The following is a 62,349-nucleotide window of genomic DNA, read 5'->3' as shown; positions in this document are numbered from 1 at the left end:
GAGAGAGAGAGAGAGAGAGAGAGAGAGAGAGAGAGAGAGAGAGAGAAACCCATATTTATTTATTTTCCCTTTTGTAGTTTAACTATTTGTACATCGTTACAACACTGTATATAGACAATATGACATTTGAAATGTCTTTATTCTTTTGGAACTTTTGTGTAATATTTACTGTTCATTTTTTTTTTTTTTTTTCGCTTTTGTTGATTATCTATTTCACTTGCTTTGGCAATGTAAACATATGTTTCCCATGCCAATAAATCCCCTTGTATTGAATTGAATTGAGAGAGAGAGAGACAGAGAGAAAGGTTGAATTTCAAGGTTCCATTCTGGCTCTATATTTTGAAACATTATATACAGTGTAAAAGGAAGTGAAAGCACCTCGTTGTTGTGCTTGGTATTTTTGTATTTGAGTGCTTTTCTAGATCTCGAAATGTCATTGATCTGCCTATGAATTGTTGTTTTTGTATCCCGTAGATTTACCTAGCTTATGCCGTAACATAATATGAATAAACATCATGTTGCATGGCTTTACCTCTTCTTTTGTTTAAACAAATCAACGTATTAAAATCCAGGTAATCAGCTCTTCCGTGGATCAGCACAGCTGAAGCCGGTTTATTTCCTGCTTCTCATCCACTCCCACTTCAAGCCAAACAACAATTCACAACAAAAAACTAAATGGATCCTGCTATTTTGTGAATTCACTCACTTCAGAGGAAATGTAGTGGTTTGCTGTTTCATCAAGCTAATTTACTGGCTTGCCAACTATGGCAGAGCTGGCAGTGGCAGAACTGAATTATTTCTAAACTGTATTACAAAAGTTTTCGGTAGGTGTTGTGATTGGGATTCCATGATTTGGGCTTGACAATAGATGTCTAGACCAGACTGAACAGAAGACTTGCTACAATTATGCATATCAAGCAACAATTGTCTTTTAAATAGAATTAATCATAGAATTACTAAATATGTATCATATACAATGACTCCACCAAAAATAAGAGGAAATAATAAATAATACTAACCGTGTACAAAGGAAGGGAAAAGAGGGGACTACAAGAACTTACACACAACTTACATAGACCCACATCAGTTCCAGACACCACAAGATCTAGAGCAAACGTCTTGAGACCCAGATCCAGATCAGACCTGGGTTCAAATACGTGCCTTAATAAACAAGGACCAAACACACCTGGGTTCAAATACATGCCTTAATAAACAAGGACCAAACACACCTGGGTTCAAATACATGCCTTAATACACAAGGACCAAACACACCTGGGTTCAAATACATGCCCTAATACACGAGGACCAAACACACCTGGGTTCAAATACATGCCTTAATACACGAGGACCAGACACACCTGGGTTCAAATACATATCTTAATACACAAGGACCAAACACACCTGGGTTCAAATACATGCCTTAATACACAAGGACCAAACACACCTGGGTTCAAATACATGCCTTAATACACGAGGACCAAACACACCTGGGTTCAAATACATGCCTTAATATATGAGGACCAAACACACCTGGGTTCAAATACATACCTTAATAAACAAGGACCAAACACACCTGGGTTCAACTACATGCCTTAATATATGAGGACCAAACACACCTGGATTCAAATACATGCCTTAATATATGAGGACCAAACACACCTGGTTTCAAATACATGCCTTAATATATGAGGACCAAACACACCTGGGTTCAAATACATGCCTTAATATATGAGGACCAAACACACCTGGATTCAAATGCATGCCTTAATACACAAGGACCAAACACACCTGGGTTCAAATACATGCCTTAATACACAAGGACCAAACACACCTGGGTTCAAATACATGCCTTAATACACGAGGACCAAACACACCTAGATTCAAATACATGCCTTAATAAACAAGGACCAAACACACCTGGGTTCAAATACATGCCTTAATATATGAGGACCAGACACACCTGGATTCAAATACATGCCTTAATATATGAGGACCAAACACACCTGGGTTCAAATACATGCCTTAATATATGAGGACCAAACACACCTGGGTTCAAATACATGCCTTAATACACAAGGACCAAACACACCTGGGTTCAAATACATGCCTTAATACACGAGGACCAAACACACCTGGATTCAAATACATGCCTTAATAAACAAGGACCAAACACACCTGGGTTCAAATACATGCCTTAATATATGAGGACCAGACACACCTGGATTCAAATACATGCCTTAATATATGAGGACCAAACACACCTGGGTTCAAATACATGCCTTAATACACAAGGACCAGACACACCTGGGTTCAAATACATGCCTTAATATATGAGGACCAGACACACCTGGGTTCAAATACATGCCTTAATACACAAGGACCAGACACACCTGGATTCAAATACATGCCTTAATACACAAGGACCAGACACACCTGGATTCAAATACATGCCTTAATACACAAGGACCAAACACACCTGGGTTCAAATACATGGAGTATTTAAATATTTGTATTTGAAAATACATGCAAATACTTTCCAAATGTATTTCCAAATACATTCCATATTCAACGATTGTATTTTTCTAACCAAAATAGTCCAAATACTTACTTTGAAATGTGTGTGAAAGTAATTGAAATATTTAAAACCGTATTTGAACCCAGGTCTGATCCAGACCTAAACTAAGCTCAACACTCTTGTCCGAGATCATTGGCCAAGATCCAAACCAGATTAATGTGTGCTTGATAAGTCTTAAGGCCAATACTAAATCGCATACTCTGTCTCTGATGGCACACCACAAACAATACACATGAAAAAGGAAAATTAAAGAATGTGTATTGTATTTCTTAGTGTTACAAATCTGAACACACCAACTCTACAGAGGCTATGCAGAGAAGGCCATAATGTGATTAAATGCAGGGCTTGATGAGGCTTTGAAAAATATATACATTTATCCCCGAACAGAATAGATATAATAGCCCAACATCACACTGTGGAAATGGAACACTATTTTCTCTATGTGATCTCCAAAGATATGTGAAATTATAATAATTTAATCAATGTGTGTATTTCTCAAATGTGGTGTCAGATAAAATACTGATGTAGCTCTTTTATGCACACAATTTTTTTATGCTCACTATTCTACATATGGGAAAAAGCTTGCATTCTAGGAATACCATGCATGATAAAATGGAACAAAATTGATTTTCTTGGGCTACCTTTAAGGATGGCATGCAAGTCTAGAGTAATTGCTTTTTAACAATAGGCTTGGTTACACTGCTGAGTTCCCATTTGTGAACTAATTATGGAAATGGAATTCTCCATGCACAACTCCCCTGTTTAATAAAACACATGTAAGAAACACACCTCAAATAGATTGTTTAATAATTCCATACTCTGAATCAGAAGTAGGCGGAATACCCAAAAGCCTTGGTATCAGTTGCAATCCAAGGGATTCCTGAAGGCCTTAGAAGAGGAGGAAAGCTACAAAATAAATTTGGCAAATGCAAAATATTCTTATTTCTCTATGAGACCAGTTAGGACCATAACCCTATTTGGTCATGAGAACAGTGCTCTCTCCAAGGTCTTCACTATTTGGATTTGTATGTTTATTATGTTACTTTATATTACTCATTTGATTCAAATAGAAGGAAAACTCCCAGACTTAATAACAGCTTGAGAAGTACTCCCTTTTTGTGGACTCTTTTTATGTCTCTCACATGCTGCAATAAATGTGAAATGCATAAAGCAGAGTGTGTCGCTTGAATATGCATAGGAGTAAAATCAAGTCCGTTCAGCCACAAAAACTGGATTGAAGCAGAAAGACAAAGGAACCCACCACTCATTTACACTCCTTTCTCATTTTCGGGGCTCTGCATTCAGAGGCAGCCCTGTGTGCAGATCAGTCACTGTCACGGAACATACAGGTTGTCAATTGATAATGAAGCATAGAGCTGACGGCCTTTAGCTCCTTACGCTCCTCGCTGTCCTAATTACAGTGAGCCAGGACTCTCCAGCCCGTGTGTTAACACTTGATTTATTTCCTCCTGGCTTGTTCAATAGCACCAGCGTTAATTGGTTTTTCAAATGAGTGTTGAAATATAAGGATCATGCTTCATTAACTAGAGGGCCTGGCCGACCGCAGCACCCGTTATGCATTGCGTCTTGCAAAAGCATGTAAAGTTCAGCGAGGTGAAAATACAGGGCTCTGTAAACAAGCATGATATTGATATAGTGATACTGTAGCAAGACAGTAGCCAATCAAAAGCTGTTAGACCGCATCTCACCTTTGACATCCAGCGTAGTTAGGAACAGTTCACAGATCAGGTCACATTTTCATTTTTAATGTTTTTTTTCCATTGAAAAACGTCAACAACAGTTGTTCAGACTAGCTATCATGGTAGTGGAAATTGGAAAGCAGTACATTTATTATACATAATGAGTGAAAGTAATCTGTCACCAAATCATTTATTTTATTTTTAGGACATGTCTGGAGAATGTAGGGATAATTACATTCCATTTTGTTACAACGCAAGTACATGATAACCTTGAAATTGAAGCAATATGTAATTGCAGAATTGTTCTCTATTGACATGATCCTGGCTGTCTCTCCCCTGACTGTTTTACATGTCAGCGGCAAACAGTGCCGAGGCGATGTGGTGCGTTCTGTCAGCTGGGAATGCTAACAAAACGGTCAGTTAATGAGATAGGTAGGCCTCTGACCCTGTCATTATGGAAAAATACTCATAGATAGAGGAAGTGAAATTAGATCCCCTGAACAACTTAATCCCTGACATAATCCCTAACTTCAATTTAGTCAAATTCATGTTCATACTTGTATAAAGCCACACAAGAGCCCAAAGCAGAATTTAAATGGTCTTGAGCCAACAAAAGAGACAGGCGGATATCTCAGTAGACTAAAGCTTCATTTGACAACTTTTCCCATGTCTTTTTTTTTAACATACTTTATGTAGAGAAGCTACTGTAGCATGCGTTACTAAAATAGAGAATGTTATTTCATATTTATTCCAAGTAGCTGTGAGGGAAGGGAATTATTAAAGTCACATGAAGACTGTCTGTCATAAGGCAGCTGATGAGTATTCTCGCATGAAAGTCTTGGCAGAAGTGGTTTTCATAGCAATAAAGCTATCCATGTAGTTGGATAATATTCATATCTTTGGAGAAGATTATTGCAGGGTTATTATTGTAGCACCAAACCCTTGTATTTTCTGGTAGGTTATTAAAGCAGTCAGATGATGATCATGACTTTCTATGATGAAACTTCTTCACAGCTAAGGTGTTCTGAGGCGAACCGTCACGTGTTCCTTTGTACTGACAGTGACATCAGCATTTACTGTGAATACAAAGATTCTATGTATACTAGTTCACTTAATTTATTTACTCCTGGCTTGTTCAATATCACCAGTGGGGCTCCTGATTGGGGCAGTGGTCTAAGGCACAGCATCTCAGTGCAAGAGGCGAACTACAGTCCCTGGTTTGAATCCAGGCTGAATCACATCCGACTGTGATTGGGAGTCCCATAGGGCGGGCGCACAATTGGCCCAGTGTCGCCGGGGTAGGCTGTCATTGTAAATAAAAATTTGTTCTTAAGTGACTTGCCTAGTTAAATCAAGGTTAAACAAAAAGATCCCCTAACTTTGATGGATATTGAAGCTATTAATCAAAAGAAAGAGACTGTAATTTGCAATGGCAGACATTTTTTGTGTGAGTACAAGGATGAGAAGACCCCAGGAGATTACAGAATGATGATGATTGACAGAAATTATGCACTTTGAAAACCAACCAAAACGCTTAAAATAAGCAAGATCCAATGATTAGAAAGTGGCTTCACCTTCAGAATTGTGACAGAGGAGATAGCAGGGCCAGAAATAAACATGGCAGTGACAGCAGAGAGGATTAAACAGCAGTAGCACACTTTGAAAAGAGTAGCTCAGCCTGGAGCCTGGGTCTGCTACAACAGCCTTGTCATAATATGAACACTGACTGTCTGCAGCCTCTGTGCAGCTAGGCTCATTAAAGGAAGATATACTGTATGCCTATTTTCCTGTCTTCTCCAGTGTCTGGGAAGACATTACGGTAAACACAATCATATAAGTATTAGAAATAAAAATAAGAAGACCGTCGCTGAAACAATCGCTCTCTGGGAATTGTGGGTGTTTAAGACAGTGAAGTCTGGGGAAAGTGTTTCGCAATCATGACTCAAGGATTGCAAGTGTTGTTTCTACAACTACATAAATAGAAAAACTGAGTACAGACTGTATTGTAGTATGGACTTTAACTAAATAGTAATGAAGCGCATAGCAGTACATTTCTCCTTTAATATGCTTTCCCCATTCCTTGGATACAAAATAGTGTACAGTCTACAATAATTAGATCATATACAACCGGATTTATATACTTTGTTGTCAGACCTTAGAGTATCATGTTTATACACAGTATATATGTATTTTACTACATTATTATTGTGTACTTCATTGATGAGCGGCAGGTTTATACTGAAGTTACTTTTTTCTCTGTGTTGATCATTAAAATAGTCACTGATCAAGAGTAAAGGCCGTATTAGTGTTGGCTAAAGGTCAGAGGTGAACAGAGTGTCTGATAAACCTTGCTAGCAAGACAGCTTCCCTGCAAACCCTAATCAATAGCCCTTGTTAGACATGATTTAGTGTTGTCACTCCTCCCATTCAGGGACTATATGTGTAACAGAGATCTTTTGCCCATGGAATAAAGCATTGATTTTTTAATGTCCCAACCCTAAACAATTAAGACTCCTGCTAGGTTTGAAACAGAGCTGCTTTTACATTGGCAGAGGTTTCTTATGCAGCATGCTTTTTATTTGACCTGCAGGGCTATGATGATGGATATGACGGGGAATATGATGACCAGAGTTATGATGCCTATGAGGAGAACTACAGCAATCAGTCAAAGAGGTGAGTTAGCTAACAGAAGGCAAACTTTGCATACTTAAGCATTCCTCTTTTTGTAAGGTAAACGTAATTTTGATCAAGTATGAAAATTGTTTGCATACATATGCACATAATTGGCAGACCATTCTCCATTCTCGTTTGTTTAGAACATTGCCTATTTCTCAGTCTTTGTCTTCCTCCCCAATATAGATTTTTGTTCTTAACTGCAGTATTTGCAATATTACTATATTACTGAAACAACCTCTCCTGAGAGCACTTTGTCTTCTTCAAAAAGTTTTTAGTGAAGTTTGGCCGTTTCAGATAAGCCCGTTAGCACTTTTTAACTTATTGCATAGTAATAGAGTTATACCTGTGTTTCCTTTATATTTTTTGTATATACAATATTCTGTACTTCACACATCACTTCAAATTAAATATAAAGTGTAAATAATTAATGGGGATTAAAAAACTAACACAATGTACAATATATTTAATGAGAGGATATTTTTTTTTTACTATTTCGATTCCATCTGTAAATATTGGACTAACATAATCAGTATTAAGGCCTCATATTCCCCCCTTCTAAATAACCGTACCATTTGTATTAAACAGTCAATCAGGACGGCAGGTAATCTAAAACAATTTTGGAATACTGAATCATGAATCGGCATTGCAGCATTGTTTACGGTGAAAGTGCCATCAGAGAGTGACGTAGTTGGTTGTGGTGATACAATGATGAATCATCTTCAAATAAAATACAAAATGTATATACAGTTGAAGTTAGAAGTTTACATACACCTTAGCCAAATACATTTAAAATCAGTATTTCACAATTCCTGACATTTAATTCCCTGTCTTAGGTCAGTTAGGATCACCACTTCATTTTAAGAATGTGAAATGCCAAAATAGTAGTAGAGAGAATGATTTATTTCAGCTTTTATTTCTTTCATCACATTCCCAGTGGATCAGAAGTTTACATACACTCAATTAGTATTTGGTAGCATTGCCTTTAAATTGTTTAACTTGGGTCAAACCTAGCCTTCCACAAGCTTCCCACAATAAATTGGGTGAATTTTGGCCCATTCCTCCTGACAGAGCTGGTGCAACTGAGTCAGGTTTGAAGGCCTCCTTGCTCGCACATGCTTTTTCAGTTTTGCCCACAACTTTTCTATAGGATTGAGGTCAGGGCTTTGTGATGACCACTCCAATACCTTGACTTTGTTGTCCTTAAGTCATTTTGCCACAACTTTGGAAGTATGCTTGGGGTCATTGTCCATTTGGAAGATCCATTTGCGACCAAGCTTTAACTTCCTGACTGATGTCTTGAGATGTTGCTTCAATATATCCACATAATTTTCCTTTCTCATGATGTCATCTATTTTGTTAAGTGCACTAGTCCTTCCTGCAGCAAAGCACCCCCACAACATGATGCTGCCACCCCCGTGCTTCACGGTTGGGATGGTGTTCTTCGGCTTGCAAGCATCCCCCTTTTTTCCTCCAAACATAACAATGGTCATTATGGCCAAACAGTTCCCTTTTTGTTTGTTTCATCAAACCAGAGGACATTTCTCCAAAAAGTACAATCATTGTCACCATGTGCACTTTTTTTTCTGGCGGTTTTGGAGCAGTGGCTTCTTCCTTGCTGAGCAGCCTTTCAGGTTATGTCGATATAGAACTCGTTTACTGTAAATATAGATACTTTGGTACCTGTTTCCTCCAGCATCTTCACAAGGTCCTTTGCTGTTGTTCTGGGATTGATTTGCACTTTTCGCACCAAAGTACGTTGATCTCTAGGAGACAGAACACGTCTCCTTCCTGAGCGGTATGACGGCTGCATGCTCCCATGGTGTTTATACTTGCGTACTATTGTTTGTACGGATGAACGTGGTGCCTTCAGGCGTTTGGAAATTGCTCCCAAGATGAACCAGACTTGTGGAGGTCTACAATCTTTTTTTCTGAGGTCTTGGCTGATTTCTTTTGATTTTCCCATGATGTCAAGCAAAGAGGCACTAAGTGTGAAGGTAGGCCTTGAAATACATCCCCAGGTACACTTCCCAATTGACTCAAATTATGTCAATTAGCCTATCAGAACCTTCTAAAGCCATGACATAATTTTCTTGAATTTTCCAAGCTGTTTAAAGACACAGTCAACTTAGTGTATGTAAACTCCTGACCTACTGGAATTGTGAAATAAGTGAAATAATCTGTCTGTAAACAATTGTTGGAAAAATTACTTGTGTCATGCACAAAGTAGATGTCCTAACCGACTTGCCAAAACTATAGTTTGTTAACAAGAAATTTGTGGAGTGTTTGAAAAACGAGTTTTAATGACTCCAACATAAGTGTATGTAAAATTCCGACTTCAACTGTATACTGTACTGCATTAGTGAGAGGCCCAAAGCCATTTGTAAAGAGCTTGACTAATGGAAGTTATTACGCTCCTCTTTGTCTCAACATTGTTTTTTAATAACCTTTTTTATTTTTCAGCATTTCTGACTATTACGAATATGGCCATGGAACCAATGACGAAGCCTACAACAATTACGGTAAAAGCATAGCGCATTTACTTATTTTATTTACACTGTTCCGAAGCCCTGAAATGAAGGCCACAAACCGACTCTCATAATGTACAATATCCCTGTGTTATTACCAATGCTTGAATATTCATGAGAGTTCTTTAAAACCAAGGCTATCATGGCCTCAAGCCACCTCCATTATAAGACCTCAATGGCTTCTCCTTCCTTTAAATGGGACTACCTGCTAGGCTTTAATGCGACAGTCATGGCTCCCAGCTCTCACTGGACAATACTGGCAGCTCCTCCATCACGATCCATAGAGGAGGTAATGTTTCACAGCTGAGAGATAAAGAAAGATGCCCCATAGTTTTGGCCTAGGCCTGGTCATTCAGGAAAGTTGGCATTTATTGTCATGAATCTTGCTCTGGAGGCAGCTCTGCAGAGGGGTCACTAGCTTGCACAGCCACAAAGTCATAAAATCTGATTTTAAACCTAACCCTAACGTTACCCACACTGCTAACCCTAATGCCTAGCCCTAACCTTAAATTAAGAACCAAAATAAATAAAATATTTCATGAATTTTTACAATACAGACAATTTTGACTTTGCAACTGGCCCATCTAGCGGAAATCGCTCAGTTCTCCCTCCAGGGCAAGATTCATGACTTAGGTCAACCTGCGTCATTCAGGTCCAGGGATCAGCTTCTGTATGCATTGCCCATCATACCCTTTGGCTAGCAAGCTAGCTACAGGCCAGGATTTGATTAGAGATGCAGCACAGCACAATGTGCGCCAGTGAAGGCCCAGAGGTCTGACTGATGCCTAGTGAAAAGGTGGAGGTGGATGTTCCGCCAGCGTTCTGCCTTTTGAACATGTGCCCTAATTGTGGATTAGATTGGATACCAGATCAGGGATGCTTCTGCTCTTGGCTCTCAGCCCTCTGCTCTCCACTGAAGCTGATTTCCAGTGTAGGTCTGCTACATCACGGTCATTCATTTTCAGCACGATGAAGTGTGGACGCAACAAAAACCAATGATTTGATTTTCTGCTCCATAAACACTTTGCGACATAGAACCAGAGTTCTGCACAGTGAAGGAATTTGCTCTTTATGTAATTTGACTCAAAAAATGAGCTCCAGCCACCCAAGCCATAGACTGTTCTCTCTGCTTCCGCACGACAAGCGGTACTGGTGCATCAAGTCTGACACCAACAAGCACCTGAACAGCTTCTATCCCTAAACGATAAGACTGCTAACAAAATGGCTGAGTTGACCCTTTATTTTATTACATTTTTTTCACTGTCTCTATGCACACTCACAGGACTCTACACACTCACGCACACACACATAGATACACGCATGCACGCACGCACACACACACACACGCGCACACACGCACGCACGCACGCACGCACGCACGCACGCACGCACGCACGCACGCACGCACACACACACACACACACACACACACACACACACACACACACACACACACACACACACACACTACCTTATGTTATTTTTTTTAGCTCTACATTGATATTGATTACTGCATTGTTGGGTTTAGAGTTTGCAAGAAAGGCATTTCATTGTACTTGTGTACGTGACATGAAAACTTGAAACTTGAAACTGCAGCCTGAATGAGCCAGAGCTCAGTTTTGGGCCGACAGAGGACAGAACGCTCATGTAATTAATTTACTGTGCTGAGAGAAGTAGCCCCAGTGGTACCTGCAGCAGAAAACAAGGACCTGAGAATACTCTCATGGACATGCATGCCCTTGTTAAGAAGGATTAATGTCCAAGATATGACAAGGATTTTCTATTTTTTTGAATAGCCTGTATTAATGTAACCCTTTTGCAGCTCCTCCAGCAGCTATAGTCCCATCCCATGTGACAACAAGTTACATGGTATTGTCTTATACACATAATAGTATCATGTGATGCAGTATTGCCGATAGAAATAGAATGACTTGGTCTTATAACTTGGTATGACATGTGGATGAGGGCTAACAGGAGTGGCTAGGGACACACTACTTTGTATTGTATGTTCTGTAAAGTTCATAGAGCGTTGATCCCCAGCACATATTATGAATGAAGCTTATTGATCATTAAATTAGGGTGACATTGCATACTCAACCATTGAAGTGGAAAGAACAGCGAGCGTGAAGCAAAAGCAAGTCTGTGAAGGGAATCATTGAATTGGTCATTGACCAAGACCAATTTCTACAGGGAAAATGTATTTGCTGCTTCATTACCCACCTATAGATAAACTTTGGCAAACAAACATACAGTATGTCACAATTAGACATGCTCACAGGTAGTAGTAAACAAAACATAAGCATTCCTTAGACAGGTTGAATTGAACTCAAAGTTTAGTTTGTCTTTGACTTATTATGGTTTGTCTTTGGTCTACCACAGAAAATTACAGTGGTTCCTTACTTTGAACTTGATATGAGTTAGTATCTTACTACAGTATATAATGTTGTCTGAACTCTACCTCTTGCAGAAGAGGAGTGGACTACAACCCGTCCAACACTCAAAGCCCCAGCAGCAAGGATCTCACGTGTGGGCTACAGAGAACATCCCTATGGTAGATATTGAAGGGGCTCCACACCTGTGACCTCCGACATAAGACAACCATATGATTGTTTAATTTCCTCCCAGAAATGTTCGATTTTTTTATAACATGGACTCTTTTTTTAGAACAATTAGTAGAGAAAACAAAAGAAAGACACTTGTGTTTCAATAAACATTGGAATGTTGTTCTTGGTTGTCAATGATTGTCTGTCCCTCGGAAAAGAAAAGCATGAAGTTGTCACAGAACTTGATGCTTCTTGATAGCCCTTAGGGAACTTTGATTTCAGGATGAAAATGGGTTGCTACTATTGAGTAAAGTTAACATAGGTGATAACTTATTCTTTTCTATATTTGTCATGATGTTAGATTTTGATCTTGTAAAACTAATTAAACATTTTTCGTGTTGGGTTGAAAGCAATCAGCTATGTATGTAGCTTACTACAAGTGCTCTGTTCTGTGTTTAACTTGTATTTGTAAATAAAACATATATTAAAATAACATAAAGCACCATGTGTAAGCTTCTCTAAATAGGTGGCCATAAATTGGTAAATTTGTTTTGCCATAATTTGTTAATAAAGCTGAAACTTTTTGGTAAAACAGAAACATTTGAAGTACTTGTTTCTAGCACTAAATGCCTGCTTGGTTTCAGGTCATTGCTAAAATGTTTTTTGATACAGAAAGTCCCAAAAAAATGAATTTTCGAGACTTGTCTTCGTAGTTGTTGTGTAGATAACATGCAGTAACACGATAAAGAATCTTTTGTTAAATACTTTCAAAGTAAGAGCCAAATTGTTCCTTGAATCTTGGTTAGTAATTTTAAATGTATAACATGTTAATTCAAAGCAACTGTTTAGACTAATAAATGGATTTTTAAGCTATTCTCTAAGTTTGACCTTATTAAACACAAATTCTGATTGACTTGTTTGCACTAGCATGTCTCTGAGAATGATATGGCGATAAAAGAGGTAAGAAAGTCCCCCTATACTACCATAATATTGTCTAAATGCCTTCAACCTTTTCAACTTGGCTCGTATACAGTTCTCGACAAACAGTATGTGAATATTGTAGACATTCACACTCGTATGCCATCACTGAGTGAATGAATGGGATGGACTTAGATTGCTGTGTCTTTTATCAGCAACCCATCAGTGTCTCTGCTGTCTTTCTCTTTTCCATTTTTCTTATTCAACCTTAGAAAGCTGCTGTATTTCCAGTGCTTTTATATATGACCTCCGCTGATGGCCGTTTAGAGATCTGAATTGTGTTTTGTGACTAGTAGACATGAAGACTGAAGGCTTATTAAGACAGTAGATCTGATGACTAAACCTTAAGCAGGTAACCCTAATAATAACTCCAATTGTGCGTTTGCCAATTTATAAATGATTATAAAAAAGTTACTTTCACTTAAAAAAGTAAACCTGTCCCTCCTAACCCCCAAATAAGAGGCACTCTAAAACTACTAATTCATGGTAACTAGAGACTTAAAAAATGACTCATCAAAATTAAGAAAATAACACAACAATCAATTAAAGACACTAAAACTAAAATTAATGTCTTACCAGCTAAACTTTAGCTATATAACCAGAACACAAAACGACCAAATAGTTTTTCTGAAATTAAATTGTCATATTCCTGTGGCTTTTGTCCTACCCTGAATTGGTTTACTTTTTTGACAGTAACATACTTTAGGCTTCTCATCCTGTGTAGAGTCCATAATGTTGCATTGCATGCAATCATGAAGTAGTTAAGATAATTGGTATTTTCCATAGTCTGACAATCTTTTTCTTCATATTTGATACTATTTGAAATGGTTTGTCCAGTCTTAATCACATTGTTTTCCCCCAACAGGTGTAACATATTGTGTGAACTGTTCGATAAGGGGAGTGTGAGAGGTAAATTTATTAATTCCTCATCCATGAATTCATTTCTAAACTATCATTTAACTATTTATTATTTTGTATCGTCTTGCCTCAACCAATCACAATCAATATATCTCTTTTACTACACTATTTCATTTAGCCCCCATCAGTTATGAATAACATACATTGTAATCTGGCAGTTTACCATGATAAAGAGCTTTGAAGTTGTTTGGCAAGCATCCTATTTCAGTCCCCACTTTGCCTGAGGGAAGCTGATAGATGTCTCTAGATTCAACAGTAAGACAGAGCAGCCCTGAGAGACCTGAAACTTCTGTGTTGCCGCTCTGATTTTTTAAAAGGATAAATTCTACCATGATATTGAATTCTGGGTAGTGCTACTTCACCACAACAAAAGGAGAAAGCAATTAATATGTACATACATTTCCAATAGTGCAATGTAAGCGGTGCTGAATACTAAAGCTAGCTTGTTGTTCCTTGGAAGGGGACTGGTCCATCTGTCTATTATGTGAGGGGAAAGCAGATTGTGTCCGGGTTTGTTGTTATGTGCTCAATGCTTTGCAAGTATTTTCATCTTAATGTATTTCTTCAATGCATTGTGTACCTTTGGAAATGTAGAGAAATATACGCACTGCTCCACCCAGCACATAAAAAATTACATTAACATAAAAACAAATGTACAGCTACCATGTTACTATACATATGCTTGCTTTTGAAATAGCAATGACACCTCAAAGACAATGTTCATTTTTTAGCAACACCATTTTATAATTTGAATAAACACATGGCATAGCATAGATATGTTACTGTAATACAGAAAATAATACTTAGAAATCACAGGAATGGCTTGCTGTTGGACATTTGCAGTTTATTTCGCTACATACTATAGAATTCCCTTGACAATGGAGAAAATTAACTGAGAAAATAATTTTCATTTCTTTCAAATGTACAGAATAACCCTCCATAACAGCCTTTGTTTCAAATACAGCAAATAAAAGAACTGCATGTTGGAGTCTGTTAACACAATACAATTAATCATCTACTTAGCAGAACAACATAGCAGCAGATACATGGGGTTTGCTCGAAGGTAAAGTCTGTGCTGAAGGATGCAGTCTTGTTGGATAGAATATTCATATTAATTACACACATGAATGCTAGTCTTTTGGGAGTATCTTTGCTCTAATGGAATTGTGCCCTTCTACTGCAATGCTTATAACATATGGGTAATTAAAAGTTCAATTAAAAATTATGCAGCAGTATTAGCAAGGCACATCTAATGGTAAAGTAAAATAGTAATATCTAGTTAGAGAACACTTAATTAAGCATATTATTTGTGGAAGATCTACTGTATGAGGTTACTTGTTTGTGATAGCCTAACTGCTTCCCTATTTTTAACACAGGGTCCTTCATACTATATTAGACAACAAACATAAACAAACATAAACAAACAACAAACAGAGATGTAGGCATCTCTACCCTAAAATAGCTGGGATAGAGTTATTATCTATCCTAAAACAGCAGCATTCATATTGGTAAACTACTTTCTGTTTACCATTCATTTCCTCATTAGTGGCATCACTATCAACACATTTCCCTTAAAGGGGCAATCTGCAGTTGCTACATATTTTTTTTTACATTTTTGTACCCATTGATTCTCAAAGATTATAACTTATATATTAGCCTCATGAGCTTAGTTCCTCTGTCATACCCCATCAGAACCCAACATATAAGCTTGTTGTACTCCAATGTAAACAAACATGGTTAAACATGGTTAAAACATGGTTAAAACTATAATTTTGATATCATGGATGGTCAGTTTTTTACAGAAACAGTAGCCAGGTGTACTCTTAGTTATTGTTTCAACCGCTGATTGGCCTTTTAAATTATTAAATCAATCTCAATATGCCAGTGGATTTATTGGCATCTGGTGGCTCCAGATTACATTACACTCCTAACACTTTCCATACCTTTCTGGAGTACGATCCGATTATATGTCTTACCTGAAGTCATACAAATAACATTAAGTAGAAATGTGTTAATCTTAAATACCTTAAGGGCTGAGCTGGGATCTTTATTACAATCCAGATACACAGAGATGCAGTGATAATGGCCACTGGCCAGCTCAGATGCTTCCTGTCGTTAATGTCTTTCTGAAGCAGTGATGGCATAGTCGGCAGGCTGATCTTGATAAAGATGTGACATTAAATAGATAGCTAATTTACTTCTGAACTAGATATTAGATAAACCTCCTGCAAACCATCCTCGATGTATTGATTGCAAAAGCACTTGCCAATACTGGAGATCTCATTTGCAGAGCTGATTATAAAGATGTGACCCAGCTGGTGCTATGGCTTCAACTCTGAAAAACAGATCCTTCAATATGTAACATGTATTTGGTTGTATTACTTCAGGTGCTCTGCAGGTGTGAAGGATCATGAATAATTTACTCTTACATGGACTTTGTTAAAGCATGTTGCAGTAGCTTGGGGGCATACGCTTGGTGTAGGATCATATAGGGAATTACGTATTAAGTGATTAGATTACCTTAAATCCTCATACATCAGTTCTCATCATTATGGAATAAATTAAATGTAAGAAGATTATTTTTACCCTTTTGATTAGTAAACCCTTGGTCTCCATTCTCTCTACTATCTTTCAACACATGGATTTCAATTGAAATGTCAGTCCGTATTAATAAACAATGTAACAGGTAACAGACAGAGAGATTGATTGTCATCCATGGAATCAGATTACTAGACTCATACTATAGTTTACTAATGGCAACATTTAACCCTGAGTTGGACATTTAAAATATACTACAGTACCACTCAAACGTTTGGACACACCTACTCATTCAAGGGTTTTTCTTTATTTTTACTATTTTCTACATTGTAGAATAATAGTGAAGACATCAACACTATGAAATAACACATATGGAATCATGTAGTAACCAAAAAAGTGTTAAACAAAATCTATTTAATATTTGATATTCTTCAAAGTAGCCACCCTTTGCCTTGATGACAGCTGTGCACACTCTTGGCATTCTCTCAACCAGCTTCACCTAGAATGCTTTTACAACAGTCTTGTTGGAGTTTTCACATATAATGAACACTTGTTGGCTGCTTTTCCTTCACTCTGCAGTCCAACTCATCCCAAACCATCTCAATTGGGTTGAGGTCTGGTGAGTGTGGAGGCCAGGTCATCTGATGCAGCACTCCATCACTCTCCTTCTTGATCAAATAGCCCTTACACAGCCTGGAGGTGTGTTGGGTCATTGTCCTGTTGAAAAACAAATTATAGTCCCACTAAGCGCAAACCAGATAGGATGGTGTATCGCTGCAGAATGCTGTGGTTGCCATGCTGGTTAAGTGTGCCATGAATTCTAAATAAATCACAGACAACGTCATCAGCAAAGCACCTCCACACCATCCCACCTCTTCCTCAATGCTTCACGGTGGGAACCATACAGGCAGAGATCATCTGTTCACCTACTCTGCTTCTCACAAAGACACGGTGGTTGGAACACAAATTTGGACTCATCAGACCAAAGGACAAATTTCCACCGTTCTAATGTCCATTGCTCGTGTTTCTTGGGCAAAGCAAGTCACTTCTTCTTATTGGTGTCCTTTAGTAGTGGTTTCTTTGCAGCAATTCGACCATGAAGGCCTGATTCACGCAGTTTCCTCTGAACAGTTGATGTTGAGATGTGTTTGTTACTTGAATTCTGTGAAGCATTTATTTGGGCTGCAATTTCTGAGGCTGGTAACTCTACTGAACTTATCCTCTGCAGCAGAGGTAACTCTTCCTTTCCTGTGGCGGTCCTCATAAGAGCCAGTTTCATCATAGAGCTTGATGTTTTTTGTGACTTTACTTGAAGAAACGTTCAAATTCATGAAATCTTCCGCATTGACTAAGCATGTCTTAAAGTAATGATGGACTGACGTTTCTCTTTGCTTATTTGAGCTGTTCTCGACACAATGTGGACATGGTCTTTTACCAAATATAAATATCTTCTGTATACCACCCCTACAACACAACTGATTGGCTCAAACGCATTAAGAAGGAAAGGAATTTCACAAATGTACTTTTAACAAGGCACACCATTCCAGGTAACTACTGCATGAAGCTGGCTGAGAGAATGTCAAGAGTGTGCAAAGCTGTCATCAAGGCAATGGGTGGCTACTTTGAAGAATCTCAAATATAAAATATATTTTGATTTGTTGAACACTTTTTTGGTTACCACATGATTCCATATGTGTTATATCCAGTGGTGGAAAGAGTACCCAATTGTCATACTTGAGTAAAAGTTAAGATACCTTAATAGAAAATGACTCAAGTAAAAGTGAAAGTCACCCAGGAAAATACTACTTGAGTAAAAGTCTAAAAGTATTTGGTTTTAAATATACTTAAGTATCAAAATGAAATGTAATTTCTAAAATATACTTAAGTATCCATAGCAAAAGTAAAAGTATAAATCATTTCAAATTCCTTAAATTATGCTAACCAGACGGCACAATTTTCTGTTTTTTATTTTATTTACGGATAACCAGGGGCACAACCCAACTCTCATACATCCTTTACAAACAAAAATGTGTGTTCAGTGAGTCCACCAGATCAGAGACAGTAGGGATGACCAGGGATGTTCTCTTGATAAGTGCACGAATTGGACAATGCTCCTGTCCTGCTAAGCATTCGAAATGTAACGACTACTTTTGGGTGTCAGGGAAAATGTATGGCATAAAACGTACATTCTTTTCCTTAGGAATGTAGTGAAGTAAAAGTTGTCAAAAATATAAATTGTAAAGTAGAGTAGAGATACAACAACAATATACTTAAGTAGTACTTTAAAGTATTTTTACTTAAGTACTTTACACCACTGGTTATTTCATAGTTTTGATGTCTTCACTATTATTCTACAATGTAGAAAATAGTACACATAAAGAGAAATCCTGGAATGAGTAGGAATGTCCTAACATTTGAGTGGTAGTGTATGTCTGTTCTCCCTGTAAGCTGTGAACGTATTGATTCTAAAGTGGGATAGGACATACATGTTTGACCAGACAGGTACAGTACTGTACACAGGGCTTTGAGTCTGCTCAAATCAGTGTCACAGAGGTGGAAAGATTGCCATCTTGCAGTCACGCTTCTGGTAAAGCCTTGTCACAGCCAAACTTTGACAAACAATTTCCTGAGCATCTAATTTGTCTTCTCTGCGGAGTGTCATGGTAGTCAATGAAAGTGGCTACACATAGAACTGGTACAGAACCTGTTTAATGGATTACTTACAATTGCCTTTTTTTCTGGCCAAGATAACATGGTTGTGGGCCAACATGGCACAGAAAACACACTCTCTTCATTTAAACAGTCCATAAAGAAACATAACTCATTTAAACTGTGCTGTAAATGTCTAGCTGTAAGTTAAGAGCCAGCCTTTATTATCTGCAGTATGATGCTAAATTCATAAAAGATAGTTGTGATCCATCTCAGATTCCAGTAAAACAGATGTAAGATATCAAACTGTTTTGTATAGAAAATATCACACCTCATTGAGTGTTAAAAGGATTCTAGTTGAACAGCACGGTTCCAGAGAAGTATCTTGCTGATTCTGTAATTGAATTCAGGAGGATAACAACAGCACAATTAGCTGATGAGGAACTGTAGCAGCTCTCAAGGAAGAGGAGGGTGCCACTATGGTCCATTAATTGTGCCTTTGGTTGGCCACATTCATAAGTGAATACCGATTTTCTGGAGTCTCAGATCCAGTAGTCGATCTCAAATAGCTGCGTTTACAATAGCCTTGAGCACTGTATGTTTCCCACATTTCTTTAGGTATGTCCCTTCCTCCTCTCTCTATTTCCTGTTGTATTTCCATTTACATGTTGTGTACTCTGTTTTCTTTCCTGTTCTAGGCTCTGAACTCTCAGTATGGAGCACACAGTCAACTCTTCCCAAGGGACTGAGGAGTGCCTTAACCTACCAGAAGAGCTGGGCACCACCATCAATTAGCTTTGTGCAAATGAGCATGGTAAGTATCTGGAATCTTTCTTGCACACCTGCTGTAAAATGAATGAATTTTGTCCTCAATATCTTTTTTTTTAACTCTACAAAAACTATAGGGGTTGGGTTGACAAAGAAGGGGCACAGCCTTTTGTTAATTAACTCTATAAGCCATTCAGAGAGCAAGCCGATGCTTATTTAAGTGGTAGCTCTCTGCTCTCCTCACGTGTGAGTTTGTGGGAAGCCATGAGGAAGAAGGGTTAAGTTGATCCATTGAAGATATCTGAACCATAACTTCTATTTGTGCTGCAATCCAAAATGTGAAAACCATGTGAACTACAAAAGATCTTTACAACACAAATAAAATACTGTTTATTTCACAGCAGTTAGGTGTCTACAAGCAATTAGGGGTTGAATAGGTACATCGGAGGGCTCACTTCAATCCGTATCACAGAAGTTCAGCGCTATAGCAATTGAGCTGACATATGCAGCATATACCGCGAATGCAGTCTAAGAACGCGGGAACATTGCCTTTAAATTCATATTCAGGGTTCAGAAATTCATATTCAGCTTTCAGAAAAAGGCTACTGATTCATCTGTTTGGGGTTCTTTGTTGATTTTGAAAAGCTTTTGAAACCGTTACATTAAGCCTGAAGAGAGGGATTTAGTTCCTATTGTTCTACACTCTTGTAACATCAAAAGATTTGCTTAAGGACAACTGCTGAAGGACAATAGGCCTACTTTCAAAGGCTTTTGAATAATTCCCCAAAAAGTATTATTTTTCATGATTCATTATTTTCCATGAACAGCTGTCCTCCTCTTCGCCCTTGACTTTGAAAGCCATCTTCTTCTCCCTGTAGATGAGGCACTTGGCTCTCAGCAGGTGCATCCCGTTAGGAGGCCTCCAGACCAGATTTGCATGGCGGGCTGTTTATTTGCCGTTATGACTAGGACTGATTCTGTTGCTGGGCTAAAAGACGTCTGCCAGTGCCATTCATTAAGCCTTTGCCAAAAACACCCTCAGATCCATTTTCATAACAAGCGTGTCGCCAGCTTGACACAAGCCAAGAGCTCAAATCCCCAAGCCTGCTTTGAATGTTGGTGTACATTTCTTAAAGTATGGTCCATTGTTCAGAACCTTCCCACATACAGATTACCAGTGAGTCATTACCAGAGCTGGATTCCCAAAGAGAATTGCATTGGTCATTGTTATGTTAGATATGATGTAAGCAATTGTTAAAGACTGAAGTGCTTCAAGGCTTCTCAGAATACTTTTTTTTTGTAGAAAAATGACAGTTGAGCAAAACTCTATTTCATTAATACTATGTCAAATGGACCCATGTTGAATAATTGTAACGTGGTCCTATGCATTTTGATTCACCAGAGCCCTATTCTACATACATATGTAGTTTGAGGTGTTAACGAGGTAATTTTGATTAGACCAGGTACATTTCTATGGCAACAAATCCATCAGAACTAACCTGCTCCAGGACAGGTTAACTCAGGGTTAACTAATTTATCCTGAATGAAGTGTCTGAACCACGAGTTGAGGACCAATGAAATCAGATACCCTCCCTCTCGCAAAGATTGTGTCATCCCTTCATTTGAGGAAGACGACTGATTAAATATTCTATTAATCAAGGTTTTTTTGTGTGTAAAAAATTGTTATGTTAAAATACCTATCACATTACACATTTAGTAATGACAGCATTGGCTTTCCAAACAGTACGTTTTTCGCGTGATTGTATTTTGAAATTTGCTAAATAAACCAACAGCTGCAAACAACCATAGACATATAATCCATAGATGGCAGTTCCCATTCAAGTCAAGACTGGCAGCCATTGCTAGCGTGGCCATGAGGTTAACAGTCAAAGCCAGGGTTAGAGGTTCCAAAACCTTTCTATAGATTATATGTCTATGGCCACAATGCAACAAGCTGTTCCACAGATAGAAGAAGGAGTGATAGGTGCATTGATAAGCATGCCAAAGACTGAATTAACGATAAATTGACAAATTAAGACGCCACTTCTAAAAGCCTATTTCACCATAGCCTGCTAAATTTGCAAGATAACTTTTCTTTAATTTTGATTTCGTCACAAATTAAAATGTGGAACTGACTCGCCCATAGATTGATGTTTCAGCATTGTCTCAATGAAGAGTTTGACGTTCGACTAGCCAAACATGACACAATGCACTTGGCTTGGCAGAGTAAACCTGGGTATTTGGGAAGGAATGAATATGCTTACAAGGCTTTCAATCCAATACTAACCATTGACAATAAAAGGAGTAACCCCATGTTCTTTTCTGCATGATTATGTTAAAAAGTAGTACAGTATATATACCATAGTAATACTGCAGATAACACTTATTTTATACAAATACTCATGAATGTTCTCCACTCTAGAAATCTAAATATTGGTATGCAGAGGGAGATTAGTTGGAGCAGATCTAGGTGTATTACCAGGGAAAAGATTCACTCACACAAGTTAATAAGCAACACAATTTGTTGAGTTTACAGCTGAGTGCCTTATCCATGCATGAAAAGATTTCATTTTCCATTATTGTTTGTTTTCCCTGATTATTTCACAGATAGAGAAAGACAACTAAATTACTGTTGTTGCACCTATTGGGGTGTACAGCCCCCCAGTCCTGCCAGTTCACAAATTAGCTTGGCATCTGGGTCGATTGCATGGCAAGGATGGTGTCTGCACAGTTCAGCACACAAGGAAGTTTTTTATCAATCACATTTATTTATAAAGCCTTTCTTACATCAGCTGATGTCACAAAGTGCTGTACAGAAACCCAGTCTAAAACCCCAAACAGCAAGCAATGCAGGTCTAGAAGCACGTTGACTAGGAAAAACTCCCTAGAAAGGCCAAAACCTAGGAAGAAACCTAGAGAGGAACCAGGCTATGAGGCGTGGCCAGTCCTCTTCTGGCTGTGCCGGGTGGAGATTATAACAGAACATGGCCAAGATGTTCAAATGTTCATAAATGACCAGCATGGTCAAATAATAATAATCACAGTAGTTGTCGAGGGTGCAGCAAGTCAGCACCTCAGGAGTAAATGTCAATTGGCTGTTCATAGCCGATCATTGAGTATCTCTACTGCTCCTGCTGTCTCTAGAGAGTTGAAAACAGCAGGTCTGGGACAGGTAGCACGTCCTGTGAACAGGTCAGGGTTCCATAGCCGCAGGCAGAACAGTTGAAACTGGAGCAGCAGCACGGCCAGGTGGACTGGGGACAGCAAGGAGTCATCATGCCAGGTAGTTCTGAGGCATGGTCCTAGGGCTCAGGTCCTCCGAGAGAGAGAAAGAAAGAGAGAATTAGAGAGAGCATACTTAAATTCACACAGGACACCGTATAAGACAGGAGAAGTACTCCAGATATAACAAACTGACCCTAGCCCCCCGACACATAAACTACTGCAGCATAAATACTGCAGGCTGAGACAGAAGGGGTCAGGAGACACTGTGGCCCCATCCGATGATACTCCCGGACAGGGCCAAACAGGAAGGATATAACCCCACCCACTTTGCCAAAGCACAGCCCCCACACCACTAGAGGGATATCTTCAACCACCAACTTACCATCCTGAGACAAGGCCAAGTATAGCCCACAAAGATCTCCACCACGGCACAACCCAAGGGGGGGCGCCAACCCAGACAGGAAGATCACGTCAGTGACTCAACCCACTCAAGTGACGCACCCCTCCTAGGGACGGCATGAAAGAGCACCAGTAAGCCAGTGACTCAGCCCATGTAATAGGGTTAGAGGCAGAGAATCCCAGTGGAGAGAGGGGAACCGGCCAGGCAGAGACAGCAAGGGCGGTTCGTTGGTCCAGAGCCTTTCCGTTCACCTTCACACTCCTGGGCCAGACTACACTCAAACATATGACCCACTGAAGAGATGAGTCTTCAGTAAAGACTTAAAAGTTGGAGAGTCTGCCTCTCTCACATGGCTAGGCAGACCATTCCATAAAAATGGAGCTCTATAGGAGAAAGCCCTGCCTCCAGCTGTTTGCTTAGAAATTCTAGGTACAATTAGGAGGCCTGCATCTTGTGACCGTAGCGTATGTGTAGGTATGTACGGAAGGACCAAATCGGAAAGATAGGTAGGAGCAAGCCCATGTAATGCTTTGTAGGTTAGCAGTAAAACCTTGAAATCAGCCCTTGCCTTAACAGGAAGCCAGTGTAGGGAGGCTAGCACTGGAGTAATATGATCACATTTTTTGGTTCTAGTCAGGATTCTAGCAGCCGTATTTAGCACTAACTGAAGTTTATTTAGTGCTTTATCCGGGTAGCCGGAAAGTAGAGCATTGCCGTAGTCTAACCTAGAAGTAACAAAAGCATGGATTCATTTTTTTGCATCATTTTTGGACAGAAAGTTTCTGATTTTTGCAATGTTACGTAGATGGAAAAAAGCTGTCCTTGAAACAGTCTTGATATGTTCGTCAAACGAGAGATCAGGGTCCAGAGTAACGCCGAGGTCCTTCACAGTTTTATTTGAGACGACTTTACAACCATCAAGATTAATTGTCAGATTTAACAGAGGATCCCTTTGTTTCTTGGGACCTAGAACAAGCATCTCTGTTTTGTCCGAGTTTAAAAGTAGAAAGTTTGCAGCCATCCACTTCCGTATGTCTGAAACACAGGCTTCTAGCGAGGGCGATTTTGGGGCTTCACCATGTTTCATTGAAATGTACAGCTGTGTGTCATCCGCATAGCAGTAAAAGTTAACATTATGTTTTCGAATGACATCCCCAAGAGGTAAAATATATAGTGAAAACAATAGTGGTCCTTAAACAGAACCTTGAGGAACACCGAAATGTACAGTTGATTTGTCAGAGGACAAACCATTCACAGAGACAAACTGATATCTTTCCGACAGATAAGATCTAAACCAGGCCAGAACTCAAACTTTGTCTCTTGCCTGTTTTTTCAGATATGCGGATGGTTCTGTGGATGTGTAGCATCTTCTCTGTCCAAGTCAACCTGGCCAGGTGAATGCATAGACTATATAATGCATGTAGTCTGTTTGATCACTATGATTAAGTTAGTCATATCATACTTGCATGTTGTGCTTCCATACAACCTTCAATGAATTACATGCTTATATAGTAGATTTGATTGGATTTGCATTTGATACAATACGGCTTTTGTTAATGCTGAAAAGTTTAGCAGAACTTATACTCTTCCCTTGAAGCAAAATAAGAGGTTTTCCCAGTTCACCTGGGTTTCACCATAGTTATCATACTGTAGTTGCACCAGTATCACCTCTCCCACCTTTTCCATCCCAGAGAGCAGATCATTACTACAGACATGATGTGTTACCTAGGGGAAAGCACAGCCCCACTGCCCCAAAGCCCCTCACCCACAGGCTGACTGCACCCATGAGGTCAAACCCACATTGACAGAGAGTAGCCAGGGGTTGTAGAGAGATACGGTCAAAAGGAATATGGTAGTGACTGCAGGCCTACCAGCCATGATGCTCGACAGATACCTTTAAAGCTAACAGTGCGGAAGCACACTATCTTGTTGAAACAAACAAAGGATAATAGTGTCATCTGTCATGTATTGTATATACTGTAGACTGTATTGTATATACTGAATCCAGTCAAAAAGAAGTGATGAGTCTTTATTTGTATGTCCTATTTATACATTTCAGTTATTTTCTCTGTTTCTAAAGCATTCTGTATAATTTTATTTTCTCCACAAAAGCCCCCCAAAAATGTATTACAGGCATGCAGAACTAGATTTTTACTTAACTGTAGTTCGACCTCAGATGACTGACGTTTCTTTCTTTTTATTTCCCCTCACTTCAGGCAGTGAAGTATACATGCTGTTTGTGTATTAAGTCTTTCCTCTGCTTTGATACTACTGTGTCTGAACAAGGAAACAGACGGGACAAAGGACAAACAGGAAATGTGTTTTGCTTTCACTCAAATGCTGAGGTTTGTAAGTAAACTATGCAGTTGAAAGTGTCCTGTGCCATTTTTCAATTTTAAGACATCAACACAAAAGGTCAAACGTTATAAGGCAGCTAATTTGCTAATGTATTTACATTAAAATCCCTTTTAATCCAACCAAATTTGCCTCTGTATGCTTATTTTGCAAGGAACAGTACTTTTTGTTATACATTTACATTTAAGTCATTTAGCAGACGCTCTTATCCAGAGCGACTTACAAATCCAGTATGTATGTATGTATGATTATGGTTGAAACTGATATCCTTGTTCAAATCCCGTAGGCATGACCTCTTAGCTCACTGATAAAACCCAACTATATTTTTAACAAAATATAAAATATATTGTCCTGGTTTAAAACCCATTTTAAAACCAAACAGCAGCGAACATACAGAAAACACAAAGTCCGCAGCACTGCGACCCTGGCTGCCACACAGGCTGAGAGTGCACCCCATGTGTGTTCCAGCCAGGCTTGCTAATAAATGGTGTGCTTGGTAGTGCCAACATGAACATGTTAGTTCATTAGGCAAGTCGGGCCTACCGCTGGCACCCAGACCAGATGTCTCAGACACTTCACTACAGCGGCCTGTCAGTACAAACTGAACAAATGACAGTGGCGAGCTATGGCGTGCTCCTCAGACTCCTTTCTAAGGGGGGGTTGTGATAATGAATGTTGCTGTCTGGACGTCTGCATATGGTATGCCATGATTAACACCTGAGATTAACTACACAAGCAACACAGTGCAAGGTGACAGTACAGCTGGCACATAGGGCTTTTGTCATGTTCTGTACTATAACGAAGATAGTACATAGGGGCAGACTGGCCAGAAAAGCCAGATGGGCTGGTCCATTTTTAGCAAAGTGGGCCTGTCTGTTTTTTGCGCAAAATCATCATTATTTGGCTAATAATGGGGGCCTCAAAGGAAAAATGGTCTGATGTGTTAGAAATGCCAGGGCCGATTTCTGTTTTGCCATTCTCTGTACTATATATTACCTTAACTTATTTTACCTTCATTTAAGCATGCAGTCACCATTAAGACCAGGGTCTCTTTCACAAGGGAGCCTGCATATACAAGTCAAATAAAACATCTAATACAATATAAAACTTGTAAAATTCAGCGCAACACAAATATTCAAGAAAAACAATGACATTCCTAAATAAGAAGGTCCTCAATCAATATTTAAAATTCCCAGAGCGGCACCATGAAATCCAATTGTAATGTATTTTGTAGTTTGTTCCAGCAATGAGGTGCTTTAAAACTAAAAGCGTATTTACTTAGTTTGGTGGAGACCTGAGGAACCTCAATAGTTATTCAACCTTGTAAACGGGTTCGTTATCTCATGTTTTTATATTTTAAAAGCGAAGTTAGGTATTTCAGAAGCTATTGTAGTAGAGCCTTGTAAGCAAAAAGGGAATAATGAAGTGATCTACGGGATTTTAATAAGGACCCGCTAAGGTCTAAGGGCCCGGGGTTTATACTAAGCTAACATATGGGATTGTTTTAAGATGGTCATACGGAGGATCATTCAGCTATGTGATTTAGAATTGTAGGACCCCTGAAAGTATAAAAACAGATATGAAAAATAAATATTTGATGAAACATTGAATTTGACCTTACTGCTATTATTCCATAAAAACTAATTGAATAACATATTCATACATGGCAAAACAGATAGTCAAAAATTAATGTTTTGAAGTGTCTTTCTTATATCTGAGAGATATAAGAAAGATCAGATTGTCATATAAATTATATCCATATTCAACCACTTTTTTGGGGGCACTAAGTACTTCCGTATATTATTCCATTCAGTTTTTTTAACTGGTACCGGGCTACTTTCAGACAAGTCTTGTGAAGCTTGTGAGCATCCTAGAGCAAACAACCGACATGTACAGTAACCTTGCCAAGGACTATATATCTTTAATGAAGATTGCCAGGTGAGCCTTGAGCCATGAGGATAAGTGACACTGATGCTATTCAACATGTACTAGAATAAGATCTTGGAGGACAGAATCCCATTTCACTTAGCCTATACATTTTATAAGGAGAAACTCGCCCCATGGACATCTTAAATAAAGACATTCATAATTCAAACCTTTATGTGATATTGATATATTCCCTCAAAACGCGATTCACTCCACCGACGCTACATTTCATCTGCCTTCATATATCTTGATCTAAATATTGAAAATACAAAGGAGAGAAAGTGGGTCAGGAGGCAGGCAGATATCAAGAAGAAATGTTCAATGATGCAAAACAGTGCAGGGCGACACTTGAAACACACAGCAGCAGTGAATTCACCCTGCCTGGAAGAGACAGGTATCAGGAATCAAGGTAAGACCCAGATGCAGACTGTCGAAGTAACACTGTTTATTGTAGCAAACAGGGGCAGGCAAAGACAGGTCAAGGCATGCAGGGGAAAATCCAGGGTAAGGCAAAGGTGCAGGAAGGCAGGCAGACTCAGGGTCAGGGACAGGCAGGGTTCAGTAATCCAGAGATGGAGCAAAGGTACAGGATGGCAGGCAGGCTCAGGGTCAGGCAGAGAGGTCAGCCGGGCGGATAAAGGGTCAGGACAGGCAAAAGTAAAAACCGGGAGGACTAGCAAAGAGGGGCTGGGAAACGATAGGAGCTGACAGGAAAAACGTCGGTAAGCTTGAATGAACAAGACGAACTGGCAACAAACAGACAGAGAATACAGGTATAAATACACAGTGGAAAATAGGGAAGATGAACGACACCTGGAGGGGGGGGGGGGACAAACACAAGGACAGGTGAAACAGATCAGGGCGTGACAACAGGTACTTGAGAAAACCCAGCTTTGTTTAAACAGTTTCTCACACTTGATGAGTCAGAATGGAAGGGAGCGCTGATCATCACCAGAGTTAAAAAGGCACTTCCCCGATAGAGAATTTATCATGAAAGAGTTTGCAGAGTTTGCAGAGTCCTTGACATGTTTTGATGATTTTTCGTCTTTTCTTGAAGGCTGGCTGGGATCCAGGCAAGGGTGACAAAATATTGGGCGTTAAAGGGTGAGCTGACAGCTCAAGGAAGTTCTGTGCTACTCTGGCTCTGTGTATCAGATTTAGGTTGACTTCTGCACAGGTCTTGCCCTTCTCCAGCTCATGAGGTCTATATTTCACAGAGTTGATTGATGCACAGTGTTGATGTGTGTGCTATTTGTGCGGTACAGTAGACAGGAAAGTCAAATAAGGTAACTTCTTATTGCGATTCTTCTGAGATGATCTAGTATACAACATACGCTTGCATTACTTATGGCAATCTACATAGGGAATATAAGGGCACAATACAAGACCCAAATGCAGACACAGGAGGCAGATGGTAGCGCTCAGATATTTCTTATAACAAAGGGAGTAGGCAAAGGCAGGTCGGGGACAGGCCAGGTCAGAGTCCAAACAGTACCAGACGATAGGCAGTCTCGAGGTCATGCCAGGCAGGGGTCAGAAACCAGAGTCCAAAACAGTACTATGGGATAGGCAGGCTGATAGTCAGAACAGGCAGAGTGGTCAGGCAGGCGAGTTCGGAGTCAGGACAGGTAAGGGTCAAAACCAGGAGGGCTAGAAAAAACAGAGACTGGGAAAAATAGGAGCTAGGAGAAACACTGGTTGACTTGGCAAACAAGACGAACTGGCACAGAGACAGGAAACACAGATATATATACACCGGGGATCATAAGCGACACCTGAAGGGGGTGGAGACAATCACAAGGGCAGGTAAACCAGATCAGGGTGTGACGGCAATTGCAGAAAATCTGTCTATAACTTAAGATACATTATAAGGATTTGAAAGGGCAATAGACGTCCTTCAGACCCAGTACCTGTATGAGCCTGGTACATCTCTACACTCCAATACTCATATAAACCAGGTCAATTCATGGGCATACAGCTTCATACTCATATAAAACAGGTCTACCCTGTATTGAATATGAAATCACATATGTTAACTAGACCTTTTAAACATTATGTTGACCCCAAAAATATTTTTAAACAATGTATTTGTCTTTTAATGTGACTAGGGGGTGTTCTAGCTCAATATTTCTATGTTGGTGTTTTGTATGGTTCCCAATTAGAGGAAGCTGGTAATCGTTGCCTCTAATTGGGGATCATATTTAGGTAGCCATTTTTCCCACCTGTGTTTGTGGGATTTTGTTTTGTGTTTGTGCATGTGCACCACTACTTTCACGTTTCGTTGTTGGTTTATTGTTTTGTTTTGAAGTTTCACCGAAATAAAGATGTGGAACTCTTCACACGCTGCGCCTTGGTCCGTCTTTAATCACGAGCGTGACATTTAAGCTGTTGAATGTAGACTTCTGGTGCCAAATCTGTCTGTAAAAGTACACATTTCAGAAATCATATGAAACTTCTATAATGATACTAGACACCTTGATTATGCATAATATATGACACATTTGTTTATAAGTACAACTTTTCTAGAGCCTATAAATGTAAAGTAGAACAGAGTTACGCTGGCACTATTGTGACCATGGGATTAAATGTTAAGGTAGGACATAATACAGTGAGTATAGCGCAATATCTATAGTACAAAATGTACGTGCTTTAATATAGAACAACCATAGGCTACTGTGGAACATACTGTATGTGCAGGTCTGGTCTACCTTTCAATTACTGTGATAATTGGGTGATTTTGGTATCTCCGTACGACTGACAGCCCAGCTCAGTCTTGCATCATTCGCCAAGATGGCCCCTGCGGTATTTCCCCCGGGCAGTCTCTTTTTCAGCCGCTGCACCGTCCATCTCTAACACACCAGGTCAAAACATGCTCAGGGATGTTCACATCAGCCAGCCACAGGTACAGATATAATGAATCCTAAAATACACACTCTTACAGAGACAGACTCCAGCCCAGAGCAATGTTCAGCCACAGAAAAATATGGGCAAAACCAACTCATCTTGTTGGCAGGGTTTGTATAGCCCCCACAACAGCGTTGCTATCATTGTTTAGTCGTGTTATTCCCAAGCTATTTCTATTTCTTTTCTGACAAGTATTTAATGGATGTACACGCATGTTTCACAACCTGGGTAGACTGTAGTAAATGTGCTTAGAAACCCAACGGTATGTTTTATCATGTGTTGATTTGGTTTGATTTGCACATTCAAGAGCATGATATTGTCAAATTCCTCAGGAGCCATGCCTCTCGTTCACACTTCTGACATGAATAGGTTTAAATAGGTCACAAAAGATCAATAAATTGGTGGGCTATCATGCCCGTGCTTGCATAGAGATACACAGAGTAGGAATGTAAGAGGAGCTTGCTGAGCACAATGATTTTACACCCCACATAAAAGAGTAGCAAACAACAATCTCAGTTTCAGATGGTATATCCACGTTTGCAATCTCACATTGGTATTACTTTACAGAAACGTCAGTGTGTACAGTGTATCAAAACAATAAATACAGCCTACATGCAAAATATCGACCACATATCTTCAAAACCAAAAGCTGTCAAACACAGTTACTCCTAATTCAAAGAGGAAAATTCTAAGTCTGTAAATGTCCACGTGGTTCCTTCCACATGCCGTTACACCATGGCGGCACATCAGAGCAGGGAGAATAGTTCTTTAATTACATTCACCACCATTCACCAGCTGGTCATCCTTAGGAATTCCCTCTCGTATGCACTGTTGACGTCCCATGCTCTGCTGCCGTCCCATGCTCTGCTGCCGTCCCATGCTCTGCTGCCGTCCCATGCTCTGCTGCCGTCCCATGCTCTGCTGCCGTCCCATGCTCTGCTGCCGTCCCATGCTCTGCTGCCCACCACAGCACTGCTGCAGCACGTCCGGTCACCCTTAGCTCACATTCCACAGTTTATCCAAAAATTAAGATATGGATTCAACTGAATTATTCCACAAGGAGAAAAAATTTGAAGAAATAACACCCCCACATAAACCAACCCCTGATACAGTAAACCACCCCCTGATACAGTATACCACCCCCTGATACAGTAAACCACCCCCTGATACAGTATACCACCCCATTGTACAGTAAACCACCCCCTGATACAGTATACCACCCCCTGATACAGTATACCACCCCCGATACAGTAAACCACCCCCTGATACAGTAAACCACCCCCTGGTACAGTAAACCACCCCCTGATACAGTATACCACCCCCTGATACAGTATACCACCCCCGATACAGTAAACCACCCCCTGATACAGTAAACCACCCCCTGGTACAGTAAACCACCCCCTGATACAGTATACCACCCCCTGATACAGTAAACCACCCCCTGATACAGTATACCACCCCCTGGTACAGTAAACCAACCCCCTGATACAGTTTACCACCCCCTGATACAGTATAACACCCCCGATACAGTATACCACCCCCTGGTACAGTATACCACCCCCTGGTACAGTAAACCACCCCCTGATACAGTATACCACCCCCTGATACAGTATAGCACCCCCGATACAGTAAACCACCCCCTGATACAGTACACCACCCCCTGATACAGTATACCACCCCCGATACAGTATACTACCACCTGATAAAGTATACCACCCCCTGATACAGTATACCACCCCCTGATACAGTAAACCACCCCCTGATACAGTAAACCACCCCCTGATACAGTATACCACCCCCTGGTACAGTAAACCACCCCCTGATACAGTATACCACCCCCGATACAGTATACTACCACCTGATACAGTATATGACCCCCGATACAGTATACCACCCCCTGATACAGTATACCACCCCCTGATACAGTATACCACCCCCGATACAGTATACTACCACCTGACAAAGTAAACCACCCCCTGATACAGTATACCACCCCCTGATACAGTATACCACCCCCGATACAGTATACTACCACCTGACAAAGTAAACCACCCCCTGATACAGTAAACCACCCCCTGATACAGTATACGACCCCCGATACAGTATACCACCCCCTGATACAGTATACCACCCCCTGATACAGTATACCACCCCCTGATACAGTATACCACCCCGATACAGTATATTACCACCTGATACAGTATACCACCCCCTGATACAGTAAACCACCCCCTGATACAGTAAACCACCCCCTAATACAGTAAACCAACCTCTGATACAGTATACCACCCCCGATACAGCATACCACCCCCGATACAGTATACTACCACCTGATACAGTATACCACCCCCTGATACAGTAAACCACCCCCTGATACAGTAAACCACCCCCTAATACAGTAAACCACCCCCTGATACAGTATACCAGCCCCGATACAGTATACCACCCCCGATACAGTAAACCACCCCGATACAGTAAACCACCCCCTGATACAGTAAACCACCCCCTGATACAGTATACCACCCCCTGAAACAGTAAACCACCCCCTGATACAGTAAACCACCCCTGATACAGTAAACCACCCCCTGATACAGTATACGACCCCCGATACAGTATACCACCCCTGATACAGTATACGACCCCGATACAGTATACCACCCCTGATACAGTAAACCACCCCCTGATACAGTAAACCACCCCCTGATACAGTAAACCACCCCCTGATACAGTAAACCACCCCTGATACAGTATACGACCCCCGATACAGTATACCACCCCTGATACAGTAAACCACCCCCTGATACAGTAAACCACCCCCTAATACAGTAAACCACCCCCTAATACAGTAAACCACCCCCTGATACAGTAAACCACCCCGATACAGTTTACCACCCCCGATACAGTATACTACCACCTGATACAGTATACCACCCCCTGATACAGTAAACCACCCCTGATGCAGTAAACCACCCCTGATACAGTATACGACCCCCGATACAGTATACCACCCCAGATACATTATACGACCCCCGATACAGTATACTACCCCTGATACAGTAAACCACCCCCTGATACAGTATACCACCCCCTGGTACAGTAAACCAACCCCCTGATACAGTTTACCACCCCCTGATACAGTATAACACCCCCGATACAGTATACCACCCCCTGGTACAGTATACCACCCCCTGGTACAGTAAACCACCCCCTGATACAGTATACCACCCCCTGATACAGTATAGCACCCCCGATACAGTAAACCACCCCCTGATACAGTACACCACCCCCTGATACAGTATACCACCCCCGATACAGTATACTACCACCTGATAAAGTATACCACCCCCTGATACAGTATACCACCCCCTGATACAGTAAACCACCCCCTGATACAGTAAACCACCCCCTGATACAGTATACCACCCCCTGGTACAGTAAACCACCCCCTGATACAGTATACCACCCCCTGATACAGTATACCACCCCCGATACAGTATACTACCACCTGATACAGTATACGACCCCCGATACAGTATACCACCCCCTGATACAGTATACCACCCCCTGATACAGTATACCACCCCCGATACAGTATACTACCACCTGACAAAGTAAACCACCCCCTGATACAGTATACCACCCCCTGATACAGTATACCACCCCCGATACAGTATACTACCACCTGACAAAGTAAACCACCCCCTGATACAGTATACCACCCCCTGATACAGTATACGACCCCCGATACAGTATACCACCCCCTGATACAGTATACCACCCCCTGATACAGTATACCACCCCCTGATACAGTATACCACCCCGATACAGTATATTACCACCTGATACAGTATACCACCCCCTGATACAGTAAACCACCCCCTGATACAGTAAACCACCCCCTAATACAGTAAACCAACCTCTGATACAGTATACCACCCCCGATACAGCATACCACCCCCGATACAGTATACTACCACCTGATACAGTATACCACCCCCTGATACAGTAAACCACCCCCTGATACAGTAAACCACCCCCTAATACAGTAAACCACCCCCTGATACAGTATACCAGCCCCGATACAGTATACCACCCCCGATACAGTAAACCACCCCGATACAGTAAACCACCCCCTGATACAGTAAACCACCCCCTGATACAGTATACCACCCCCTGAAACAGTAAACCACCCCCTGATACAGTAAACCACCCCTGATACAGTAAACCACCCCCTGATACAGTATACGACCCCCGATACAGTATACCACCCCTGATACAGTATACGACCCCGATACAGTATACCACCCCTGATACAGTAAACCACCCCCTGATACAGTAAACCACCCCCTGATACAGTAAACCACCCCCTGATACAGTAAACCACCCCTGATACAGTATACGACCCCCGATACAGTATACCACCCCTGATACAGTAAACCACCCCCTGATACAGTAAACCACCCCCTAATACAGTAAACCACCCCCTAATACAGTAAACCACCCCCTGATACAGTAAACCACCCCGATACAGTTTACCACCCCCGATACAGTATACTACCACCTGATACAGTATACCACCCCTGATGCAGTAAACCACCCCTGATACAGTATACGACCCCCGATACAGTATACCACCCCCTGATACAGTAAACCACCCCTGATACAGTATACGACCCCCGATACAGTATACCACCCCTGATACAGTAAACCACACCCTGATACAGTAAACCACCCCCTAATACAGTAAACCACCCCCTAATACAGTAAAGCACCCCCTGATACAGTAAACCACCCCGATACAGTTTACCACCCCCGATACAGTATACTACCACCTGATACAGTATACCACCCCCTGATACAGTAAACCACCCCTGATGCAGTAAACCACCCCTGATACAGTATACGACCCCCGATACAGTATACCACCCCTGATACAGTATACGACCCCCGATACAGTATACTCCCCCTGATACAGTAAACCACCCCCTGATACAGTAAACCACCCCCTAATACAGTAAACCACCCCCTGATACAGTAAACCACCCCCTGATACAGTAAACCACCCCCTGATACAGTATAGCACCCCCTGATACAGTAAACCACCCCCTAATACAGTAAACCACCCCCTGATACAGTAAACCACCCCCTGATACAGTATACCACCCCCTGACATAGTAAACCACACCTGATACAGTATACGACCCCCGATACAGTATACCACGCCTGATACAGTAAACCACACCCTGATACAGTAAACCACCCACTAATACAGTAAACCACCCCTGATACAGTAAACCACCCCCTGATACAGTATAGCACCCCCTGATACAGTAAACTACCCCCTGATACAGTAAACCACCCCCTGATACAGTAGACCACCCCCTGATACAGTATACCACCCCCTGATACAGTATACCCCCCCGATACAGTATACCACCCCCGATACAGTATACCACCCCCTGATACAGTATACCACCCCCTGATACAGTATACCACCCCCGAAACAGTATACCACCCCCGATACAGTATACCACCCCGATACAGTATACTACCACCTGATACAGTATACGACCCCCGATACAGTATACCACCCCCTGATACAGTAAACCACCCCTGATACAGTATACGACCCACGATACAGTATACCACCCCCGATACAGTATACGACCCCGATACAGTATACCACCCCTGATACAGTAAACCACCCCCTGATACAGTAAACCACCCCCTAATACAGTAAACCACCCCCTGATACAGTAAACCACCCCCTGATACAGTAAACCACCCCCTGATACAGTATAGCACCCCCTGATACAGTAAACCCCCCCCTGATACAGTAAACCACCCCTGATACAGTAAACCACCCCCTGATACAGTAAACCACCCCCTGATACAGTATACCACCCCCTGATACAGTAAACCACCCCCTGACATAGTAAACCACCCCTGATACAGTATACGACCCCCGATACAGTATACCACCCCTGATACAATAAACCACCCCCTGATACAGTAAACCACCCCCTAATACAGTAAACCACCCCCTGATACAGTAAACCACCCCATGATACAGTATAGCACCCCCTGATACAGTATAGCACCCCCTGATACAGTAAACCACCCCCTGATACAGTAAACCACCCCCTGATACAGTATACCACCCCCTGATACAGTATACCACCCCCTGATACAGTATACCATCCCCTGGTACAGTAAACCACCCCCGATACAGTATACCACCCTCCGATACAGTATACTACCACCTGATAAAGTATACCACCCCCGATACAGTATACCACCCCCGATACATTATACCACCCCCTGATACAGTATACCACCCCCTGGTACAGTAAACCACCCCCTGATACAGTATACCACCCCCGATACAGTATACTACCACCTGATACAGTAAACCACCCCCTGATACAGTAAACCACCCCCTGATACAGTATACCACCCCCCGATACAGTATACTACCACCTGATAAAGTATACCACACCGATACAGTATAACACCCCCGATACAGTATACCACCCCCTGATACAGTATACCACCCCCTGATACAGTTTACCACCCCCGATACAGTATATTACCACCTGATACAGTATACCACCCCCTGATACAGTAAACCACCCCCTGACATAGTAAACCACCCCTGATACAGTATACGACCCACAATACAGTATACCACCCCTGATACAATAAACCACCCCCTGATACAGTAAACCACCCCCTAATACAGTAAACCACCCCCTGATACAGTAAACCACCCCCTGATACAGTATAGCACCCCCTGATACAGTATAGCACCCCCTGATACAGTAAACCACCCCCTGATACAGTAAACCACCCCCTGATACAGTAAACCACCCCCTGATACAGTAAACCACCCCCTGATACAGTAAACCACCCCCTGATACAGTATACCACCCCCTGTTAAAGTATACCACCCCCTGATACAGTATACCATCCCCTGGTACAGTAAACCACCCACCAATACAGTAAACCACCCCCGATACAGTATTCCACCCCTGATACAGTATACGACCCCCGATACAGTATACCACCCCTGGTACAGTATACCACCCCCTGGTACAGTAAACCACCCCCTGATACAGTATACCACCCCCTGATACAGTATAGCACCCCCGATACAGTAAACCACCCCCTGATACAGTATACCACCCCCTGATACAGTATACCACCCCCGATACAGTATCCTACCACCTGATAAAGTATACCACCCCCTGATACAGTAAACCACCCCCTGATACAGTAAACCACCCCCTGATACAGTAAACCACCCCCTGATACAGTATACCACCCCCTGGTACAGTAAACCACCCCCTGATACACTATACCACCCCCTGATACAGTATACCACCCCCGATACAGTATACTACCACCTGATACAGTATACGACCCCCGATACAGTATACCACCCCCTGATACAGTATACCACCCCCTGATACAGTATACCACCCCCGATACAGTATACTACCACCTGATAAAGTAAACCACCCCCTGATACAGTATACCACCCCCTGATACAGTATACCACCCCCGATACAGTATACTACCACCTGATACAGTATACGACCCCCGATACAGTATACCACCCCCTGATACAGTATACCACCCCCTGATACAGTATACCACCCCCTGATACAGTATACCACCCCCTAATACAGTAAACCACCCTCTGATACAGTATACCACCCCCGATACAGTATACCACCCCCGATACAGTATACTACCACCTGATACAGTATACCACCCCCTGATACAGTAAACCACCCCCTGATACAGTAAACCACCCCCTAATACAGTAAACCACCCCCTAATACAGTAAACCACCCCCTGATACAGTAAACCACCCCGATACAGTTTACCACCCCCGATACAGTATACTACCACCTGATACAGTATACCACCCCCTGATACAGTAAACCACCCCTGATGCAGTAAACCACTCCTGATACAGTATACCACCCCTGATACAGTATACGACCCCCGATACAGTATACCACCCCCGATACAGTATACCACCCCCTGGTACAGTAAACCACCCCCTGATACAGTATACCACCCCCTGATACAGTATAGCACCCCCGATACAGTAAACCACCCCCTGATACAGTATACCACCCCCTGATACAGTAAACCACCCCCTGATACAGTAAACCACCCCCTGATACAGTAAACCACCCCCTGATACAGTAAACCACCCCAATGTACAGTAAACCACCCCCTGATACACTATACCACCCCCTGATACAGTATACCACCCCCGATACAGTATACCACCCCCTGATACAGTATACGACCCCCGATACAGTATACCACTCCCTGATACAGTATACCACCCCCTGATACAGTATACCACCCCCGATACAGTATACTACCACCTGATAAAGTAAACCACCCCCTGATACAGTATACCACCCCCTGATACAGTATACCACCCCCTGATACAGTATACCACCCCCTGATACAGTATACCACCCCCGATACAGTATACTACCACCTGATACATTATACGACCCCCGATACAGTATACCACCCCCTGATACAGTATACCACCCCCTGATACAGTATACCACCCCCTGATACAGTATACCACCCCGATACAGTATATTACCACCTGATACAGTATACCACCCCCGATACAGTAAACCACCCCCTGATACAGTAAACCACCCCCTAATACAGTAAACCACCCTCTGATACAGTATACCACCCCCGATACAGTATACCACCCCCGATACAGTATACTACCACCTGATACAGTATACCACCCCCTGATACAGTAAACCACCGCCTGATACAGTAAACCAACCCTAATACAGTAAACCACCCCCTGATACAGTATACCATCCCCGATACAGTATACTACCCCCGATACAGTAAACCACCCCCTGATACAGTAAACCACCCCCTGATACAGTAAACCACCCCCTGATACAGTAAACCACCCCCTGATACAGTAAACCACCCCCTGATACAGTAAACCACCCCCTGATACAGTAAACCACCCCCTGATACAGTAAACCACCCCCTGATACAGTATACCACCCCCGATACAGTATACCACCCCTGATACAGTATACCACCCCCGATACAGTATACCACCCCTGATACAGTAAACCACCCCCGATACAGTATACTGCCACCTGATACAGTAAACCACCCCCTGATACAGTAAACCACCCCCTAATACAGTAAACCACCCCAATACAGTATACCACCCCCGATACAGTATACTACCACCTGATACAGTATACCACCCCCTGATACAGTAAACCACCCCCTGACACAGTAAACCACCCCCTAATACAGTAAACCACCCCCTGATACAGTATCCGACCCCCGATACAGTATACAACCCCTGATACAGTAAACGACCCCCGATACAGTATACCACCCCTGATACAGTAAACCACCCCCTGATACAGTAAACCACCCCCTAATACAGTAAACCACCCCCTGATACAGTAAACCACCCCCTGATACAGTAAACCACCCCCTAATACAGTAAACCACCCCCTGATACAGTAAACCACCCCCTGATACAGTATACCACCCCCTGATAAAGTATACCACCCCATGATACAGTAAACTACCCCCTGATACAGTAAACCACCCCCTGATACAGTATACCACCCCCTGATACAGTAAACCACCCCCTGATACAGCATACCACCCCCTGATACAGTATACCACCCCCTGATACAGTATACCACCCCCGAAACAGTATACCACCCCCGATACAGTATACCTTCCCCTGATACAGTATACCACCCCCTGGCACAGTAAACCACCCCCTGATACAGTAAACCACCCCCGATACAGTATACTGCCACCTGATACAGTAAACCACCCCCTGATACAGTAAACCACACCCTGATACAGTATACCACCCCCCGATACAGTATACCACCCCCGATACAGTATACTACCACCTGATACAGTATACCACCCCCGAAACAGTATACCACCCCCGATACAGTATACCTTCCCCTGATACAGTATACCACCCCCTGGTACAGTAAACCACCCCCTGATACAGTAAACCACCCCCGATACAGTATACTGCCACCTGATACAGTAAACCACACCCTGATACAGTAAACCACCCCCTAATACAGTAAACCACCCCAATACAGTATACCACCCCCGATACAGTATACTACCACCTGATACAGTATACCACCCCCTGATACAGTAAACCACCCCCTGACACAGTAAACCACCCCCTAATACAGTAAACCACCCCCTGATACAGTATCCGACCCCCGATACAGTATACCACCCCTGATACAGTAAACGACCCCCGATACAGTATACCACCCCTGATACAGTATACCACCCAATGATACAGTATACCACCCCCTGGTACAGTAAACCACCCCCTGATACAGTATACCACCCCCGATACAGTATACCACCCCCTGATACAGTATACCACCCCCTGATACAGTATACCACCCCCGATACAGTATATTACCACCTGATACAGTATACCACCCCCTGATACAGTAAACCACCCCTGATACAGTAAACCACCCCTGATACAGTATACCACCCCTGATACAGTATACGACCCAAGATACAGTATACCCCCCCTGATACAGTAAACCACCCCCTGATACAGTAAACCACCCCCTAATACAGTAAACCACCCCCTGATACAGTAAAACACCCCCTGATACAGTATACCACCCCCTAATAAAGTATACCACCCCATGATACAGTAAACTACCCCCTGATACAGTAAACCACCCCCTGATACAGTATACCACCCCCTGATACAGTAAACCACCCCCTGATACAGTATACCACCCCCTGATACAGTATACCACCCCCTGATACAGTATACCACCCCCGAAACAGTATACCACCCCCGATACAGTATACCACCCCCTGATACAGTATACCACCCCCTGGTACAGTAAACCACCCCCTGATACAGTAAACCACCCCCGATACAGCATACTACCACCTGATACAGTAAACCACCCCCTGATACAGTAAACCACCCCCTGATACAGTATACCACCCCCCGATACAGTATACCACCCCCGATACAGTATACTACCACCTGATACAGTATACCACCCCCGATACAGAATACCACCCCCGATACAGTATACCACCCCCTGATACAGTATACCACCCCCTGATACAGTATACCACCCCCGATACAGTATATTACCACCTGATACAGTAAACCACCCCCTGATACAGTAAACCACCCCCTAATACAGTAAACCACCCCCTGATACAGTATACCACCCCCGATACAGTATACCACCCCCGATACAGTATACTACCACCTGATACAGTATACCCCCCCCCTGATACAGTAAACCACCCCCTGATACAGTAAACCACCCCCTAATACAGTAAACCACCCCCAATACAGTATACCACCCCCGATACAGTATACTACCACCTGATACAGTATACCACCCCCTGATACAGTAAACCACCCCCTAATACAGTAAACCACCCCCTGATACAGTATCCGACCCCCGATACAGTATACCACCCCTGATACAGTAAACTACCCCCGATACAGTATACCACCCCTGATACAGTAAACCACCCCCTGATACAGTAAACCACCCCCTAATACAGTAAACCACCCCCTGATACAGTAAACCACCCCCTGATACAGTAAACCACCCCCTGATACAGTAAACCACCCCCTGATACAGTATACGACCCCCGATACAGTATACCACCCCTGATACAGTATACGACCCCCGATACAGTATACCACCCCTGATACAGTAAACCACCCCCTGATACAGTAAACCACCCCCTAATACAGTTAACCACCCCCTGATACAGTAAACCACCCCCCGATACAGTAAACCACCCCTGATACAGTATACGACCCACGATACAGTATACCACCCCCGATACAGTATACGACCCCCGATACAGTATACCACCCCTGATACAGTAAACCACCCCCTGATACAGTAAACCACCCCCTAATACAGTAAACCACCCCCTGATACAGTAAACCACCCCCTGATACAGTAAACCACCCCCTGATACAGTATAGCACCCCCTGATACAGTAAACCACCCCCTGATACAGTAAACCACCCCTGATACAGTAAACCACCCCCTGATACAGTAAACCACCCCCTGATACAGTATACCACCCCCTGATACAGTAAACCACCCCCTGACATAGTAAACCACCCCTGATACAGTATACGACCCCTGATACAATAAACCACCCCCTGATACAGTAAACCACCCCCTAATACAGTAAACCACCCCCTGATACAGTAGACCACCCCTGATACAGTTTACCAACCCCTGATCCAGTATACCACCCCCTGATACAGTATACCACCCCCGAAACAGTATACCACCCTCGATACAGTATACCACCCCCTGATACAGTATACCACCCCCTGGTACAGTAAACCACCCCCTGATACAGTATACCACCCCCGATACTGTATACTACCACCTGATACAGTAAACCACCCCCTGATACAGTAAACCACCCCCTGATACAGTATACCACCCCCCGATACAGTATACCACCCCCGATACAGTATACTACCACCTGATAAAGTATACCACCCCCGATACAGTATACCACCCCCTGATACAGTATACCACCCCCTGATACAGTATACCACCCCCTGATACAGTATACCACCCCCGATACAGTATATTACCACCCCCGATACAGTATACTACCACCTGATACAGTAAACCACCCCCTGATACAGTAAACCACCCCCTGATACAGTATACCACCCCCGATACAGTATACCACCCCCGATACAGTATACTACCACCTGATACAGTATACCACCCCCTGATACAGTATACCACCCTCGATACAGTATACTACCACCTGATAAAGTAAACCACCCCCGATACAGTATACCACCCCCGATACAGTATACCACCCCCTGATACAGTATACCACCCCCTGGTACAGTAAACCACCCCCTGATACAGTATACCACCCCCGATACAGTATACCAACCCCTGATACAGTAAACCACCCCTGATACAGTAAACCACCCCCGATACAGTATACCACCCCTGATACAGTATACGACCAGAGATACAGTAAACCACCCCCTAATACAGTAAACCACCCCCGACAGTATACCACCCCTGATACAGTAAACCACCCCCTGATACAGTAAACCACCCCCTAATACAGTAAACCACCCCCTGATACAGTAAACCACCCCCTGACACAGTAAACCACCCCCTGATACAGTAAACCACCCCTGATACAGTATACGACCCCCGATACAGTATACCACCCCTGATACAGTATACGACCCCCTGATACAGTATACCACCCCCGATACAGTATACCACCCCCGATACAGTATACTACCACCTGATACAGTATACCACCCCCTGATACAGTATACCACCCTCGATACAGTATACTACCACCTGATAAAGTATACCACCCCCGATACAGTATACCACCCCCGATACAGTATACCACCCCCTGATACAGTATACCACCCCCTGGTACAGTAAACCACCCCCTGATACAGTATACCACCCCCGATACAGTATACCAACCCCTGATACAGTGTACCACCCCCTGATACAGTATACCACCCCCGATACAGTATATTACCACCTGATACAGTATACCACCCCTGATACAGTAAACCACCACCGATACAGTAAACCACCCCCGACAGTATACCACCCCTGATACAGTATACGACCCAAGATACAGTATACCACCCCTGATACAGTAAACCACCCCCTGATACAGTAAACCACCCCCTAATACAGTAAACCACCCCCTGATACAGTAAAACACCCCCTGATACAGTATACCACCCCCTGATAAAGTATACCACCCCCTGATACAGTAAACTACCCCCTGATACAGTAAACCACCCCCTGATACAGTATACCACCCCCTGATACAGTATACCACCCCCTGATACAGTATACCACCCCCTGATACAGTATACCACCCCCGAAACAGTGTACCACCCCCGATACAGTATACCACCCCCTGATACAGTATACCACCCCCTGGTAGAGTAAACCACCCCCTGATACAGTAAACCACCCCCGATACAGTATACTACCACCTGATACAGTAAACCACCCCCTGATACAGTAAACCACCCCCTGATACAGTATACCACCCCCCGATACAGTATACCACCCCCGATACAGTATACTACCACCTGATACAGTATACCACCCCCGATACAGTATACCACCCCCGATACAGTATACCACCCCCTGATACAGTATACCACCCCCTGATACAGTAAACCACCCCCTGATACAGTAAACCACCCCCGATACAGTATACTACCACCTGATACAGTAAACCACCCCCTGATACAGTAAACCACCCCCTGATACAGTATACCACCCCCCGATACAGTATACCACCCCCGATACAGTATACTACCACCTGATACAGTATACCACCCCCGATACAGTATACCACCCCCGATACAGTATACCACCCCCTGATACAGTATACCACCCCCTGATACAGTATACCACCCCCGATACAGTATATTACCACCTGATACAGTAAACCACCCCCTAATACAGTAAACCACCCCCTGATACAGTATACCACCCCCGATACAGTATACCACCCCGATACAGTATACTACCAACTGATACAGTATACCCCCCCCTGATACAGTAAACCACCCCCTGATACAGTAAACCACCCCCTAATACAGTAAACCACCCCCAATACAGTATACCACCCCCGATACAGTATACTACCACCTGATACAGTATACCACCCCCTGATACAGTAAACCACCCCCTGACACAGTAAACCACCCCCTAATACAGTAAACCACCCCCTGATACAGTATCCGACCCCCGATACAGTATACCACCCCTAATACAGTATACGACCCCCGATACAGTATACCACCCCTGATACAGTAAACCACCCCCTGATACAGTAAACCACCCCCTAATACAGTAAACCACCCCCTGATACAGTAAACCACCCCCTGATACAGTAAACCACCCCCTGATACAGTAAACCACCCCCGATACAGTATACGACCCCCGATACAGTATACCACCCCTGATACAGTATACGACCCCCGATACAGTATACCACCCCTGATACAGTAAACCACCCCCTGATACAGTAAACCACCCCTGATACAGTAAACCACCCCTGATACAGTATACGACCCCCGATACAGTATACCACCCCTGATACAGTATACGACCCACGATACAGTATACGACCCCCGATACAGTATACGACCCCCGATACAGTATATTACCACCTGATACAGTATACCACCCCCTGATACAGTAAACCACCCCCTGATACAGTAAACCACCCCCTGATACAGTATACCACCCCCGATACAGTATACTACCACCTGATAAAGTATACCACCCCGATACAGTATAACACCCCCGATACAGTATACCACCCCCTGATACAGTATACCACCCCCTAATACAGTATACCACCCCCGATACAGTATATTACCACCTGATACAGTATACCACCCCCTGATACAGTAAACCACCCCCTGATACAGTATACCACCCCCGATACAGTATATTACCACCTGATACAGTATACCACCCCCTGATACAGTATACCACCCCCTGATACAGTATACCACCCCCGAAACAGTGTACCACCCCCGATACAGTATACCACCCCCTGATACAGTATACCACCCCCTGGTACAGTAAACCACCCCCTGATACAGTAAACCACCCCCGATACAGTATACTACCACCTGATACAGTAAACCACCCCCTGATACAGTAAACCACCCCCTGATACAGTATACCACCCCCCGATACAGTATACCACCCCCGATACAGTATACTACCACCTGATACAGTATACCACCCCCGATACAGTATACCACCCCCGATACAGTATACCACCCCCTGATACAGTATACCACCCCCTGATACAGTAAACCACCCCCTGATACAGTAAACCACCCCCGATACAGTATACTACCACCTGATACAGTAAACCACCCCCTAATACAGTAAACCACCCCCCGATACAGTATACCACCCCCTGATACAGTATACCACCCCCTGGTACAGTAAACCACCCCCTGATACAGTATACCACCCCCGATACAGTATACCACCCCCGATACAGTATACTACCACCTGATACAGTATACCACCCCCTGATACAGTATACCACCCTCGATACAGTATACTACCACCTGATAAAGTATACCACCCCCGATACAGTATACCACCCCCGATACAGTATACCACCCCCTGATACAGTATACCACCCCCTGGTACAGTAAACCACCCCCTGATACAGTATACCACCCCCGATACAGTATACTACCACCTGATACAGTATACCACCCCCGATACAGTATACCACCCCCGATACAGTATACCACCCCCTGATACAGTATACCACCCCCTGATACAGTATACCACCCCCGATACAGTATATTACCACCTGATACAGTAAACCACCCCCTGATACAGTAAACCACCCCCTAATACAGTAAACCACCCCCTGATACAGTATACCACCCCCGATACAGTATACCACCCCGATACAGTATACTACCAACTGATACAGTATACCCCCCCCCTGATACAGTAAACCACCCCCTGATACAGTAAACCACCCCCTAATACAGTAAACCACCCCCAATACAGTATACCACCCCCGATACAGTATACTACCACCTGATACAGTATACCACCCCCTGATACAGTAAACCACCCCCTGACACAGTAAACCACCCCCTAATACAGTAAACCACCCCCTGATACAGTATCCGACCCCCGAGACAGTATACCACCCCTAATACAGTATACGACCCCCGATACAGTATACCACCCCTGATACAGTAAACCACCCCCTGATACAGTAAACCACCCCCTAATACAGTAAACCACCCCCTGATACAGTAAACCACCCCCTGATACAGTAAACCACCCCCTGATACAGTAAACCACCCCTGATAGAGTATACGACCCCCTATACAGTATGCCACCCCTGATACAGTATACGACCCCCGATACAGTATACCACCCCTGATACAGTAAACCACCCCCTGATACAGTAAACCACCCCCTGATACAGTAAACCACCCCTGATACAGTATACGACCCCCGATACAGTATACCACCCCTGATACAGTATACGACCCACGATACAGTATACGACCCCCGATACAGTATACGACCCCCGATACAGTATATTACCACCTGATACAGTTTACCACCCCCTGATACAGTAAACCACCCCCTGATACAGTAAACCACCCCCTGATACAGTATACCACCCCCGATACAGTATACTACCACCTGATAAAGTATACCACCCCGATACAGTATAACACCCCCGATACAGTATACCACCCCCTGATACAGTATACCACCCCCTGATACAGTATACCACCCCCGATACAGTATATTACCACCTGATACAGTATACCACCCCCTGATACAGTAAACCACCCCCTGATACAGTATACCACCCCCGATACAGTATATTACCACCTGATACAGTATACCACCCCCTGATACAGTAAACCACCCCCTAATACAGTAAACCACCCCCCGATACAGTATACCACCCCCTGATACAGTATACCACCCCCTGGTACAGTAAACCACCCCCTGATACAGTATACCACCCCCGATACAGTATACTACCACCTGATACAGTAAACCACCCCCTGATACAGTAAACCACCCCCTGATACAGTATACCACCCCCCGATACAGTATACCACCCCCGATACCGTATACTACCACCTGATAAAGTATACCACCCCCGATACAGTATACCACCCCCGATACAGTATACCACCCCCTGATACAGTATACCACCCCCTGATACAGTATACCACCCCCGATACAGTATATTACCACCTGATACAGTATACCACCCCCTGATACAGTAAACCACCCCCTGATACAGTAAACCACCCCGATACAGTATACCTGATACAGTAACCCCCCCCCCCCCAATACACTAAACCACCCCCTGATACAGTAAACCACCCCCTGATACAGTATACCATCCCCGATACAGTAAAACACCCCCTGATACAGTAAACCACAACCGATACAGTAAACCACCCCCTGATACAGTAAACCACCCCCTGATACAGTAAACCACCCCCTAATACAGTAAACCACCCCCTAATACAGTAAACCACCCCCTGATACAGTATACCACCCCCTGATACAGTATACCACCCCCTGGTACAGTAAACCACCCCCTGATACAGTATACCACCCCCGATACAGTATATTACCACCTGATACAGTATACCACCCCCTGATACAGTAAACCACCCCCTAATACAGTAAACCACCCCCCGATACAGTATACCACCCCCTGATACAGTATACCACCCCCTGGTACAGTAAACCACCCCCTGATACAGTATACCACCCCCGATACAGTATACTACCACCTGATACAGTAAACCACCCCCTGATACAGTAAACCACCCCCTGATACAGTATACCACCCCCCGATACAGTATACCACCCCCGATACCGTATACTACCACCTGATAAAGTATACCACCCCCGATACAGTATACCACCCCCGATACAGTATACCACCCCCTGATACAGTATACCACCCCCTGATACAGTATACCACCCCCGATACAGTATATTACCACCTGATACAGTATACCACCCCCTGATACAGTAAACCACCCCCTGATACAGTAAACCACCCCCTAATACAGTAAACCACCCCCTAATACAGTAAACCACCCCCTGATACAGTATACCACCCCCTGATACAGTATACCACCCCCTGGTACAGTAAACCACCCCCTGATACAGTATACCACCCCCGATACAGTATATTACCACCTGATACAGTATACCACCCCCTGATACAGTAAACCACCCCCTAATACAGTAAACCACCCCCCGATACAGTATACCACCCCCTGATACAGTATACCACCCCCTGGTACAGTAAACCACCCCCTGATACAGTATACCACCCCCGATACAGTATACTACCACCTGATACAGTAAACCACCCCCTGATACAGTAAACCACCCCCTGATACAGTATACCACCCCCCGATACAGTATACCACCCCCGATACCGTATACTACCACCTGATAAAGTATACCACCCCCGATACAGTATACCACCCCCGATACAGTATACCACCCCCTGATACAGTATACCACCCCCTGATACAGTATACCACCCCCGATACAGTATATTACCACCTGATACAGTATACCACCCCCTGATACAGTAAACCACCCCCTGATACAGTAAACCACCCCGATACAGTATACCTGATACAGTAACCCCCCCCCCCCCCCAATACACTAAACCACCCCCTGATACAGTAAACCACCCCCTGATACAGTATACCATCCCCGATACAGTAAAACACCCCCTGATACAGTAAACCACCACCGATACAGTAAACCACCCCCTGATACAGTATACCACCCCCTGATACAGTAAACCACCCCCTGATACAGTAAACCACCCCGATACAGTATACCTGATACAGTAACCCCCCCCCCCCAATACACTAAACCACCCCCTGATACAGTAAACCACCCCCTGATACAGTATACCATCCCCGATACAGTAAAACACCCCCTGATACAGTAAACCACCACCGATACAGTAAACCACCCCCTGATACAGTAAACCACCCCCTGATACAGTAAACCACCCCCTAATACAGTAAACCACCCCCTAATACAGTAAACCACCCCCTGATACAGTATACCACCCCCTGATACAGTATACCACCCCCTGGTACAGTAAACCACCCCCTGATACAGTATACCACCCCCGATACAGTATATTACCACCTGATACAGTATACCACCCCCTGATACAGTAAACCACCCCCTAATACAGTAAACCACCCCCCGATACAGTATACCACCCCCTGATACAGTATACCACCCCCTGGTACAGTAAACCACCCCCTGATACAGTATACCACCCCCGATACAGTATACTACCACCTGATACAGTAAACCACCCCCTGATACAGTAAACCACCCCCTGATACAGTATACCACCCCCCGATACAGTATACCACCCCCGATACCGTATACTACCACCTGATAAAGTATACCACCCCCGATACAGTATACCACCCCCGATACAGTATACCACCACCTGATACAGTATACCACCCCCTGATACAGTATACCACCCCCGATACAGTATATTACCACCTGATACAGTATACCACCCCCTGATACAGTAAACCACCCCCTGATACAGTAAACCACCCCCTAATACAGTAAACCACCCCCTAATACAGTAAACCACCCCCTGATACAGTATACCACCCCCTGATACAGTATACCACCCCCTGGTACAGTAAACCACCCCCTGATACAGTATACCACCCCCGATACAGTATATTACCACCTGATACAGTATACCACCCCCTGATACAGTAAACCACCCCCTAATACAGTAAACCACCCCCCGATACAGTATACCACCCCCTGATACAGTATACCACCCCCTGGTACAGTAAACCACCCCCTGATACAGTATACCACCCCCGATACAGTATACTACCACCTGATACAGTAAACCACCACCGATACAGTAAACCACCCCCTGATACAGTAAACCACCCCCTGATACAGTAAACCACCCCCTAATACAGTAAACCACCCCCTAATACAGTAAACCACCCCCTGATACAGTATACCACCCCCGATACAGTATACCACCCTCCAATACAGTATACTACCACCTGATAAAGTATACCACCCCCGATAGGGTATACCACCCCCGATACAGTATACCACCCCCTGATACAGTATACCACCCCCTGGTACAGTAAACCACCCCCTGATACAGTATACCACCCCCGATACAGTATACTACCACCTGATACAGTAAACCACCCCCTGATACAGTAAACCACCCCCTGATACAGTATACCACCCCCCGATGCAGTATACCACCCCCGATACGTAGACTACCACCTGATAAAGTAAACCACCCCCGATACAGTATACCACCCCCGATACAGTATACCACCCCCTGATACAGTATACCACCCCCTGATACAGTATACCACCCCCGATACAGTATATTACCACCTGATACAGTATACCACCCCCTGATACAGTAAACCACCCCCTGATACAGTAAACCACCCCGATACAGTATACCTGATACAGTAAACCCCCCCCCCCCCCCCCTAATACACTAAACCACCCCCTGATACAGTAAACCACCCCCTGATACAGTATACCATCCCCGATACAGTAAAACACCCCCTGATACAGTAAACCACCACCTATACAGTAAACCACCCCCTGATACAGTAAACCACCCCCTGATACAGTAAACCACCCCCTAATACAGTAAACCACCCCCTAATACAGTAAACCACCCCCTGATACAGTATACCACCCGTGATACAGTAAACCACCCCTTAATACAATAAAACACCCCCTGATACAGTATACCACCCCCGATACAGTATACCACCCCCGATACAATTTCCCACCCCCGATACAGTATACTACCACCTGATACAGTATACCACCCCCTGATACAGTAAACAACCCCTTGATACAGTAAACCACGCCCTAATACAGTAAACCACCCCCTGATACAGTATACCACCCCTGATACAGTAAACCACCCCCTGATACAGTAAACCACCCCCTGATACAGTATACCACCCCCGATACAGTAAACCACCCCCTAATACAGTAAACCACCCCCTGATACAGTAAACCAACCCCTGATACAGGATACGACCCCCGATACAGTAAACCACCCCTTAATACAGTAAACCACCCCCTGATACAGTAAACCATCCCCTGATACAGTATACCCCCCCCCCCCCCCCCGATACAGTAAACCACCCCCTAATACAGTAAACCACCCCCTGATACAGTAAACCACCCCCTGATACAGTATACCACCCCTGATACAGTAAACCACCCCCTGATACAGTAAACCACCCCCTAATACAGTAAACCACCCCCTGATACAGTATACCACCCCCTGATAGAGTAAACCACCCACTGATACAGTATAGCACCCCCGATACAGTAAACCACCCGTGATACAGTATACGACCCCCGATAGAGTAAACCACCCCCTAATACAGTAAACCACCCCCTGATACAGTAAAACACCCGTTTTACAGTATACCACCCCCGATACAGTATACCACCCCTGATACAGTAAACCACCCCCTGATACAGTAAACCACCCCCTAATACAGTAAACCACCCCCTGATACAGTATACCACCCGTGATACAGTAAACCACCCCTTAATACAATAAAACACCCCCTGATACAGTATACCACCCCCGATACAGTATACCACCCCCGATACAGTATACTACCACCTGATACAGTATACCATCCCCTGATACAGTAAACCACCCCCTGATACAGTAAACCACCCCCTAATACTGTATACTTCCGCCCGATACAGTATACCACCCCCTGATACAGTAAACCACCCCCTAATACAGTAAACCACCCCCTGATACAGTAAACCACCCCCTGATACAGTATACCAACCCCTGATACAGTAAACCACCCCCTGATACAGTATACTACCGCCCGATACAGTATACCAACCCCTGATACAGTAAACCACCACCTAATACAGTAAACCACCCCCTGATACAGTAAACCACCCCCTGATACAGTATACCACCCCCTGGTACAGTAAACCACCCCGTGATACAGGATACGACCCCCGATACAGTAAACCACCCCCTAAAACAGTAAACCACCCCCTGATACAGTAAACCATCCCGTGATACAGTATACCCCCCCCCGATACAGTATACCACCCCCGATACCGTATACTACCACCTGATAAAGTATCCCACCCCCGATACAGTATACCACCCCCGATACAGTATACCACCCCCTGATACAGTATACCACCCCCTGATACAGTATACCACCCCCGATACAGTATATTACCACCTGATACAGTATACCACCCCCTGATACAGTAAACCACCCCCTGATACAGTAAACCACCCCGATACAGTATACCTGATACAGTAAACCCCCCCCCCCCCCCCTAATACACTAAACCACCCCCTGATACAGTAAACCACCCCCTGATACAGTATACCATCCCCGATACAGTAAAACACCCCCTGATACAGTAAACCACCACCGATACAGTAAACCACCCCCTGATACAGTAAACCACCCCCTGATACAGTAAACCACCCCCTAATACAGTAAACCACCCCCTAATACAGTAAACCACCCCGATACAGTATACCTGATACAGTAAACCCCCCCCCCCCCCCAATACACTAAACCACCCCCTGATACAGTAAACCACCCCCTGATACAGTATACCATCCCCGATACAGTAAAACACCCCCTGATACAGTAAACCACCACCGATACAGTAAACCACCCCATGATACAGTAAACCACCCCCTGATACAGTAAACCACCCCCTAATACAGTAAACCACCCCCTAATACAGTAAACCACCCCCTGATACAGTATACCACCCCCGATACAGTATACCACCCTCCGATACAGTATACTACCACCTGATAAAGTATACCACCCCCGATAGGGTATACCACCCCCGATACAGTATAGCACGCCCTGATACAGTATACCACCCCCTGGTACAGTAAACCACCCCCTGATACAGTATACCACCCCCGATACAGTATACTACCACCTGATACAGTAAACCACCCCCTGATACAGTAAACCACCCCCTGATACAGTATACCACCCCCCGATACAGTATACCACCCCCGATACCGTATACTACCACCTGATAAAGTATACCACCCCCGATACAGTATACCACCCCCGATACAGTATACCACCCCCCTGATACAGTATACCACCCCCTGATACAGTAAACCACCCCCGATACAGTATATTACCACCTGATACAGTATACCACCCCCTGATACAGTAAACCACCCCCTGATAGAGTAAACCACCCCCGATACAGTATACCTGATACAGTAAACCCCCCCCCCCCCCCCCCTAATACACTAAACCACCCCCTGATACAGTAAACCACCCCCTGATACAGTATACCATCCCCGATACAGTAAAACACCCCCTGATACAGTAAACCACCACCGATACAGTAAACCACCCCCTGATACAGTAAACCACCCCCTGATACAGTAAACCACCCCCTAATACAGTAAACCACCCCCTAATACAGTAAACCACCACCTGATACAGTATACCACCCCCGATACAGTAAACAACCCCTTGATACAGTAAACCACGCCCTAATACAGTAAACCACCCCCTGATACAGTATACCACCCCTGATACAGTAAACCACCCCCTGATACAGTAAACCACCCCCTGATACAGTATACCACCCCCGATACAGTAAACCACCCCCTAATACAGTAAACCACCCCCTGATACAGTAAACCAACCCCTGATACAGGATACGACCCCCGATACAGTAAACCACCCCTTAATACAGTAAACCACCCCCTGATACAGTAAACCATCCCCTGATACAGTATACCCCCCCCCCCCCCCCGATAAAGTAAACCACCCCCTAATACAGTAAACCACCCCCTGATACAGTAAACCACCCCCTGATACAGTATACCACCCCTGATACAGTAAACCACCCCCTGATACAGTAAACCACCCCCTAATACAGTAAACCACCCCCTGATACAGTATACCACCCCCTGATAGAGTAAACCACCCACTGATACAGTAAACCACCCCCTGATACAGTAAACCACCCCCTGATACAGTATACCACCCCCCGATACAGTATACCACCCCCGATACCGTATACTACCACCTGATAAAGTATACCACCCCCGATACAGTATACCACCCCCGATACAGTATACCACCCCCTGATACAGTATACCACCCCCTGATACAGTAAACCACCCCCGATACAGTATATTACCACCTGATACAGTATACCACCCCCTGATACAGTAAACCACCCCCTGATAGAGTAAACCACCCCGATACAGTATACCTGATACAGTAAACCCCCCCCCCCCCCCCTAATACACTAAACCACCCCCTGATACAGTAAACCACCCCCTGATACAGTATACCACCCCCGATACAGTAAACCATCCCCCGATACAGTATACCACCCCTGATACAGTAAACCACCCCCTGATACAGTAAACCACCCCTGATACAGTAAACCACCGCCTAATACAGTAAACCACCCCCTGATACAATATACCACCCCCAATACAGTATACCACCCCTGATACAGTAAACCACCCCCTAATACAGTATACTACCGCCCGATACAGTATACCACCCCCTGATACAGTAAACCACCCCCTGATACAGTAAACCACCCCCTAATACAGTAAACCACCCCCTGATACAGTAAACCACCCCCTGATACAGTATACCACCTCCGATACAGTAAACCACCCCCTGATACAGTATACGACCCCCGATACAGTAAACCACCCCCTAATACAGTAAACCACCCCCTGATACAGTAAACCACCCCGATACAGTATACCTGATACAGTAAACCCCCCCCCCCCCCCTAATACACTAAACCACCCCCTGATACAGTATACCACCCCCTGATACAGTATACCATCCCCGAAACAGTAAAACACCCCCTGATACAGTATACCACCACCGATACAGTAAACCACCCCCTGATACAGTAAACCACCCCCTGATACAGTAAACCACCCCCTAATACAGTAAACCACCCCCTAATACAGTAAACCACCCCCTGATACAGTATACCACCCCCGATACAATTTCCCACCCCCGATACAGTATACTACCACCTGATACAGTATACCACCCCCTGATACAGTAAACCACCCCTTGATACAGTAAACCACGCCCTAATACAGTAAACCACCCCCTGATACAGTATACCACCCCTGATACAGTAAACCACCCCCTTATACAGTAAACCACCCCCTGATACAGTATACCACCCCCGATACAGTAAACCACCCCCTAATACAGTAAACCACCCCCTGATACAGTAAACCACCCCCTGATACAGGATACGACCCCCGATACAGTAAACCACCCCCTAATACAGTAAACCACCCCCTGATACAGTAAACCATCCCCTGATACAGTATACCCCCCCCCCCCCGATAAAGTAAACCACCCCCTAATACAGTAAACCACCCCCTGATACAGTAAACCACCCCCTGATACAGTATACCACCCCTGATACAGTAAACCACCCCCTGATACAGTAAACCACCCCCTAATACAGTAAACCACCCCCTGATACAGTATACCACCCCCTGATACAGTATACCACCCCCTGACATAGTAAACCACCCCTGATACAGTATACGACCCCCGATACAGTATACCACCCCTGATACAATAAATAACCCCCTGATACAGTAAACCACCCCCTAATACAGTAAACCACCCCCTGATACAGTAAACCACCCCCTGATACAGTATAGCACCCCCTGATACAGTATAGCACCCCCTGATACAGTAAACCACCCCCTGATACAGTAAACCACCCCCTGATACAGTAAACCACCCCCTAATACAGTAAACCACCCCCTAATACAGTAAACCACCCCCTGATACAGTATACCACCCCCGATACAATTTCCCACCCCCGATACAGTATACTACCACCTGATACAGTATACCACCCCCTGATACAGTAAACCACCCCTTGATACAGTAAACCACGCCCTAATACAGTAAACCACCCCCTGATACAGTATACCACCCCTGATACAGTAAACCACCCCCTTATACAGTAAACCACCCCCTGATACAGTATACCACCCCCGATACAGTAAACCACCCCCTAATACAGTAAACCACCCCCTGATACAGTAAACCACCCCCTGATACAGGATACGACCCCCGATACAGTAAACCACCCCCTAATACAGTAAACCACCCCCTGATACAGTAAACCATCCCCTGATACAGTATACCCCCCCCCCCCCGATAAAGTAAACCACCCCCTAATACAGTAAACCACCCCCTGATACAGTAAACACCACCCCCTGATACAGTATACCACCCCCTGATACAGTAAACCACCCCCTGATACAGTAAACCACCCCCTAATACAGTAAACCACCCCCTGATACAGTATACCACCCCCCTGATACAGTATACCACCCCCCTGACATAGTACACCCACCCCTGATACAGTATACGACCCCCGATACAGTATACCACCCCCTGATACAATAAATAACCCCCTGATACAGTAAACCACCCCCTAATACAGTAAACCACCCCCTGATACAGTAAACCACCCCCTGATACAGTATAGCACCCCCTGATACAGTATAGCACCCCCTGATACAGTAAACCACCCCCTGATACAGTAAACCACCCCCTGATACAGTATACTACCACCTGATAAAGTATACCACCCCCCGATACAGTATACCCACCCCCCGATACATTATACCACCCCCTGATACAGTATACCACCCCCTGGTACAGTAAACCACCCCCTGATACAGGAAACGACCCCCGATACAGTAAACCACCCCCCTAAAACAGTAAACCCACCCCCTGATACAGTAAACCATCCCCTGATACAGTATACCCCCCCCCCCCCCCGATAAAGTAAACCACCCCCTAATACAGTAAACCACCCCCTGATACAGTAAACCACCCCCTGATACAGTATACCACCGCTGATACAGTAAACCACCCCCTGATACAGTAAACCACCGCCTAATACAATAAACCACCCCCTGATACAGTATACCACCCCCTGATACAGTAAACCACCCCTTGACATAGTAAACCACCCCTGATACAGTATACGACCCCCGATACAGTATACCACCCCTGATACAATAAACCACCCCCTGATACAGTAAACCACCCCCTAATACAGTAAACCACCCCCTGATACAGTAAACCATCCCCTGGTACAGTAAACCACCCCCGATACAGTATACCACCCTACGATACAGTATACTACCACCTGATAAAGTATACCACCCCCGATACAGTATACCACCCCCGATACATTATACCACCCCCTGATACAGTATACCACCCCCTGGTACAGTAAACCACCCCCTGATACAGGATACGACCCCCGATACAGTAAACCACCCCCTAAAACAGTAAACCACCCCCTGATACAGTAAACCATCCCCTGATACAGTATACCCCCCCCCCCCCCCCGATAAAGTAAACCACCCCCTAATACAGTAAACCACCCCCTGATACAGTAAACCACCCCCTGATACAGTATACCACCCCTGATACAGTAAACCACCCCCTGATACAGTAAACCACCCCCTGATACAGTATTACCACCCCCTGATACAGTATACCACCCCCTGATACAGTATACCATCCCCTGGTACAGTAAACCACCCCCGATACAGTATACCACCCTACGATACAGTATACTACCACCTGATAAAGTATACCACCCCCGATACAGTATACCACCCCCGATACATTATACCACCCCCTGATACAGTATACCACCCCCTGGTACAGTAAACCACCCCCTGATACAGTATACCACCCCCGATACAGTATACTACCACCTGATACAGTAAACCACCCCCTGATACAGTAAACCACCCCCTGATACAGTATACCACCCCACCGATACAGTATACCACCCCCGATACAGTGTACTACCACCTGATAAAGTATACCACCCCGATACAGTATAACACCCCCGACACAGTATACCGACCCCCCTGATACAGTATACCACCCCTTGATACAGTATACCACCCCCGATATAGTATATTACCACCTGGTACACCTCCTGATACAGTAAACCACCTCCTGATACAGTAAACCACCCCCTGACACAGGATACGACCCCCGATACAGTAAACCACCCCCTAATACAGTAAACCACCCCCTGATACAGTAAACCACCCCCTGATACAGTATACCACCCCTGATACAGTAAACCACCCCCCGATACAGTATACCACCCCTGATACAGTAAACCACCCCCTGATACAGTAAACCACCCCCTGATACAGTATACCACCCCCGATACAGTAAAACACCCCCTGATACAGTATACCACCACCGATACAGTAAACCACCCCCTGATACAGTAAACCCACCCCCTGATACAGTAAACCACCCCCTAATACAGTAAACCACCCCCTAATACAGTAAACCACCCCCTGATACAGTATACCACCCCCGATACAATTTCCCAACCCCGATACAGTATACTACCACCTGATACAGTATACCATCCCCTGATACAGTAAACCACCCCTTGATACAGTAAACCACGCCCTAATACAGTAAACCACCCCCCTGATACAGTATTCCACCCCTGATACAGTAAACCACCCCCTGATACAGTAAACCACCCCCTGATACAGTATACCACCCCCGATACAGTAAACCACCCCCCTAATACAGTAAACCACCCCCCTGATACAGTAAACCACCCCCTGATACAGGATACGACCCCCGATACAGTAAACCACCCCCTAATACAGTAAACCACCCCCTGATACAGTAAACCACCCCCTGATACAGTATACCCCCCCCTGATACAATAAACCACCCCCTGATACAGTATACCACCCCTGGTACAGTAAACCACCCCCTGATACAGTAAACCACCCCCTAATACAGTAAACCACCCCCTAATACAGTATACCCCCGATACAGTATACCACCATCCTATTACAGTAAAACCACCCCCTGATACAGTAAACCACCCCCTGACACAGGATACGACCCCCGATACAGTAAACCACCCCCTAATACAGTAAACCACCCCCTGATACAGTAAACCACCCCTGATACAGTATACCACCCCCGATACAGTATACCACCCCCTGACACAGTAAACCACCCCCCGATACAGTATACCACCCCTGATACAGTAAACCACCCCCTGATACAGTAAACCACCCCTGATACAGTAAACACCGCCTAATACAGTAAACCCACCCCCTGATATAGTATACCACCCCCCAATACAGTATACCACCCCTGATACAGTAAACCACCCCCTAATACAGTATACTACCGCCCGATACAGTATACCACCCCCCCTGATACAGTAAACCACCCCCCTGATACAGTAAACCACCCCCTAATACAGTAAACCACCCCCTGATACAGTAAACCACCCCCTGATACAGTAAACCACCCCCTGATACAGTATACCACCCCCGATACAGTATACCACCCCTGATACAGTAAACCACCCCCTGATACAGTAAACCACCCCTGATACAGTAAACCACCGCCTAATAGAGTAAACCACCCCCTGATACAGTATACCACCCCCAATACAGTATACCACCCCTGATACAGTAAACCACCCCCTAATACAGTATACTACCGCCCGATACAGTATACCACCCCCTGATACAGTAAACCACCCCCCTGATACAGTATACCACCCCCGATACAGTATACCACCTCCTGATACAGTAAACCACCCCCTGATACAATAAACTACCGCCCGATACAGTATACCACCCCCTGATACAGTAAACCACCCCCTGATACAGTATACCACCCCCGATACAGTATACCACCTCCTGATACAGTAAACCACCCCTGATACAATAAACCACCCCCTGATACAGTAAACCACCCCCTAATACAGTAAACCACCCCCTGATACAGTAAACCATCCCCTGGTACAGTAAACCACCACCCCGATACAGTATACCACCCTACGATACAGTATACTACCACCTGATAAAGTATACCACCCCCCGATACAGTATACCACCCCCGATACATTATACCACCCCCCTGATACAGTATACCACCCCCTGGTACAGTAAACCACCCCCTGATACAGGATACGACCCCCGATACAGTAAACCACCCCCTAAAACAGTAAACCACCCCCCTGATACAGTAAACCATCCCCTGATACAGTATACCCCCCCCCCCCCGATAAAGTAAACCACCCCCTAATACAGTAAAACCACCCCCTGATACAGTAAACCACCCCCTGATACAGTATACCACCCCTGATACAGTAAACCACCCCCTGATACAGTAAACCACCCCCTGATACAGTATACCACCCCCTGATACAGTATACCACCCCCTGATACAGTATACCATCCCCTGGTACAGTAAACCACCCCCGATACAGTATACCACCCTACGATACAGTATACTACCACCCTGATAAAGTATACCACCCCCGATACAGTATACCACCCCCCGATACATTATACCACCCCCTGATACAGTATACCACCCCCTGGTACAGTAAACCACCCCCTGATACAGTATACCACCCCCGATACAGTATACTACCACCTGATACAGTAAACCACCCCCTGATACAGTAAACCACCCCCTGATACAGTATACCACCCCCCGATACAGTATACCACCCCCCGATACAGTGTACTACCACCTGATAAAGTATACCACCCCGATACAGTATAACACCCCCGACACAGTATACCACCCCCTGATACAGTATACCACCCCTTGATACAGTATACCACCCCCGATATAGTATATTACCACCTGGTACACCTCCTGATACAGTAAACCACCTCCTGATACAGTAAACCACCCCCTGACACAGGATACGACCCCCGATACAGTAAACCACCCCCCTAATACAGTAAACCACCCCCTGATACAGTAAACCACCCCCTGATACAGTATACCACC

The 62,349-nt window shown here is 44.1% G+C and overlaps 1 long non-coding RNA gene across 1 annotated transcript; it reads left to right on the top strand.

The window, feature by feature from the left end:
- Window positions 1-5,539: 5,539 nt before the first annotated feature.
- On the top strand, window positions 5,540-26,914 carry LOC129848556 (uncharacterized). The gene is made up of 7 exons (XR_008758506.1): window positions 5,540-6,948; window positions 9,412-9,470; window positions 11,944-12,027; window positions 13,863-13,906; window positions 19,801-19,916; window positions 24,832-24,889; window positions 25,712-26,914. It is a non-coding gene; the product is annotated as an uncharacterized LOC129848556 (long non-coding RNA).
- The last annotated feature ends 35,435 nt before the right edge of the window (window positions 26,915-62,349 follow it).

Source organism: Salvelinus fontinalis, unplaced genomic scaffold, assembly GCF_029448725.1.
Source record: "Salvelinus fontinalis isolate EN_2023a unplaced genomic scaffold, ASM2944872v1 scaffold_1065, whole genome shotgun sequence".
Classification (NCBI taxonomy): Eukaryota; Metazoa; Chordata; class Actinopteri; order Salmoniformes; family Salmonidae; genus Salvelinus; species Salvelinus fontinalis.
This window is presented reverse-complemented; position numbering and strand designations above follow the sequence as displayed.